This window comes from Agelaius tricolor, unplaced genomic scaffold, assembly GCF_023055355.1.
Source record: "Agelaius tricolor isolate 1412-34295 unplaced genomic scaffold, bAgeTri1.0.p SCAF_9, whole genome shotgun sequence".
Lineage (NCBI taxonomy): Eukaryota > Metazoa > Chordata > Aves > Passeriformes > Icteridae > Agelaius > Agelaius tricolor.
The window spans coordinates 8864541-8936629 of record NW_027269269.1 but is presented as its reverse complement, the minus strand read 5'-3'; the positions used below and the strand labels follow the sequence as shown (position 1 = coordinate 8936629).

The 72089-nt window shown below is 37.1% G+C and overlaps 2 protein-coding genes across 3 annotated transcripts; one reads left to right on the top strand and one right to left on the bottom strand.

The window, feature by feature from the left end:
* Window positions 1-18018: 18018 nt before the first annotated feature.
* Window positions 18019-29437, bottom strand: ANGPTL5 (angiopoietin like 5). Its single transcript, XM_071433849.1, has 8 exons — window positions 29336-29437; window positions 27455-27602; window positions 26375-26478; window positions 25902-25995; window positions 25024-25124; window positions 20612-20732; window positions 19407-19592; window positions 18019-18338 (listed from the first exon to the last, which is right to left on the bottom strand). The coding sequence occupies exons 1-8, from the start codon at window positions 29435-29437 to the stop codon at window positions 18019-18021; spliced, it is 1176 nt and encodes a 391-aa protein (XP_071289950.1).
* Window positions 29438-32904: 3467 nt separating this feature from the next.
* On the top strand, window positions 32905-71360 carry CEP126 (centrosomal protein 126). 2 transcript variants are annotated; one of them, XM_071434202.1, is made up of 11 exons: window positions 32905-33112; window positions 33935-34060; window positions 42652-42797; window positions 44152-44272; window positions 48081-48279; window positions 58134-60255; window positions 64150-64274; window positions 64571-64661; window positions 65185-65394; window positions 67851-67914; window positions 70685-71360. In XM_071434202.1, coding segments are annotated over exons 1-11 (3300 nt in total). In that variant the 5' UTR covers window positions 32905-33017; the 3' UTR covers window positions 70686-71360. The 2 variants fall into 2 exon arrangements, with proteins under 2 accessions (XP_071290303.1, XP_071290304.1); XM_071434203.1 differs by lacking the exons at window positions 64571-64661; window positions 67851-67914; window positions 70685-71360 and having other exon boundaries at window positions 65185-65358.
* The last annotated feature ends 729 nt before the right edge of the window (window positions 71361-72089 follow it).

The following is a 72089-nucleotide window of genomic DNA, read 5'->3' as shown; positions in this document are numbered from 1 at the left end:
CTTATGGTTGAAGAAGCCAGGGAGTACAGGGGTAAAGAAAGAGAGAAAAGGGGAAAAGAGTTTCCTGAAGAATGACAATAAATAATCTCAGCTTGTTCCCACAATAACTGCTTTACCTGAATGTAGAGCTACAAAGCTGAGCTGGAGACAAAGCCAGGTTACTCAGGGGGAATGAGAAAAAAATCAAAATTTCTGCACCTGAGGTTGAGACAAATTTCAGCATTTGCTTGACGGATTTTTAACTGTATAAACAGGGTCATCTTTATCCCAGCATGCTGAAGGAGCATGAAACTACAAGTCTGACAGCCAGAACTGAGCAGAGGTAGTAACAAATTTACTTCTTATCCTCAAGAAATGTGACGGGAGGATGTCTAAGCAATGGGGCCACCACAGGCCTCATCAGGGATGTGCAACCTGCACCACTGTGCTGAGTGCTGTGGAAAAGAGTTGCAGAGGAGCAGCACTGGCCACAAAACATGATCTAACACCCATGAGGGCCTTTGTACTGGGACTTAGTGTAGTTTGGCTCATCCCAACAGGGTGTATAAAGCCCTGGACCTTTGATCTTGAAGGTGATGCTGAAGTCTTTCTCCCTACCTCTTAACCAGCTGTGTCAGCAGCACAGTGGCTCTCTGGACTTAGGTGAATCCTGTTAGCAAGGGCAACATCCTCAGCTTGAGCTGGAGCCTGGCAACAGCTCCAACACAGGTAAAGTAGCCTTTCTGCACCAAAAGGAACAGTAATGAGAAGTGAATCTAACCAAGGAAGAGTGATAAGGAACAGAATCTGTTGGGCTCTGTTCACTTGGTCAGAGGGTCTGCTGACCGTGACTCATCTGAAGATATTTGTCTCCCACACCTTCCCTCCCCCAGCCACAGCTTGCAGCCCCATTAGCTGAGCTGACACAGATGTTTGGCAGGGCAGGTCTGCAAAAGGGATCACTGAAGCTGGCTCACCGTGCTACTGAGAGCCATGCAAAAATCCTGGACACTGAAAACAGCCACAGAGTAGGGACCAAATACAGAACTCTATGGGGATGAAGACTCCCTAGGAGCCATCCTTTCTCTTAAATCCATTGAGACATTTTCCTTGGAGAGTCAGCACTAAGGGAAAAGATGAAAACCAGGATCCCACCTTTCTCTAGGGATTTCCTATCTGCCAGGCCTTGGAGCTAAGCTTGCTCTCCTTTGTTATAGTAGACCCTGATCCCGTGTTCTTTCCTTCCTCTTTGAACAGCATTCCAACCATTTCAGACTTGGCATTTTGTCAAAGGATTGAAGGGTGAGCAGCAGCAAGGCCAGATGTTCCTTGGGGTGACTCAGGACTTCATCAGAACATTGTCCTACACAACAACCTAATGAGGAATGTGAATAAATCATAGCAGGAGTTAGCACACATCCTCATGAGCTTCAGTGTGATCTTTGTTATCTAAACTGAACTAGATTTGTATCATTGGTGCACATGTACACTGAGGGTTTATTTCTAGTTCTAATTGCCTGCAGTGGACTTTTACATTATGTCAGTATTGTTCAAACATTTACACAAGAATCTTTTCCCACAACATGCAACATTTCCTGTTTGAATTCCAGTGCCCTTAAATGCTGAGAAACTCCTTAAATAGCTTGTAGTGGGTGACACAAGCTCATTTTATTTCAATGAGAAAAGATGCATATCTAGTGCGGACCATCTACTCATGCAATATGAAATCCTGGGGCAAAAAGTTCCAATTTAGCATTAATACAAAACAAAGTGAGTCATGTTAACAAATTGAAATAAAAAAATATTTTTTTATTGTGATGTAAAATGTGTAGTTTCATACTGCTATTCCAATATGCCAATATCTAAAGTCAGATTTATATATCCACTGTCTGTTAGTTATTAGAGCTCAAAATCTGTGAGTAGTATACAGCAAGATTTTCTTTCTTTTTCTTTTTGATTCCAATTGAAAAGTGATTTATATTTTTTAAGATTTCCTTCCTTTATGCATAAGACTAATAATTGCTTCTGTGCTAGTGTCTGCCTATAGCATTACCAAACAAATGGAAAGCAGGATCCCAACATCTCAGTCAATCACACCAACCTTACATCAAAGTCTTCTTTGAAATCAATTATGTGACACAACTGTAAAATCAGGATCAGCTTCTCTCAGTTTATATGCTGAAAGTAAAGACAAAAAGAGAAAATCACAGAAGTGATCAACCACATTCCTATCTCTAGGTATGTGGTATGGAGACAAATGGTGCCACCAGCACCTTTCAAAAGTTATTAACTTCTATGAAATTGTCTTCTCAGTAGTGAATTCAGCACTATGATCTCTGCCCTGATCCGCCATTGCTCAGACTAAGTTGGAATCACAAAATAGAGGTTGTTTTAATAAAGACAGCAGTGGCCAGGCAAACCAGCCCCCTCATGCACCCATTGGTATCAGACACTGGGCAAAAGTTTGAGTAGAGCTGAAGAGTGATGGGAAAATGTGACAGGCATGTGTTCAGCAATGCTGCAGTGTGCCTGAAGAGGACCATTGTCCCTGCAAGAGCAAGAGGGAGCAGAAAGTGAGTCCTTCAGTCAGATATGAAATGATAACACGATTGTCCTAAGTTCAGCGGCAGTTAAGGTAGACTGATGTGCCAGCAAGAGACAGATGCTGTCACCAGAAAAAAAAAAAAGGAAAAATGTGCTGTGTGTAGTGAAAATGTACAAAAACCTGCAAGGCATTCAGATGTTACTTATTGAGAGGCGACATATAAATTCCACTATAAGATAAAATTCATATTCCCAGTGTCAACACTAACTTTGATTCACTGTTTTGCTCTTCTGCATTAAAATCTTCCACCCGTCCCCGTGAAAGCAAAAAACCCAATTCTTAAAAAATAATGTTAGGACCCAAGTGCTAATATATTTGTTGCAGTAACACCAGTAGTTTTCTGGTTTTGATGGAAACCTTGCTATCAACTTACAGAATTCCTAGTATCACTAAGGTTGGAAGGGACCTCCAAGATCATCAAGTCTAATCTTCAACTGAATACCACTCTGTCCACTATACCATATTGTGAAGTTCTATGTCTATCAGGTTCTGAAAATTACCTGGGATAGTGACTCCACCACTTCCCTTGGCAGCTGGTAACAATGTTTAACCACTCTTTCAGTGAATAAATTTTTCATAATATCCAACCTGAACCTCCTCTAGCAAACTTGAAGCCATTTCCCCTTGTTATACCATATCTGTATAGTATGGCTCTCTGTATTTGCACATATATATATATGTATATATATATACATATTTAAAAATATTTCTATTTTCAAGAGCTGAAAAGTGTTACAGAACAGTTTACTCAGTTTGAACTCACTGGTAATACAGTCTCAGGGAATAAAATATGTGGATATAAATAAAATTAAGACTTCCTTTCCTTCTGAAGCATTTTTTTCCTAAAACTGAACAACAATCCAACAATTACTCAGAAGGAATTAAAGACATCTGTTAAGAACAACTATTTTTGTGTTGCTTCCAGCCTTATGTATGCTAGTGTTCTGAGTGAAAACAGGAGAAAGCATAAATAAACCATAAAGTAATTAATTGCAAATAAGAGTAGGCATTATTATACGGAGTAAGAAATTACCCAGTTTACTGATAATCAGTCTTCATAAAATTGCACTAGTGCTGCTCTTGTAAGGAAGGGAAAGCAACAAATAATGCTCTGAAATACTAATTCAGTCTATTCGGGAACTACTCAGCAAGAAATAGGGCCTCATTAAGGCAGTGACCAAGTTTGTAAGTGCAGCTTTTTCATCATTATGATAAAATAGGATGGTGGTCAATCCAATATTGTTGATAGGTTAAGCAAAATTTATAGAAGTGTGAGATCACCAGAATTACTCAAAGAGAAGTATCTTGCTTGTAAAAGTAAAAAGCAAGAAAACATTTGAGCAAGCACAATGGATATTGATGATGAGAAAATTCAATTTTATTAGAGCACAAAAAAGTTCTGAAGACATTACTAGTAATCAAATCCTACAATTTCAGGAGGTCCAGTAATCTTTTGTAAATCTTTGGCAACTTAGCCAGTAGCATTAAAAGAACACCAGGCTTAATCCTTCCTCTCCATTTTCTTAAAATTTAAAAGCACCATTTTTTAACCTCCTTTCACAGTAAGATTAAGTAAGCAAAGGCCAAGATCCCATAAATATTATTGATTCTCTTTTATTATTCACAGTATAGGAAAACTGTGACAATAAAACTAATAACTATGGACTTAAATGGCTGTAAATGCAATTAAATTCAGAATCATGCCCTGTGCATTTCCATGTTACCAAAACCATTGTATGTTACCAAAATCATTGTATGTAACAAAAACCCTTATAGTAGGAGATCTATCCAGTGTATATATCCTCAGAGGTTACCTCTACATGGTTCACAGTACAATTTTAGGCAGGGCAAAAGCTGGACATGTAACATTAATTTTACTTAAACCTGTCTCATTAAACATCTTATTGGTATAAATATGCTACTGATATATTTACTGGGGAGCTGGTACTCTGTTTGTTCAAACACCAGTTTAGATTCTCACATAAGGAATTGGTATTTCATTTTCAGTTGGGCCAATTCAGCTGACCAAGCAGCAAATTCAGGTCTACATATATGTTTATCACTACTCTTCCTATAAGAAAAGTTGCAAGGCTGAATGAAAAAAATCACAAGGGATGCAACCTGGAGTTAAATACTGTTTGTCCTCACTGAGTATCACCTAGGTTGCCCTATTCTGCTACAATAGAAAAGCAATCATATTGCATAGCAACTTGTTTACAAAGCTATTGGAATGTCAAGGTCAGAGTCAATCATCATGGATCTGGTAAGTATCTGTGCTCCTGTTGAAGCAGGATTCATGATGTGAGGCCCTAAGTAACTTGCAGCCATAAGAACCTGGAGATCTATGGTCTCTAGATGTGTCCCACAGTGTTCTGAGTGGTCTCACAGATGTTTAGTGATGCTTATTAGTGGCTACAGAAACTTGCATTGATCTGATGATAGAATAAAGAGCTTGATACTACACTGAGATTGGAAGGAGTAAATATTTTCATCCCTGCATCAATTTACAGCAATGAGCAGGATTAAGGACCTGCACGGGTGGATCCTTTTGCAGGTTCCAGACACAATGAGCTGGACTTTCTTGAACATTATTAAAGCAACCAGTCAGTAGCATCATTCCTTGACTGAATACAGTGGATTTGCAGTCCATCTGTGTTACGCATTGTCATCATGAGGCTGGAGCAGATTACATAATCTACTCAGATTGAGCTGTAACTCAATCCACCTTCTGCATTCCTTACCTATATCCCTGTCAACAGCTGTATGTTTTGCTGAGACTCGGTCTCTTCTTACAAAGAACAGCTTATATTGGTGAAATTTCAAAGGAAGCCTCTTTCCTCTACAGCTACAATGAGCTACCAGCTCATTTTATGACTGTACTCATCACTGGTGTATGCTTGGGAGCTGTAACACTGCCCTAGCCTCATTGCAAAACTTGGCTTAGATGACTTTGTGCTTCTCTCATCTTCTGAAGAAAAACCCTTGACATTCAACATTTTTGTGGAAAATAATTGTCTTCAATGAAGCAGAGTCCAGTGTGAATACATAAATAGTCTATCAGAAAATTGTTTGACTGTAATCTTTCTTATTCTTCTTCATTTTACTTTGTTTATTTCTTCCAGAACTTTGAACTTTATTCATTTTACCCTACTAATCTCTTCCTAATTGTCTAGTCTAGTCTCTGTATTCTGATGCACCATACTTCTGAATTTTCTGTGTGGGCATAGTGATCACCTGCTTTTCCAGGCACAGAAACCCACAGCAGCCTCATATGGAGAATCACAATTGTTATCATTATACCTGCCATACACAGCAGATATTCAAAACAGGGCAATCTCTTGGGTGACCAAGTTCAAGCTGAAACTCAAGCTCTAATGAAATATGAAATGTTGCCTTTGGGTACCTCATCAAATTTACTCATGCACTTAGTGGAAATTGTGCACTTGGTCTGTCTCAGGGTGGAGCAGCCTTTATGGAGCTCTCCAATCCCTTGTTTCATCCCCTAAAAAGCAGTTCCATTCAGAACACAAAGTATGAGCTGAGCATTTACAGTTCAAAGCACAAATAAAGTACCCAAATCAGGGGTGGGTTTCCAAGCTGTGACTGTCAGTCGGTCTCACACAAGAGAATGTGAAATACTCAAGTCCTCACTCTTTTCCCCTCGAGGTTCAACAACCCTTCCTTCTGGCTGGTCTAGATACACTCCAGAGAGGAGACTCCCTCTCTAAAAGCATAAGAGGGAGCAGGTGCCAGGACTGGGCCAGGAATGCACAGAAAGAGCCCCTCCCATCTCTAAGAGCTTGACTCAGGCACTGTAGATTCTGAGTGAGGAAAAGTAAAGATCACAGATCAGCTCAGCTCAGTGATTGCCCTTGATTTATTCCTGTACTTGCCTCTGAATGACAATTGCATTATTCACAACTAACATTAAGATTTTAATGAGTTGTAACTAAACTGCATAGCTTTTATTTTTGGGATACTGGGCATAGTTTCCCATTTTTGGGATAAGCTGCCTCAGGCTCTTTTTTTCTGAAGCACTAAGCATTTGTGTTATATTAAAAAAAACTATTTTGAAAAGGCTTAGTCTTTAGTAGACATCTCTGTGTCTCAGTTCCCAAGATGTGAAATGAGGATAAAAACAGTGCTTCTAACCGTATTTTGGTGAAACTAAATTAGTATGTTAGAAAGCCTTATATTTCACATGATGATTGTGATGGAAAGCACAAGGGAGTTGTTAGCTTTATTTTCAGAGAGATGTATAGTGCATAAATGACAAAGCCATAGCTTGATCAATTAATATAAGACAAAACAGTGATGAGTGCAATAGAGTCAGCACATCTGGTCCACTGCATGAGTCTACATCTGCAAAGAGAATTTGCTGTCATGAAATATTTAGTCATTCACATGTATTTTCAAGTGACTTGCTTTACATCTTTCCCATTCTGATCATTTAATAAAAATATCTATGTAGACACTCATGCAGAACCAAACAGAGACTTGTATTATTATATACATATATAGTCATATATACATATATAGGAACACTTCACAAAATCTTTGCATTTTTACTTTTAGCATTAAAAGTTACCACTGCTTTTCCTGTCCTATAACACTGGCACTAGTATATCAAAGGCTTCCTCTGCTGGAGCTCCTAAACCTGAAGTGGCACTTCTTTTTTGTCTTTTTTCTTTTCTCTTTTTTTCCCATCAAACCTGCTCCTTTTCAGGGCAGTTCTACAAGCATTTCTTTTTTTTTTTCTTTTTCCTGTAATATTATAATACTCAAGCTATTGTGAGGTGAAAAATAAACCTCAAAATTTTCTTGTTTAATGACACACACTGTATTGAGATGATATTTTATTAAATGTGTTTTTATAAACAAAAATGAATTACATGTATTTGTATATTAATTTTATTTTAAATGCAATAAAAATTGAATTTCATTTTTTAACTTCTTTTCTTCAGGGACCTGCTGTCTTAAGTTTCATTAATTCTTCCATTGATGGTGCTTTATTTGTTTGAATTAGGAATGACTCACATGAAGAACAAGTATCTTCAAACTATCACTGGTATTTTGACAAATCAGTGTTAGTTGGGAAGTCTTCCCAATATTAACAAGATTCTCTGTTCGCATGGTCCTTTTGTCTGGGGGTTCTGGGATTTGATGACAGATATTGTTTAAACTAAATGAATGAATGCAGAAAAATGTTATTCACAGTAGGTATAAAACTGGTGGAAGAGGAGGATAATCCCTCAGGAGAAAATGACAGCAGTGGGAAACTCTCCCATTTATGCAAAGACAAATGCGAGCTCATGAGGAATATTTTCCCAGACTCAATAATTTCAAAGTGGTAACCTATTTGTGTAAGAAAAGCATAACAGGGTATCATTTAACTCAGAGTGTCATGTATGTATGTATGTAACTGAAGCTACCATATGGCTTAGCCAAATGGATTCTCTCTTTTCTGAAGTTCTGTGAAAATTTTGGTTTTGAAATCAAAACACCCTGCATCTCTCTAACCAAAGCTAGAAAAAAAAAAAAATTACATCTCCTGCCTTTTTCTATGCATCCACTGGCATCATTTCCATTTGTGCAACAGATTCAAACTTTACCTCACCTTCATAATTCTTCAAATACAATGCTGCCTGTAGTCTGGTTTTCAGTTCTGCTTCATCCTCCAGCTCTCTCCACCCCTACCTTTGGCCCAGTTCTCTCCTTGATACCTCTGCACCTTCTTTTGTCCTTTTCACCTGTCTTCAGTCAACCCATGGAACAGATTCCTAGCCGCTCTCCATTAGGTAATTTTCTGCATCTCCATACCAGCACCTTGAAATTTCACTGTCTTGCCTTCATGACTCACCTTGGACTCCCAGGTTAATGATAAGCCTCGTATGCTGTTATGGCTTCTATTTGCTCAAATGAGCTCATCATCAGCTCAGAGCAGGGATTTCACCAGCATGATGTCAATCCTAAGGTGGACATTACACAGAATTAGCCAATTTCTGTACTAGTAACTCTGAGAGGATACAGCAGAGTACCTGAGTACTGAGCAGGACAATAACCTTGTAAGGAAAATCTCACTGGCATAAAAGTACATGTTTCACCTGTGACTTGTTTCTCCAGATAGCATTTCCATCCTCTTTCACAGGAATTGGCTTTGATAGACAAGCTGAGACTAGAAACAAACTAGAAAGACTTAATAAAATAGCAAAGGCAAGAAGCAGAGCTCAGTAAAAGCAGCAGATGATTTTCCGGGTGTGGATCAGAGGGTTTCAGCATGTGTCAGAGCACTGAGGAGGCAGAGAGATGAAGAGAGCTCAGCCAGGGACAGGCATGTGCCAGGTGTCTAGTGAACTCGTTTAGTTTCATGCCAATTTAAACATTTTAAGGGTGTACGATGTAGGTGAGAAAGCAGGGTTCCCTGACCCTGTCTAAATCAACAAATGGCCATCAGCTTTCCTTCCTTTCCCCCCTACAGTGTTGTAGTGTGTTTTTATACTTTGTAATACTTTGAAGTAGTTTTGTTTTGTATTCCCATATTTTTCCCAAATGGTTTATCCCAGACTGTACTCCCCTCCCTTTACCTGTGTTATCCCTCTCCCAGGATGAGATCATCCCCAAACCCCCACCCTGGCTCTCTGTCAATCACTCAGCATCCCATCCCCTCCATCCAGAAGCTTCGGTCCAGGTCATCGAGTGATGAGCTAGAGGCCAGGGGTCAGGCCCCGCAGCCTTGCCCCATACGCTGTCCTATATGTCTATCCCCCAGTACCCATCCCTTAGGGTCACTCATTGGTTGGTAAAATGTTATCTACTTTTGGTTTCCACCTCCCTTTAAGTGTACCCCCTGAGGTGCAGGAGCTCCCTTGGGACTCCTAATAAAACCTTGGATTAACCCCTGCTAAGAGTCGGCCCTTTCTCTTCTACCGATGTCTCTGGTGTCTCTTGTGCTGCACAGGCAACCAGCCCAGGTGCCCTCAGCACCCTCGGGGCACACACAGACAGTGTCTCCCTGCTGCCAGCCCAGGTGCCCTCAGCACCCTCGGGGCACACACAGAGAGTGTCTCCCTGCCAGCCCAGGTGCCCTCAGTACCCTCGGGGCACACACAGACAGTGTCTCCCTGCTGCCAGCCCAGGTGCCCTCAGTACCCTCAGGGCACACACAGACAGTGTCTCCCTGCCAGCCCAGGTGCCCTCAGCACCCTCGGGGCACACACAGAGAGTGTCTCCCTGCTGCCAGCCCAGGTGCCCTCAGCACCCTCGGGGCACACACAGAGAGTGTCTCCCCCCAGCCCAGGTGCCCTCAGTACCCTCGGGGCACACACAGACAGTGTCTCCCTGCCAGCCCAGGTTCCCTCAGTACCCTCGGGGCACACACAGACAGTGTCTCCCTGCCAGCCCAGGTTCCCTCAGCACCCTCGGGGCACACACAGACAGTGTCTCCCTGCCAGCCCAGGTTCCCTCAGCACCCTCGGGGCACACACACAGACAGTGTCTCCCCCCAGCCCAGGTGCCCTCAGTACCCTCGGGGCACACACAGACAGTGTCTCCCCCCAGCCCAGGTGCCCTCAGTACCCTCGGGGCACACACAGACAGTGTCTCCCCGCTGTGGCCATGTCGGGGCTGCTCCCCCCGGGGTCTGCCCACTCGGGACTGGCCCAGGGTTCCTGAGAGGCTCACAGAGAGACAGAGACACTACAGATATCTCCATGGCAAGCTCTAGCAAATCTAATTCTGCCCAGCCATCCTTTCCTCCCCAAATCCCAGTCCACAGGAAATGGGGGGTGTGGGAGGCACGTGGAATCAAATTAATTTGGAAAGCAAGTGCTAAGTCATTTGAGACCATCCTGTTGGGGGAAGCTCTGACTGCAGCAGGGGCTGGGAAGGCAGGGAGGAGTGCTGGCTCCCTGAGCCCCCTGCCCAGGACTGCCAGGGGACAGGAACACGCAGAGACACTGCTTGGCACCAAGCAGAGGGAATCTATGAGGAGCAGGGCTTTTATTTGGTCTCAGCTCTCAGCTGATTGCTCCTGGACCGCAGCTGATTCCTTGGAGTACAATAGCTGCTGCAGGACTGCTGTGCTTTTGCCACCTTTCAAACACCTGTGGGGTTTCACTCTGCATGTAAAAGGGGATTTTTAGATCCTATCTGGGGTCACAGACCTCTGGTTACACTGAGCCTCTGAAGAGCAACTGAAAAACACAGATGAAAAATCAGCAAGTTAAAAGAAAACAATAGAAAACAATATTTATGTGACCGGCAGACCTGATTCCATAATAAACATAAACTACAGAAGAACATACTTTACTCCCATTTAAAATGGGTTTTGAAAGGTTTCTCTCAAGAGAGTTTGGCTCTCTTTTTAAGGTATTTCTTAATCTAAGATTACAGGCTTCAGTGTATTGCAAGGCTCTCTACCATGAAGCAGGCCTAAAGCAGACTCATGTATCCCTCCTTCATACCCTTGACTTAGAAAAGGCACTATTCCAAAGAGTCTTTTCCCTTAACTATAATCAGGAAAGGCAAATTTAGCTTAAAGATACATACATGTGCATACACATTTGGCTATGATGCATATACCCCATGCTTCTGGGTGGCTTCTAAAAATATTGAATCTGGAGCTTGAGCACTTCCTTTCTGATGTAATTTGAGAAAGCAAGTTTGTAAATAATTGGACTATACCTGCTGTTGATGACACTAACTGCATCTGCTAGTGAACCCATACCTACAATTACTGTCTTCAGTAACTCTGTAAGTAGTGATGTAGAAAAAGACAGAGGTTTTTCAAGGAACAGCATCAACTATTCAATAAAATTATGTTTGATTGTGTCCAAACTGACTGTGGAATTTTCCTATAATTTTAAATCTTGTTTCATTACAGCCCAGAAAATAAATTAAGCCAAGGCTTTCTCCAAGTAATCCTTCATAAAATTATTGACAAACTCACCAAATAAAAGTTAGTCATGTACATTTTTCAAAGTGAACAGAAGCATACAGCCTTTTAGGTTAAAATTATTTTACAGCTACTTCTGTGAGGCAGATTAATCACAGTTGATTCAATTCAATAGAGAACTTTATAACATAGCTGGAGCATACTCCATAAATACAAGTCAAAGGAACACCTTGCCCCAATATATCCAATTGAAATAAATATTTCAGCTAAAAATCTTTTGCTTTGATTTACTAATTGTGGATCCTAAACTGAGGCTGAGGCTTCCAGAAAAATACGTCCTTCGGGTATCCACCTACTCCAGTGTGGCGGTCTCCCACAGCTACAGCTCTCATGCACCTCCAAGCACTGCAGGGGCACAGCTGCCTCACCATGGTCTGTGCACCATGGGCTGCAGGGGAATCTCTGCTCTGGCACCTGGAGCACCTCCTGCCCCTCCTTCTGCACTGACCCTGGGACTGTTTCTCTCCCACTTTCTCACTTCTCTCTCTGGCTGCAGGTTGTCTGACAGAACTGATGACAGTTTGCCTGATGTTAATCCCAAGCAAAAAAAAAAAAAAAGTGCAAGTTCTACACGGGATCTGACTAATATTCAACAAGAATAGCAGGGTTTTTTGGCCATCTCAAATACATTATCCCAGAGGTGCTACCACAGCCTTTGATGGGCTGGGCTGTGGCCAGCAGTGGGTCCATCTTGGAGCCAGCTGCCATTGCCTCCATTGGACATGGGGGAAGCTTCCAGCAGCTTCTCACAACAGCCACTCCCGTAGTGCAGACCTCTCACTACTGAAACCTGGACACACAAACAGAATGCAGTGTTTTAGAATGATAAGCACTAATCAGTCATATACTTCCATTAGAATACAGGAGTTACTTCTGTTTATGTCTTGTAATTATTAATTTAAAAGGACAGAAAGAAAGTGCAGAAAAATAGTTGGAGCATCTAAAAAGATATTAGGAAAAGAATATAAAGCAAAATCTGAAAAGTTACATAGCTGAGTTCCGTCAAATATTTCACTAGAAAATAGAGTGTACTTTTTTCCCTCATTGCAATTTCTGGATAAGAAAGAAGCTATTAAAATTGTAATAGCTAAAAGGTTTTATACAAAATATTCTTTTATATTGTGAGGACCTTCTCAACTTTTGTACTGTGGCCTGCTGAATTCTGTTTATTACTCGGCATTTTAGAGGATTGCCAATGTGATTTGATCAGAATTAAACCAGAATGCTAGAAAAGTTTGAAAAATATTTAACCTTGCAACAATAAAGGACCTTATTGAATATTATGAGGCAGAAATAGCTGCAAATACAAAAATGAATCTGTTGTCATAGGCAGGAGACATAAAATATGAAACCTTATTTTTTGAATACTCAGTTTTGTACTTGTATGCCTGTGTTGAGTTCTGTTTCATAACTTGTGTATTTCATTTTGCCATCAAAAAAAAAAAAAAGAAGAAAAAAGAATTTCTATTTTACATCTGTTCATTGTAGAAAATTAATTGGATTTTGGCATTTTTTTGTCTGCAGCTAAATACCACAAAATAGCTGAAACTGGAAGAATTGACTTCATTTTCCTGTATATCTCATTCCTGCTTCAGCTGAGAGACACAAACCTATGTTTTTGTACATGGTCCAGGAAAAGAGGCACAAGGAGGAAGAGAGTGACATCTTCTCCCTCTCCTCTTAGTGTGGGTACATGGTGAACTCAGAAGTCCTGATCTGATGAGTGTTCTGACCAGCACCTGGTCAAAGTGTCCTCTAATGCCTGCCTGGGAAATGCCATGCATTACTTCTTCATGAAAAGTCAGGTGCATCAGAGAAATGAGGATTTGACAGGCACCCAGGCACAAGAGGAGTTAAGCACAGTGACATTAAACCACAGCCAAAGCTTATCCAACCCACCTTAACTAGGAAGTGCTTCCTACATCCATCTCTATAAATGCAGCTTCTGAGCACTTACAGATTACCCACCCCACATATTCCCATTACACATTCTGCATCCAGAGGTCCATCTAAGCAAACCTCATACCTGATGGGAGCCTGGAGCAGATGCCTGTGGAAGCTATCAAGGTAAAACAGAACTGTCTCCAGAAACCTCTGGTGTAGGGGCTCCCTGACCTAGTGACAATGTCTGTGAACATAATAGCACCAGGTGAAGTTTAGATTGGATATTAGGAAAATTTTCTTCACTGAAAGGGTGGTCAAGCATTGGAACAGATTGTGGAATCACCATCCCCGGAGGAGTTAAAAAAATTTGTAGATGTGGTGCTTAGGGACATGGTTTAGTGGTGGACCTGACAATGTCAGGTTAATTGAGGGGACTAGATCTTAGAGGTTCATCTTTCATGAATCCATCCAAATCCTTTTAAAAATCATGCAAACTTTCACTATCTTTACTAAGCTTTTCTGTGTAAAGATTCATTGCCATGAGCCCGTCTTCTCTAGAGCTAAATATAAAATCCCCCCTAAACCACTGCACAGCACTGTACACAGTGAATAATGAAAACTAGAGCACATGGAAACCCTGATGGGCATTGCTCTGAGGGTTTTCTCATGGAAAGCAAACACCAGTGACTGCAGTTATGGGCTGCAAAGAGAACACAGAACAGGCTGTGCCTCCTGACACCCCATGCATGCTGGGCTGGCGCAGTGGGAAGGGAAGGGAAGGGAAGGGAAGGGAAGGGAAGGGAAGGGAAGGGAAGGGAAGGGAAGGGAAGGGAAGGGAAGGGAAGGGAAGGGAAGGGAAGGGAAGGGAAGGGAAGGGAAGGGAAGGGAAGGGAAGGGCCCGAGAGCGCGGCGCGCCCGGCGCTTTGCCGCCCCCTAGCGGCTGTCCCGAGCAGACGGGCTGCACCGGGTTTGGAATCTCGTGGGATTCAGGCCCTTGGCAGCAGACGAGAGACCTGGAAAAACGCTCTCAGTTCTGAAAGGTTTTTATAACAAAGCTTTACTGGATTGAAAGCTGAGCCTGGTTTTTGCTTCTCAAGGCTTGTTTTTGTTAGACAGCCTCGCTTGTGAGCCCCCTGCCAAGGACAGCCTGCCACAAGCACAAAACCCAAAACTGTTGGATTAGATGAGGCTGGGGAAAAGCTGAGGCACGGGAGGATAACAGATGGGAAATATATGGTTGTGAGCCCCTTTGATATGGGTATTAGCAGCCTTCTGTCTCACTGAGAATTGCACTGGAAATACATACCTGGGTTTGTCTGCTCATGTGTGATTTCTACACACACAGACACATGCACAGCTAAAAATTGAAATGATGGAGCAAAAAGACTTTCTTTAATTAAAGGACCATTCCCTTCTATACTTGTATTATATCTTTGTACAATTCTGAATAGTACAGTATCATTTCCACTGTTCTGTATAAGAAATATTAATTAGAGCATGTTGTAAAGTAACAGCTTAACTCCTGGTTGATGAATATAGAACATGTAAGCAAAATCTGTGTCCACTGAAAGCCATAGATGCCTTTCTCTCCTTAATGTTAACTCATTTCAAAATGAGCTGCTAAATGAAGTGCATCCTGCCTTTATAGATCAGAACACCTGGCAGATCAATACCCAGCCTAGAAATGGGTATGCAGGTTTCCAGTACCTCTTCTGTAAATAACTTAAATAGAGATACAGCCATACCAACAGAAATCCCACAAATCCCATGCCCAGGGATCGTCTCTGCTGGCTTCTGGTTTGGCAATGGGACAATACAGGGCATACTTCAGAGGGAGACATGCAAAACAAAATTAAAGTCACCAGAAAGGTTGCTTGTGACCAGAATGGTCAAATAACTAGACAATTTGAGTTCACCAAACCGTAATTTACAAATTGAAGACATACGACTGGGAAAAAAAAAAAAAACCAAAAGAAGTGCAGTTTTGTAGCATCAGAGATTACATGTCCTTAAATGGCAACTTCTTATAGTTTGAAGTATCATTCCTGGAGTAGATATTAAGTGCAGTTAAACCAAGGTACTCTTTATTTGAAACACTCAATTGGTTTCTCTTAATATGCTACACCCTACATGTTCCCTTATATTATAGTTGAAACAAGACTATTTGGGAAATAACCAACTGATTACCAGTTCTAAAAATGGCAACACAAATCTTATGCTATCTTATGACAGTTGGAAGCTACCAGCTGCAAATACGAAACATAGGCCCCAGAAAAAGTTTAATGTCCTTGAAAATTCTCTGTGTTTAACTAAAAAATTGATTTGTTTTCCCATTTTTTTCTTACTTGGGAGAAAATGGAATGAGCCTTTGAAGACAATAGCCATCCATCACATGGAAAATGCTCTCTTTTCATTGCTGTATTTCAGATATGCAACAAGAAGCTGCCAACTAATCTCTAGCACTCTGATTTTCTAGGCATACTCTAGATTTTAGAACAATGTCTATTTGCAAGAATTATTCTTTAATTATCTTTTCAGGTCCATCTCCTTTAAGATTTGTTGTTGCCAGCTAATCTAGCCAATGCTGACAACGAGGAGATTAAACCTCATAATTGAATGTGGCAATATCTGCCAGCACAAGTCTGCAATCTTCATTTTCTACCTTCATTTTTAAGCAGGAATTCTAATCAAGCCAAAAGCAGCCTCAGGGTGTCAGTAGAATATAGTTATATACATCCAAAGTACCTTAGACTCCTGCTCACAGGCTCAGATCTGGTTGTCAGAACAGAGGCCACACCATCAAAGTTTGAGGCTTTCATTAAAGCCTTTGCACTTCCATGAAATTTACCCCCTGGCATTCTCCAGTAGGATTCTTGTGCCACGGGCTGAGGACTCTTTCTGACATAAGAGCCCTAATACAGTGACAACATCCAGACTTGCAGCCAGAATTAATACTGCTCCAGTGCTTGTTAATCTTAGTGCAGAAGCTCTTTCATTTAAGCATCTACATTTATAAGTCTGCTGGGTCCAGGCTGCTGCTCAAAGCAGTTCCATTCCTGATAAGGCTGGTGTGAGGGCGGGCTGAAGAGGGTGTGCAGACAATCTCTTCACCTTTAATTTCAAATACTCCAGTGTCTGACAAAAACAAACCCTCACTGTGCTCAGAGAATTCAGTCTCCCCTAACAGCAGGACCGATACCCATTCTCACAATGCCTTTACAAGGCCTGTGGTATTCTTCCTCAAGCTACTTCCTACCATGCTTCTCCTCTAAGCCTTCCCATAAGGACAGTCCTCAGTTTCTCTCTAGCAGAGAGGAAACCTTTTGTTTTTAGCAGCTTTTTACCTCCAACTGTTAAAGGCTAGTCAAATAAACAAAAATGAGTAATCTTTTCTCCCCCTTAACCTTGTAACATACCCTGTGAAAAGCTTTGTTTTCTCCTATGGCTACATAAATCTTTGGGAAGAAGCCCTAAATTGTGGTGGTTCTGAATTGATGATGGTTTCTGCTCACTGTATTAATGCTTGGACAAAATAAAAAGTAGCAAAGAGGAAATTCATGGAGTTTTTAACTATTTTCATTCCACATGATATTACAGAGCTGATCTGCTGAAACTGAAGGAGAGATGAGATATACCATGCCTAGCTACAGATTTGATGCTAGGTTCCAGAAACACTGTACTGACAATATCCACATTTTTATTGATATTTTTCTATTTTTACTGACAGAAATTCAAAGAATTCACAATCCTTAGTTTTAAATGTGTTTATACAACTTAAGTTGGTTTTATTTGTTACCAAATGATCGTTCACAAAGTGAAAGCAACTAAGAATGAAAAACATAAGATCAGGCCCATATATCCAAAAATTAAAACTGCACAGGTTATATGAAAAGATATAAGTTTTCTTTGAAAAAAAGTTTTAATTTGTAGTCAATTGTGAAATAGACAATGGTAGAGTCAAAACTGTATTATGAAATACACTGACTATGAAAATGAAATACAAAATTGGTCATAGTTCTTGAATGTCACTATCAACCCTATTCGTATAAAAATCAGGCCCTTATGGTATACAAAATCTTATTTAAACATTGAAACAATTGTTATCTTGTCTGATAAGGAATATAGAAAGAAAGGCTGATGCTGGAAATTTAACTTAAGATTAAGTATTTTTCCAAAATATTATGATAAAAATTGCAGGTACATGGTTTTTTTAAATAAAATTTGCTGAAACTTCTTGCCAATTTAGATATGGAGAGCATAGAAAGAGCACATTCAAAAGACAGCATTACACTTCTTTTTATAATTTTTTCTGCTGGTTCTGAGATTTTTTTAAGACGCAGTTGAATAAAAGCTGACAAACACTCATCTTAATCCTTTTCCTGAGTTCCTGAGTTTCCTAAGTTCTTCTTAGGATCTTTCTCAAGCTGGAACACTATAAATGCTGACATTTCATAATAAAAATTAGTAACTATATTATAGAAATATCTAAAAAAGTTTTAAGACTGAACCGTTCAAGTGAAGATGAAAGGTATTTATGATTGTAGTGATACATCATTCCACATAACTGCAAAGAGAGACATATTTCTATTTTCATATGTTAATGGAAATATGGATAATTGGTTCTCCGAATTTTCATGGAAACTGATTTAATTTTGACTGGTTTTTTGTTCATTGTCCATGTATCCCAGTGAATGCCAGTTGCAAGGAATCTACCTCTGTAGCGATGAACACCATTAAGATTTGCAAGGCCACACTTGTTGAACCACCATCCGGTGTTATCACTGAAGTTACTGCAGCTCTTTACTGGCTGTCCTTTAATAGTGCACATTGGCCTGCATCCATCATTATCAACATCAAAAGTGCTGAAAGGCATGGAATTTTGATTATCTTCTCTTCTATATCCTCTAAATGCATCTCCTAAGTATAACAGATAAACAGAACAATAAAAAAAAGTTATTTACAGAGAAATGTTTCTTACTTCATGCACACTGTGCAAACTTTTCCTCTGAATTTATTACAAAAGTAGAATTCTTCAAAAGCAGTTAAGAGCACCAGCTAATGAGCTGCAAAAGTGCTAAAGATGCAGGGAAAAAAAGAATAAAATACTGAGAAATATGGAAGAAGTTAAAATTCAATGAAATGTCTTCATATTTGCCTTGCTTTTAGCGATCCATGCTTGCTATGAAGGTAAAGGCTTCTGTCCTCAAAGACAGAGGAAGAAGAGATAAAAGTAAACAAAAACGGTTGTAACTTCAGATTTTCCAGTAACGTGCCCAAAGCCCCAGAGTGAGTCATGAAACACGATGGAATTGTTGAAACACAAAGGTCAGTTATTCCTGTCTCTGTTGTCTTACTAAAGAACTTACTGAAGAAATAGTATTTTTCACAAATACAGAGTAAAGCACTAACACTTTTAGAGATTAACTATTTCATTGATAATAAGGACCATTCTTGCATAACATAGAAAAAAGCAGTAAGACATGATGCAATGCTTAATGCAAATCTTTGCACGCTTAGTGTATTTATGCTATTAAGGGAGGTCTGGAATTAATTTGTGTCTATGCATCACCCAGCAACTATTATACACTGTAGAACAGCTTTGTTCCACTCAGTTTCTTTCTCTATCCTTTGTACATGACTATCTGTGCACTTCTGAATTATCCAAAGCATCATCAGGAAGACTGCCAATAATGAGATAAAGGACATCTAAACAATTGAACGATTAGGTAAATAAACACTAATGCCCAAAAAATCCCTTATTTATTTTATATATATATATCCCCTTCAATTTTCTTTTTTTTTATTACAGGCATAACAGATCACTATATAATTAAAAATTTATCTGCATAAATGTTCATTATATACCAGAGAAAAACACATTAGAAATAAAATTTTTGAAGTTAATTATTATTCTTTTGGATCATTTTTTTCATATTAAGAAAGGGAATAACTACCTTTAAATACTTCTAAGAAGGAAGTTCTTACCAGCATTTCCTGAATAATGCCCCAAATGGATCTTAAAATAACATGATTCATCCTCTATCCAAAATCCATCATATGATGCATAGGCATGCTTGTCATTTTCTGATTCCAAATCCACATAAAGACTGAAATGAGTGGCCTTTTGATTTACGATATCAAAAATCTTCCTCAGTCCAAGCCAAAATTCTCCTTGAAGAGAAATATAATATATAGTCCAGAAATGGAAACTGTAAAAGAAAAAGTGATTGTTCCTGTTTTCTTACTTTCCTTCCTGAACCAAATGTAATAAAAGTTGCATGATATGCTTATATTCCTTTGAAAGACTAATGAAGGAACAGAGTAATCTTCCCATTTCCTTAGGAAATCCCTAAGAAAACCCATGTGTGCATCATGGGGTTTTTTTTTCTGTGATATTTTTTAGAAAATTGTCCAGATGATAGATTTCAAATATTCGTCTGCAATATATCTTAGAAGACCACAAAAACTGAATGTGCTAAAGAACCACTTGCATGAACAGAACTCAGTAGCACTCCTAAGGGCAATACTGAGAAATAATAAATGTTAGCATTCTATGAAAAGCAAAAAAAATATATATCCAAACCCTATTCTCAAAATTTAAGCCCTGTTCTCAAGATTTGCTGCCTCCATTAATCACACTTGTAGCCTCATATGAGCCGCACTTCTTTGTACAGAAAAGCTGAGTGCTTCCACTGCAATCCCAGATAAACTTCTGAAAAAGCAAATGGGTTTAGTCTGGCAGGATTAAAGGTGGCAATAAAAAATTAACATCATAGTTGTGTTGGTATAAGGTACTGAAATATTTCAATTGTTAATAACTTTGCGTGCCCTATGGTGAAATATTATTGATTTTTCTCTACTCTAAGGAAATGAGTGATTCAAAGCAACAAAGGCATTTTTTTTTAAATCTGAAAAGAGAAGAAATACAATCTATTATTTCAAACAGAAAATATAATATTTTAAACACTCTTGTAAGACTGCAATAACTAAGGACTCTAGTGGGGTAATAGTTATTACTGGGAAAATCACACAACAGATTTGATTTAAAAAATCCTTAAGTAAAAACAAGACTTTTAAAAAACAAGAACTTCATACTGCTAAAACTACCGTGCAATTTAGTGAAATGTAGCTCACAAAAAAGCGGGAGAAATGTGGGATCCAAAGCACTTTAGAGTATTTAAAATTAATACCAGTAAGGTCACCAAATCCATCCAGATATTCAGACCATGTTCTCTGAAACTGAACAATTCCATCAGTTCTTTTCTGAACCACAGTCCATCCACCTCCTCGAAAATCCATGTCACACAAAACCTAAAATAAACATAGGCATGATTAAGCATTCTTTAAGCAGCTTTTAGGAAAAACACATTTTAATTAAATAAAGGCAGGCTGCTCAGAGTTTTGCTAAGTAACACATTTTTCAAATATCTTTAAAAAAAGCTCTAAGAAAATAAAAAAAATGAAGCTGCAAAATTTTTTATATGTTCTTGTTGAACTGTTTGATTTGGATTTTTCTTCAACCAGTAGAAACTGCTGAGCATAATAGTCTGCTCATAACAGATATAATAAATAAGCTTTGATAAACGTCACTGTAACATTTATAGCAAGGAAGGGAAGCAACTTGCAATGTCATGTATTAATCAGGCAGCATATCACTGATACAGGTAGCAACACCAAATAAACTTTTATTTCAGCAAAGCAAAATAAACACAACTTCTTATATGTTCTCTGTCACCACCGTGCCTTCTTCCAGAGAATACTGTGTTTGTGGTGCCTGGGAAATTTAGAGCCTTTAATAAGGGTGAGGAAATGGAAAACAGTGATAGCATTAACCCAGCATACAACAATAATTTGCAGCAGCAAAAACCTCTACATAAGAAGTGGCCCCGATCCAGGGAAGTCCCAATGTGAACATATAACTGCCTGCAACTGAGCAGTACCACTGAATACATAACGTCAACTCTCAAATTTATGAGTCTTTAGGAGTCTTTGCTAAAATTTGTGCCCAGCAGTATGTCAAATGGCAGTGGTCCAGCTGCCATCTGCTCTGCTTTGGAATATCACATTATGTGGCACATTTTCTCCTCAGCCCATCTAACTTAAGATTTGTAATTGACTTTCCTAAGTATATCTGCAGTACCAAATCTTGATCAGTTCTAACTGGGATTATAAAGTCTGGAAATCTAATTTAGAAAGATCATATTAGGCATTTATACACTGTCCTCCCTAAGCTATTCAATGCAGTTCTAAGGGAGAGTATCCATAATTAGTGTTTGAAAACAGGGGCTCATTTTTGTCTCCAAAGGTGACGAATATCAGAATTAACCTGGAAAATGCTAATAGGGAGTGAGCCAGTAAGCTTCTTGTGGTAAGAAAAGTAAGTTCAGAACATAATGTTGGCTGTGATAACACTAGGCTGATGCACAAGTGATGGAGTAAAATAAGAAATATTTTTGACATTACGGGAAATGTACAAAATGAAACATGTTTCAGAAAAAAGAGATTTGCAGTCTTAGCCAGCTGATAAAAGTGAAACTAGGTGTAAGTCAGTTTAACTCTCAAAAAAAATTGTGTCAGACTGAGCAATATATGTCGCACCTCCATTGCCTGTAGTAGCCTGATATTTTTCAGGAAACCAGACTTGCTCCTTAGCAGGAAAACATCAACATTATAGTTAGAGCCTCTGTGATTTAACAATGTCTTCTCAATGAATGACAAGAAAGCAACAGGAAGAGATGCAATTTGAATTAATACACCCTGATGGATCTTGGACCTTCAAGTAAGATACTTCAGGCAATTCTTGCAAAACAAATACTAAGTGAATCATACTAAGGTTTTTGTGCATGAAAAAAGAATTGTGACCTTTATTCCCTGGAGAGTCACATGCTTATTTCAGTCACCCAAGGAGGATAAAACTGGAATAAAAACAAATACAGAAGATTCCAAAATGAATATTTAGATGAAAATACCTAAACCTCATTCAAAATAATACCATTGCCTCATCCACTGTCTTGAGTTGATAATTGCATGCTTGGCTACTCCTCTGATTATGAGTCAGAAAACTATGAGGATCCCACTTGGTCATAACATCAGTCTTTGGTCCAATATAAATCAGTGTGAATGTTGATAATTCACAGAAGGAGCGGATATGGCTCTACATGAGAGGTCATCGGCCAGTTAGATACAGCACCAGCTAAATCATACATACACCAGCTAAATAAAAATATTAGATAGATACAGAAAAATACAGCTATAGCTGTGTAGTTTTCTTAATCCCTTATGGAAATGTTGCAATTGTAAAGCCTTATAATAGTTAATCTGCTTTACAGTTTGCTCTGTCTCATATCATGAAAGGTATGAAGGGCATGATTGTGCCAGGTACAAGCTAAATTAAATGAGAAGGAGGACACTTCTACTGAATATTTCTTCCTTTTCCACCTGCAGTGTGTATAAGAGGTATATTCTAAACAACTGTTTAGTTTGTCTGATTCAACTGAGAAATATCATTGATCTAAATTTACTGATTGAAAAATGTATCAGAAATTGGTCATGGTTCATTTTTCCAAAAGTAAAACTGGCTTTAATCATCTCATTAACAAATGCTCAGGAAAAAGCCTAGTTGAGAGTAACTTTCTGAGGTGACAGAAACCTGCCACTACCACTAAAGCTAGGTATTTTTATTGCTCCTGGCATCTGGAGTTCAAGTAGCCCAAATTAAGCATAAAAATCTATACTCACTTTTGGAAACATGAAAAATAAGAATGGGACCACATTTTCTAAATAGTTTTCATTTAACTGATATCTTTATGCATATTATTCTAAACACATTTTCATTTAGGTTCCATTGCATAAAAAGACATTTTATTGCTGCAAAGGTCTTCATTGATATAAATTGTTTCATGTTGGGTTTGTTTCCTGTTTTATAGTTTCTTACTATGGTTTTCTACCTCTGTATTTTTTCTTATTTTGCTGGTCTGCAGAACATTTAGAACTCTTGGTTATTAGCCTCTAAAAGATGCTTTATAATTTCTTGTTTATATTCAAATGTCTTGATATTTTTTGTCCATCTACCATTTCTCTTGTACTCTTTTTATGCTTCAACACATGAAAGAATTCACATTAAGTAGTTTTCCTTAAAATAACATTCTTTATGGAACACATATTTTAGAAATTTTTTCTCTGAGAGCTTTTTGGCACTGTCTTTCAAGTTCTGTGCAACATTTACCAGACAAGAAATGAGACACTCATGACTGCAAACATTCTTCTCATTATTTATTGTTACCTTGTTCTTTTAATCAAATTGCTATGATTTTTCTTTTGTATTTCTGGAATCACCTTCAATCCAGAAGAAATTATTAAACAGATGCTATTTTTGCTATAGTTGCATTTTCCTCATACTACAAATATGGTTGTTCTATGAACACTGCAACGTCTTTGCCTTTCTTTTACATGGAAGGGACTTACTGATGAGTTACAGATCTTTTTCCTGAGCTCCCTGCATTGCATCAAGAGAATGATAGGTTTTTATATCAAAGGTTGCACTATCAAGTTCATTTTTTTTCTTTCGAGATGCCAGCATAATTCTGAAACCTTTTCTTAACCAGTTTAAGCTCCTTTTTGTAGCATTTTGAAGGGCTCCACTTGGCTAGAGATAAAGGGATTCATTCTTCCTTTGTTACATATAAAGGAACACTATGAAGATAGATGTTAAACTTTGTTAGTTATTTGTTGGCTTAAATTCCTTGTTTTTTCTTCAAAAATAATGACCTCAACCTGTATGGCAAAGTTGAAGGTTTGAAAGTGCCATGTCTACCTTTCCACTATGCATAAGGCCTTCTCTAAATAGAACAGCCTGAAATGGAAATAAATACATAAAACAAAATATTCCTTGTGTTTGCGAAGATCTTAATATTCTGAGTCTGAGGAAATTAATGCAAAATTCCATTCTTCTAGATGAGCACTATTAATCTGAGCAATTACATAAAGTGCAGGCAGTGATAGGAAGCATGATTGCTGCAATTTGTTTTAGGGATATATATCCTTGTCTTAGGAATATAAATCCTGCAAACTGGATAGGAAAACCACAATTTTAGATGCCTCTGTGCCTCAAGACTGGATTATAATGATACTCAGAGAAGGTTTCTACTTCTCAACTTTCTCCTACACTTGGATGACTGCATTCACGGAGTCCCGTCACAAGGGAAGGCAATGTTATACAGCAGAATCACTCAAAAAAATCTCAAAGTCCTGTCTTAAAAGCCAATCAGATCAGTCAATTGCTCTTCAGTTTTCCATCTCTAAAACAGCAAAGAACAGCTCTTCTCCATATCCAAAAGAGGTGCTGGAAAACAGCTTGGGTTTTCCTCTTTGGTATTTTTCACTGCATATGAAAACTGACAATGGACTCCTATGACAGAGATTAAATTTCTTTGTAGAAAACAAGAAACTTGTCAAAATTATAGTAAAAGCAGACATGTGCAGATCATTTAATACATTTTTCATTCATCTGTTGAAGAATTGTCATTGAAAACACTTGAAGTCTATTAAAAATATTCTAAATTTATATTCTCAAGCAAATTATGACTAATAATAAATTTATTACCTCAAAAGGATAATTTGATCCTTCTGGATGGATAATGTACAGACCACTTGGAGTTTTTGAAACTGAACCAACAGTATCTTTAATATGAGTGCAGTCCAAACCTAGAGAAAAAAAGGTATACAAGGAAGTTCATGAGCATAATATGTTTAAAAAAAATACAGATTAATACAGGAATATTACTTTTCTTGGTGGCATGAATTATTTAAAATATAATTTTCTTCTTATGCAAACTTTAAAATCATGCTTTGTCATGAATTTATCTTGCAAATTAAAATTCTCTAAACACCATTGAGCTTCTAAGTACAAATGACAATGTATTGACAAAGTTCTTTCTAATCTTAATAGATATGATACATACCCATATGAAATTAAAGATTATGTATCTGATCCCATTTACGGATTTTTTTAAATTTTATTTCTAACACCCGGACCATGAAAAAGACATATTATCTGAGAAATGAAGTCTTTTTCCTACAGATATTTATATTTATACTTGTAAAAGCCTTTCCATCTTAAAGTATACATGAAAAACATTCCATTTGAAGAAGGATACTGCAGATGCAGAGCACACCTTATTTCACTGCAAAAGAATGTACCATTCAGCAGCCTCAGATCACTTACTAGCTAATAATCATACTTGGTATTTTACATAAAAATCAGCATGCTAAAGAGGATGCCCAGAGTTGTCAGATGCAAATGATTTAAAGCAGTATTTATGATAACAGTTTTAAATAGTTTATTAAGTTTCCAGAGATTATATGTTACTAACACAGGATAAATGTCAATGTACAATTGCTTACCTTTGCTTTAATTAGCTGCTTTTCAAGATACAAAGATAAAAAGGGAAGGTGTCAAGACTACATCTGAAAAATACTTACCATGAGATTGAACTGCTTTATAAGGAAGTGGATCCAGATGTTTTCTCAAAATTACTGTGTTCAAAAGAACAAGTTTGTTCATAAGTTCATTTACCTGCAAATTCAAATAAAAGATCTTTAATTAGGTTGAAATGAGAAATATTACGTTCTAAAGATTTTTTTTCTGACTCCTAATTAACATAATCTGAAGTTAATTTTTGTGATGTGTAGTATATTGTACTAATGTGAAGTAATGGCCCTCCACTTTCCCTACTGCAATGTATGACACTAAGTTGTGAAATGTTGTGCTTACCGCTCCTCGTAGAAACGGAACTCACACCTACCAGAGGTACAAGGACTGGTGATAAAACACTCTAATCCTACTGGTTTAATGACAATTTGAATGCTTTAATGAGCCCTATTTTTCCTTAGAAAGACAACATCTGCTGTGAGAAATAACAAATACGAATCTTTATAATAAAGGAAAAAGGTACCTGATTAGAAAGGTAATCCAGCGAAGACTGTTGATCATCCATCATGTCTCTTACCAGTTTTTTTGTACTTCTGGCATATTCAGCAAGAGAGTTCTGCAAATTTCCTTCAGAAAGAAATATGTTCATCCACTTTGTTTTCATAACTCTAGAAATATTCTTGACTAAATGACAACATACTTATTTATGACATCTAAATGAATACTGAAGGTGTTTTACCTTACAGCACCTAAAAGTGAAAGTAATACAGAGACCACAGATTAAAGCCAAAGGTGCTAAAAACTTCAGACTTTCTGATTGCAGTACAGACATCTTAAGAAGTGATGGATCTTCTCATGTTTTGAAGAATAAATTAATCTTATCCTTGGATAAAATGGACAACCAGCTAATGGATATCACAGAAATATAAATGCGTATGATAAAAGACAGATATATATAAGGCTTCTTGTCACGTTACATTTGCTCATTCATTGTACTACTCCTGGTTTTTGCCCTGATGCTAAAAATCACAGTCATCATCATAATGGCATATAATTAATAATATATATTTTGAAATCATATGTGAAAACCAAGAATTTGCACAATTATTTTCAGAGGCTGATTGTATAATTTGTTGTGAGTTTGTCAAGCTAGTGCATAGAGAATATCCTGTGTAAGCCTCCATAAAAGTAAGGTGAAGTACACATTTACTCCCATGTAACTGACTAATTAATTAATTACCTCCCACTTACACCCCCACATCCAGCTATGATGTTTAAATGAGCAACAGACATCCTCGTCTTCCTCTCTAATTGAGTGAGATACTGACATTCAGAGCATAACAGATCCAGGTGGGTTGTGTGGCTGCTTGGATTTGCCTGTCTTCACCAACGATTATACTTTGTCATACCAGCTGCATCCCTAAAACAGGGTACCCCAGATTTTCTGGACAACACACAGTTTGGGCAGCAGGGTCACAAGGCTGTCATGTGTGCTCAAGAAGATTAAAAAATAAATTTGCACAGCATAGCGTAGCAGAGGAGAGGATTGCATAGCATGGCACTGCACAGCCCATCACTGAAAGTATTCTTTATGAATACATACTGCACATGTAATGTTTGTCCCCTCGTAAAATTTTAGCTTGAGCATCACACGGTACAAGGCATTGTTCTTTTTGTTTTGAAATATCTGCAGATTTATTTTTCTCTTCTGCCTGGAGTGGTTCCTCCACAGCTCCAACATTCCTTGTGTCCTGTTGTACCAAACAATGGAGGGGGAAATAAATTGAACATAAAGCACACATAAAATAGCTCAGTCTGTCAAAATGAAGTATATTGCTTCACAGAACTTCTTTCAAAACCTGTTTTTTAAAAGCTTTATCAAGCAATAATTGACAGAGCTGAGACCAAAACTGATTAGATGTTCTCTGCTTAGCCATACCTCACAAGAAAAAAGTAGTGTCAGAGATAAAGAACAACCTCTATATATTAAAAAAATACCACCACCATTTCTGGTGAGGTATTATACTTGGAACACTGTAAGTGGGAGGCAAGAACTTGCAAATCCTGCATTTTAGGAATCACCACACCCAACAGGCATCTCAAATGCTAATGAACTTATTTTCACAGGAAAGGAGCAGGCTTTTGGATTTACCAGATATTAGCAAAGTACTTTTACTCTTGAAAATCCCTAAATTCATTATTTAGACACTGGTCAAGGAAGTAGTTGCATAAGTTTTTAGTTTATGCACACAAGCAGTCATGAGAAAACTTATGCAACTACTGAGAAGATTTGCAGACCAATTCAGCAGTAAAATAAATATTATAAATGTTCTTACAGGGGAAAGAATAAAGGGACAGTATTTATGGGCACACAATTATCTGAAACAGTAACAATAATAGCATTAGTAAAAGTAGCTCCACATATTACTGTTATTTTAAAACTGTATATTCATATTTAATAGTTTTTCTTCCATGGCGCCTTATGACATAAAATAAGGGAATGCCTCTGAATTATCACTTTAAAAAATTACTAAAAGTAATTAAAAAATTATGTGTCATTGTCAAAAGACTAAGCAACACATTTTCATATGAGTCTTTGATGATTTCATCATCTCAGCAAGATGTTTGTAGTATGTTCATATATTGTGTTTTCAAATGTAAATAGGATCCTTAGAAATTTCAAGATTTTAATGAAAAACAAAAGTTATTTAGACTTGAATACATCTTCACCATAATTGTTCTTTCCTGCTCCAGTTTTCTCTTTCTGCAATTGGTACTACACCAGCAAGCCCTGAACAGGGTTTTTTCCCCTGATTTTTGCTCTTAAAAAGTGAAAGTAAAAATTACAGAAAACTGTTAACAAAGGAATTTTACAAAAAAAGGTTTCTGAATTACTAGTATAATTGCATTTTATGCCTGGAGAATGATAGAGAAGTAAAATAATGTGTTTCTTTAATTTTGAAATAAGCACAAAATAAAGAAAGAAAAATTATGCAAGAGTTATAAACAGATCTCTGGAACTTATAAATAGAACACTTGAAAGTATGGCTTGTTCCAGGGCTATCACAGCTACTCACCAGATGTTCAATTAAACACTGTTAAGCAAATATTTTTAATCAATATTTATCTTTAACAAAAGCCAACATGAAACAAGCCACCAAGTCTGATCTCAGCAATTCAAGCAAGAACTGATTCTGCCAAAACCAATAGTTACTCTGCATTTAAAGTCATGCATATGAGATTAAAAATATGACATAACAACTGAACTGTGATACAGGACATTAACTCAAAAATGTTCTAATATATTGAATTCCTACAATTTCAATGTAGTTTCTTTTCTCTATCTGAAAATACCTGATTCTTCTGTATTTTCATATCTATCTTGAATAAAGTAATCCATATTTTTAAAACATCTGTCAGTTTTCTGAGAAATCATTCAGTTACATTCATTATCTTATCTGAACAAAGTAACAGAAAATCTTACCTTAGGTGAACAAGGTTCGCCATTATTTATGACAGTCTCTCCTAAACCGAACAAAAAAATATTAAGACAAATAAATGAAGTTACCCTAAAGTGGTGGCTCATCTTTTACTTGAAGAAATTCAAATGTTTTGATGAGTTTCAAATTTCTGTGGAAAGAATTGTACACTATGAAGGCCTGATCTAACTATTTGGGAATGTCTACAGCACAAAGGGCAGCCAACACATCACTCCTTTACTGCCTGGATTTAATAAACCACATTTCAACTGCACAGCAGATTTTATATATTACTACTTGCATCCTGAAGGAAAATTACTGCTTATCACCTCTACATGACACATTAAACATATACATTTTCATTGTGATAAACTCTGACAGATTTTCTTATATGCTATTTTTGAGCATTTGTGTATATTTGGCATGAGTGTTCTGGGCTACTTGAAAGAAAAATTAGTATTACTTCATGTTTTCAATTTTTTACCAAGCTTTTTTTTTCATTAAAATTAAAGAGTCTGTATTGCTGTGGTGGTAGTGCACTAGAACAGGCTGTGGAGGCAATTTTGGAATATGTCATCAAAGTGATTTCAAAATAGAAAACTGAATAGATATTATTTTAAATTAGTACTATGTATTAAATAGAAAATCTTTTACCAGGAGAATAATACCAGTATTTTGGTCTCACTGGTAGCCCACCCCTTGTAACACAGGTACTGAGACTATCATTCTGTATAATGATTTTTATCCCTGAAAAAAGTCGAAGTACAAGAGAATGGCATGAAAAGAAGAAAATTAAATGTAGTCCACAGAAGCTTAATTAAAACTATAAGGCACTTAAGATTTCACTCAATTCCACTACTTTTGTGTCTTAAAACTGGATCTGATAGTCTAAGCAAAAAAAAAGTTCAGAAATATCCAACATATTTAGAGAATTTAGACACATTAGAGAATTTAAATTGTTTGTGATCTGGCTGAATAAATGAAGCCTCCGCTTCCAGTGTACCACTGGGAAATACACTGTCTAAAGGATCTTCAGAATACACTGTTCAACTGCACCTTACACTGGTACAAGAAGGCAATGCTCCAAATTTGGCTTGATAATCTCCACCTCTAGTGGAGTAGTTAATCTCCACCTCTATCTAAAACTGGAATACACTAGAGATAGGTTTTGCTACTAAGATTTGTTGGGAGCAACCAATACTCGTTGGGAGTGGGGATTAAAAAACTTTTTAATCCAATATTTATTGAAAATTAATAGCTAAATAGTACTAAGAACCTGTAACTGAGAGGAGTATATTCAACTGCCTGTGAAATTCTGAACAACTTTGGCTCTTCTGTATCTCTCAAAATAAAATTTTAAATTTTTTCTAAAGTACCTCATGGTACATAATAGTTTTCCAATATGAGACTTACTAGGGTTTAATTAGTGCATCAGTTGATGCTTTCTCAAGAAGATGCAGGTTGTGATCATTAGTTCAGTCTCAGGAAAAAGGTGAAACTATTTCCATGGCTCTCTATATATCACATTAAAGGCAGTTTTTCTTCCTCTGTCTATGTACATCAGTAGGCAGAGTGACAAAATTCAGGAATGGTTAAAACAGTCAGAACATTAACTTCTCCCATGCAGTTGCCTACACAGCTTGGAGAAAAAGTATAGGGCATCAGCAGATTAATCCTCCACTGGGACAAGAAGGAAAGAAAAATATGTTTCTGCAGCAGCACAGCTATGCTCCAGCCTTTAAATAAGACTTGTAATAAATTCAGAATACATCCCACAAAGTTTTAAGAGCTTCAATGAAATATCAGTGTCCGGCCCAAAGTAAAATTTATGAAACTTCTTTCAAACCAGCTGACAGAGCAGGACCTTCCATTCTGTTACTACTTAAAATCAGGTTTCTTCCTACCCCAGAATAATCATACACTTCCGAATTGCATGGGCCCCAGCTTTTCACTTTCTTTGTGACCTTGTGACCTTCTTGTCACATCTTTCAGACTGTGGGTCACTTTCAGACCCACAGTCTGAAAGATGTGAGGTTACGCTTGAGGAGATCCAATAACCATAAAGGAGAATGATGAAGATTTAATAAAAAAGTAAACAAGAGAAATATATATAAACACTGAATAAGTTCTGAATCTCAGAAGGTGTCTTAAGGTGAAGCTGCAAGTTGCACTGTATTAGATGAAAATTTTCAGTAAATCCAAGGAAGCTCAAAATCTGTCAGTGGCATGAGTTGACCATGACCTTCAATCTTCCTAAATGTGACATGGGCCCAAATTCTGCAGTTTCCCAGCTCTGCCTCAGTTCTGCTTGGGTGACTCAGTTCTCCAACCTGATAAAGCCTTCTATTGCATCCTAAATGAAACAGTGTATTTTATCAGGCAAACTGGGATTTTAAATGTGTGTGTAGGTTGAGAAGCACACAGTGATAAATTGACAACCATTTTTCCACCTTCAGCAATACAACAGAGCAGATGGGGCAAAGAAATGGTGAATTTGGGGTTAGTTTTCCGAACTAGAGGTGAAAGACTTCCATTTTAGGGTCATCTTCTCAATGGCAGTAACTGGAATACTGTAAATATTAAACACATTTGGCAACCTGACCACCACTGGTCTTGACTGCAAAATGGTAACAGCAACACCCACTTCCCAAACTGTGCTACAAATACGGGGGAGGGGTCTGTGCGGAAAAGTATTTTACAAATGCAGAGTACTATTTTTTACCTTCCTAGTCAAAGACATAGAACAGCTGCACACTGAAAAAAAAGAAAAAAAAAGAAAAAAAAAGGAAGAATTGGTTTAAGCTCAAATACACCAGCCAAGAAATGTCTCGCCAGGAAACCACCAAGGCATTTAGCCTGTTGCTGACAGCTCATCTGAAGCAGGGCAATATCCCAAGACTACACACCCTACTTTGCTTCAAAAAAAAAAAAGAAAAAGAAAAAAAAAGTTTTGCAGTCTTAAGAACAAACTGGGGTGGGTTTTTTTGTATTTTTTCCTTTGTGTAAGTGTATTTATGGACTTTTTAATCTTTTTTCTATAATACTCATCATTTTGTGCATCAACTGCACAAAACATCTTTTGGTGGTTGATGTTGTTGTTATTTCTACACCCTGTGGTTAAAAAAAAAAAAAAAGTTTATGGGGTTAACTCCAAGTCTTCAGCAGGCCTAAGAGGCACCGCAGAGCTCTGCAAACCCGCACGTGGTGTTTGCCCAGGAGAACGCGTTCGCTCGGACCCCGTGTGTTTGGGGCTTTTAAAGGTCATCCCGCGGCGTACAGCGCTGCCGAGGATGGAAAGCCCAGCGAGAGCCAAGCACCGTCCCTGGCAGGGTGTCGGGCACCGCTCTCCTGGCCGGCCCCGGGCCAGGTCCGCGGAGAGTGTGCGGAGCGATTCCCACGCACGGCTCCCACCCTGGCACGGGCACCGACGAGGCCCCGCCGGGCGAGGCGGGTCCCGGCCCGCCCTCGAGTCCCGTCCCGCCCTGTCCCCTGCGCCAGCCTCGCAGGCAGCAAATGCCGCGGCAGCCAAAGCCTCTCGCCCAGCGCCGCTCCCCCGCGCCGCGGCCCCGCCCCGTTGCGAAGGCAGCGGCGTGGCCGGTTGCTATGAGGCCGGGCAGGAGGCGCAGAACGGCGCGGCGGGGCCCGGCGCTGGCGGCGGTGTGGGTCCGGCGCTGACCCGGGCGCTGCATGGAGCTCGGCGGGAAGGCCGGCGGGGCGGAGCGGGGGCAGCTCCTCGCCGGGGGACCGCAGAACCGCGCGGGAGGGCGGCAGAGCGTCCCTGTGTATCCTTCCTCAGGCGGTCCCCGACCGCCGGGGCGGGCGTTCCTCGGGCCGGCCGAGCCCTGCGAAGGGGGGCCGGGGCCGCGGGGCTGCGTGGGGCCCGTGTGGGGCCCGTGTGGGGCGGGGGCCGGGCCGGGGCGGCGATGTCCCAGCCTCCGCCCTGCCCCGCGGTCAGGGACCGCCTCAGGGGTGTCTTCAAACTAAAACTTGTACTTTTGCGGGTTTTAAACGGCCGTGGGAAAGTTGACTTCTCAAGCAACTTCGGAGTTTTCTTGTTTTCCCTTTTATAGGAGATTATGCCATTAGGAATAGTGTTTTCCGTCCTAACTTGTGGGTTCTTGTTTTTTGAATTTTAGTAGTAAGAACTACTGACACAAACTCTTGAGATCCGCCTGCACAGTGCTATTTAAATAATTACTGGCGTGATGCAGGGCTGATCTGGCTCTTTGGAGAGCTTTTATTTAATGTTGTTGATCAATTTCAGTGTAAACAACTAATCCTTTATGGTGTGTGGCGGGGAGCTTTAGTATTTTCCCTGTCATACCTGCATCCTTATGTTACAGGTTTAGATAACTACACAAAATGAACATAAAAAAGGTGGGATTTTTCAGCTGGTGGCATCATGAAAGATAAGTGCAAAGCCTCTCCTAAAATCCTTTTAAAAATTAAAATGCAATTACATTTTTTTCTAGATGAGCATAAAGTTAGTTATGACTGTAACATACAGTTATGGGACCTACTCTATAGAAGGCCAATCATACAGGCTATTGTATCATTTAATGAGCAGTTCCATCCAGTTTCTATTGTCCTTAACACAGTCTTAGGGGTAGAGATTTAATGTTTCATTTTGAACAGGATTTACAAGAAGAACGTCGGGCATTGAAAAAGGATCAAAAAATGCATCGGAGCAAGGCAATGAAATATTTGATGGAGACAAACAGAAGAAGAAGGCAAGTAACTAGGGTTCCTTTAATGGAGGACTGTACAAAAAAGAGAAAGCCAAAGCAAAAAGAGTCAAAACCTTGAGACAGATCAATATATCTCTACTATTTTCATGTTCACTTTGATAAATAGCTCACTGCTTTGGCCTAGAGGAATCTAAGCTGAAAAGTTTCACCAATCCAGTTTCTTGCCATAGGACAAATAAAATAAAAATAGCAATATTCTGATTTACTCGCTAATTTTTGGAAACTCACTGTAGTCACATCTCATATAAACTAAAGGTAAGTAGCACTTTCATCCCGTGGTTCTGATCTGCATTTCTGGTGTTCTGAGTTTTATTAGCTTCCATGAAGGTATGAAAAATGCACTCAGCTGTACGGTGTGGGCCAGCAGAAGGCAATTGTTGCCTTCTGAAGTGTGTGTTTTTCTGTCTGCATGGCATAACAGCTGCACAGCCTCCCCTTCATGCTGAGGCTTTGTGCTCCCACTTCCCAGTAAACACAAAGCAACATTTTTCTTGTACAGGATTATACTTATAATAAACTTATTTTGTACTGACATTTTAAACAGAGCTTTACATAGTCTGTCTTCTGCATACATGAGAGTGCAAAGCCATGAAATGTTCTGTGGCAAATGGATTCAGTAAATTATGCACTGAAATGTCTCAGTGAAGTGCTGTGTGTAGTGTCATGGGCATAGAGGTTTTTTCCCTCACACATACAGAGAGCTCAGCTGTGTGTACTACAGAGGCAGAAGGGTTCCTCCTTGCAAGCCCCCAGCCTCAGACCAGCTTCCTCTGACTCTTGTTAACTCATTAATGTTTGTGCCCCACAGTTCCCTTATCTGATGACTTCTGTTGTACAATGTTTACTTATTGCATATGTTCATAACTCGTAAGAGAGGTGGTATATATTGCTTATATTGCCATTTTAGCCTGACAGTATGTGCTATCAACTTATGTTTTGAAATAAAAAGAAAACTGGAAGAGAGATATAATCACCTGTGAATAATTAAAGACAGAGTGCGACCCACAACCTTTACAGATAATAGACTGAGTCCCAGTTGAAAAATTAAATACCCAATTTCTTTCTCTGGAACAGAACCACTGTAATGCTACACATCTCAGATGAACACTGTTTATTGTATTACTGGTCTTGAAATATTATACTCTAATGTAAAAGCAAGTACCAGACAGCCTGCATATTTTTGACAGACTGGTGTAGTTAAAGTAATACTCATGGATACATAAATATATTTCCATATGTATTTCATTGTAGCCTTAAGAACCACAGTATAAATCCAAGTTACTCAGGTAAACCACTTAAAAATTTAGGTATGCTATTCATAAAATGAAGACGTTTCAATTTGTGATAATTGAGAATGCCGTAATTATTAGCACAATAAGCAGTTCAAATAGAAGTCTGTGGTTTTCTCCTAATAACTGAGAAGAAGTGACTTGTTTAATGTTAGAAAGGTAGTAAGTGCATACAATGTTATAAGCTATAACATATATAAGTAAAAATTAAGCGTCACTGCATATGTTCAGGAAAGTCAATTGAAAATAAAGTTCCTTGAATCTAAATATTTTTTCCTGACAGTTATTCAGGTAGGAATTGATTGATCAACCCTCAGATCATGTCTCAGGTCTATATGAACCAAGTTCCATTAGCTTTCTTACATGTGTTAAGGTGTTAGATATGATGATGGTTTCTCAAGGGTAGCATGATGTTCTTAAGCTCCACATTCTCATCCAGCAGCACCCAAATTTCTCTCTGCCAAGGCTTACAGGCATGTATCAGGAGTTATTCTTGGCACTGCTAGTGTATAATTTCAAAAGAAAATTTGTATCTTCTTAATTTTTTATATGGAGAGTAGGAATGAGTACACTGTGGAGTGTGACAGTCCATTTTCTACCTCTAACCTTCACATAGAATGGTCAAGGTTAGAAGGGACCTCTTGATCTGGTTGAACACCTCCACTCAGGAAGGGCCACCTAGAGCTGCCCAGGAATCGCTTTTGAGCTTCTCCAAGAATGGAGACTCCACAGCCTCTCAGGGCAATCTGTGTCAGTGCTATCATCCTTACCTGAAAAAAAAAGTTTCCTGATATTCCAAAGGAAACTTCTGTGTTTCAGTTTGGTCCTGTCAGTAGGCATCACTGAAGACAGCCTGGCTCTCTCCTCTTTGCACCTTCCTTCCAGGTATTTATAGACATTAAGAAGATTCCTTTGAGCCTTCTCTTCTCCAGGCTGAACAGTCCCAAATCTTTCAGCCTTCCTAGAGAGATTCTCCAGTCCCTTCATCATCGCTGTGGCCCTTCATTGAACTGTCTCCAGTCTGTCCGTGTCTGTCTTGTACTGACGAGACCAGAGCTGTGCACAGTCCTTCAGCTGTGGCCTCACTAGTGCTGAGCAGAGGGGAAGGATCACTTTCCTGTACATGCTCGCTAGGCTTTGCCTAGTGCAGTTCAGGATACCACTGACCTTCTTGACAGCAAAGTTGGTCCTTTCTCTCAAGTAACAAGTGCTACAGCATGAGAGGAAATGGCCTCAAATTGCATGAGGGGAAGTTTAGATTGGATACTAGGAAAATTTTCTTCATGAAGATGATTGTCAAGCATTGGAAAAGGCTGCCCATTGGAGTGGTTGCATGTGGTATACTTCAAGATGTGGTTTAGTGGTGGACTCTGCCGTGCTGGGCTTGTTGTTGGAGTTGATGACCCTAGAGGTCTTTTCTAACCCAAATGATTCTGTGTTTCTATGTTTAATGAAGATGTTAAAGAGGATTTGGCCCAGTACTGACTGCTAGGGTTCACCACTATGTCCTGGCCTCCATGAGGACTTCATGTCACTGATCAGTGCCCTTGGGGCCTGACCATTCAGAACATTTACATTCCACCTCACTCTCTGCTCATTCAGCCTGTACAGCAGCATCTCATTTATGATGATCATAGGGGAGACAGTAGCGGCAGCCTTAGTGAAGGCCAAATAGACAATATCTACAGCTCTCCTCTCATCTACAGGACTGTCATTTCTTTGCAGAATTTTATGAAGTTGATCAAGCCTAACCAAATTTTGTGTCAACCTTAAGTTTATAAATTTTCTACTAAAAAAAAATAAAAGCAGTGAATTCCCTTTAGGATGAAGCACTAGTGAAGATACAGAAGAGTTTCTGCTCTGTCTTTAATCTTGTGTCATTTAGGTTCATTCTCTTCATGTTGTTTTGTGGAGGAAAACTTTTCTGTGGGTTTTAATTTGTGGGTTTTTTCAGGGACCAACAGCAGGCCTCCTTTAAACAAGGTTGTACTAAAGTACTTTATAAGCTAATGAGAACTGCATATGCAAGGTTGTTGCAGATTGAGGTCTTCTGTTTTCAACCTTTTCTATATGTGCTTGTAATAAAATTTTCCCTGGCAGTCTACTGTTGATTTGTTGTCAATGCTTCTAAAATGCAACACCTTCAGCATTAAAAATACTCATCTTCTACCAGCTGTACATAGTTAATTGGTTTGGTAGTAAAAGACAAAAGCATAACTTGCTCAGAAAGAGCAAGGATAGCTTTGGAAATAAAAGTCTCAGTAACTTAAATCTCAGATCTTTTTCAATCCCCCTGATGTCATTTGTTTCTTTGCATCTGTTTTACTGACCAAGCTCCTTAGCTTTGTGTTAACAACAGTACTTCAACACAGCAAAAAACCACAGCCTACAGTTTTTACAAGTTGCCTGAGTATCAAGAAAGCAATTTCTTTATTGTCTCGCTGATACATGAAGTTGCAATCTCAAAATCAGATTAAGAATCAAGTATTCTCTGGGGCAGTAGCTGGCAGATATTTTGTTTAAATAACAGTATTCTGGAAGTAAGAGCTACTGACTAAGCACATACTTAATGCAAATGAATAGGATATCGTATTTTATGTTTCTATAACACACTGCTTTCTAAATACCAGCTGTCAGTTTTGCTGGGGACTATAGACTTCGTGCTGTTACTGCTCAGTGCAAAATGTGTTTCCCATTTTACTGTGATGTTACTGTCTGCGGGTAGCTGGTTCATTCTGAAAATGCAATTGTCTGTGTGCATTTTGAAATAAACCTTACAGTCAGTTATCTTGGTTTGTTTTGAAATACCTTGAAAAAGCTAATCTGTCTGTTGAAACTGGGGAAGGAAATCTATATCCGTTTCCAATCTATTCCCAATCTATTGTTCTTTCCATAATACTTTGTTTTCAACATATGCACAAGCTTTGTGCTCCACCTACTGGCTGATTAACATTGATTATTTCATAAAAGCTCTTTAAATCATTCACCAGTTTTGTTGATAGAAAATGAAAAGCAGAGTATGGCCCAAAATATGAGAACAATGTCAGCACTTGGTAAACAGAGAGGGCAGAGTTTTAAGAATTTTGTATTTCTTTCTGCATCAGAATGGAACTGTGAAAAGTAGGTGTTCACTGTAACCACTGTGATGTGGACTTGAAATGCAGTATTGCCATTTCTGATAATCGGCCACAGGATTGTGCTGAATTTGCAAGGCCTTGAAACAGATGCTTGCCAAACTTGCTCTCTGAACTTTTCTTGACCTGGCAGCAGCTTTGTTTTTCTTGGTTTAGCTATAACAGCAATTTCTCTAAAAGACCAGGTGTCTGTGGCTAATTTTGCCTTTGTTTATCTTTTTATTGTAGTTTTATATAGATAGCAGTAAGAAGCAGTTGTTCTATGGAGAGGATGAGACATTTATGACTCTAAAATCATGAAGTAGTATAGAGAAATGCAGGCCTGGTATGGTAGCAGAGGCTTTGAAAACTGGAGGTGCAGGATGTGGCATGGAGGAGTACAGGCAGGGAATGGTAAGATGGCACACAGGCTTGGCACTGGAGGCCCCATGGCTATATTCACCAATAGTCAGCTAAAGAAGTGCAGAACTAGATCTGACAAACCTGGCTTTAGAGGTAATAAAGAGAAGAAAATAATTGTATGTAACATACATAGAAGGCACCATGTATGGAATATTTGGAGGTACTGTGGAGCTACAGATTGATGGTGATAGAGCAGAGGTGTAAAAGTGTATTAGCAAATATAAAAATTACTCCAAGTGGATCCTAAGGTGAGGGAGAAGAAAGCATTTACATGAAAATCCTGTTGATCCTGGTGAAGGAACTCCAGATGCTGCTAGTTCACCTTAACACTCCAGCACAACCAGAATGAAACTACAAACCTTGGGATGCAAAACAGCAATGCAAGAATGAGCATCAGGAAAGGGGATAGAAACTCAATGTGTCAATAACAGTTTAAACTGGTATATCACTATTACTGAGCCTTTTTCTGTATAGAAGTATTCTAACAGTATTATTATTTTTCATTAACAATTCTGGATTAATGAGAATTGGACTCTTTAAAATTTGAATTATGCTAAGAAAAAAACATGCTTTACTATATAAGGTGTGCTTGGGTGTTGCCTAAGACTTGGAATGTGACAACGGGTACCTAGTGCAGGCAGCCCACCAGTGGATCTCTGGGGCATATTGCAGGACAGCCCTCTGTGAGCCCATACAGTATTATAGGGGTTAGTCCTTCTGAAGGTCTTGCAGCAACTGCAGGCTGTCTTTTTGTATTCAGCATATGATAATCAAAGAAGATGAAGAAATAGGTTTAATATGTGTTCCTGGTCTTGGGAAGTGTCTTAGATTAAAAATGTTGATTTTTGGGCAATGTCCACAGATCTTTTTAAGGATATATGATTGCTTCCTGTTTGCCCATGAAGGGAATTTTGAATGTGACACTGTATTCTAGCCTTTTCTTCATCCTACTGTTGTCATTGACCGTACAAATATCTCCCTAACTCAATTTTAAATTACTGTGCACTGGTTTGCAACATGATGTGGCAATGGAAGAGTAATATATCAACTCAGTATCAAAACATTCATTTCATAGCACTCCATACACACTGTATATATTCCTTTTTAGTTATCATTTTCATCCAATGCAGTAGTAAGCATTTAGTCCACCCACCTGGGAATGTAGCATCTATCACTTCACTGTGAAGAGAATTTAACAAAATTATCCAGGAAATAGTTGTACCATCTAGTCATACTGTTTTTAACATAAAAATGCCTTCCACATAATGTCTGTATATGTGAGACAGCTAAGTATTTTAAGTTTTGTATTCCAAATTCTCCATAAATATTTTGGCAGCCATTCCAAAAATTGCTGCACCACTGGGTTGTTTATAGTAGACAGAAAAATTAGGTTAAAAAAACACCATTCAGGAAATTCTTCTGCTAGCTATCCATCTTAAAGCCATACTCTTTTGCCAATGTTACATCTGTGATATTAACCTAAGCTGGTGACTTAAGGAGAATGCATGAACAAACATTTGCTTTAAATGTTTTTCTGTAAGATGTAAATGTGCTTTTTTTAAATTATTTATTTTACATAATGATCCTGGGTGTTACAATTTACATTCTGCAAGGTCAAGAAATTAATAAGGCTTCCCCAAATAACTTTAAGGTATTTTCTTATTTTGAAGTAAGATCCTTTTTTCTCCTTCTTGTCTTAATCCAAACCAAATATTGATAATGATGAACTGTGCTGAAAAAGACCTCTTGCATCAGCATTTGGACTGTTTCATTCCCAAGCATATGAAACAACAGTCCTTTTATAATATTCATTATTAGGAATGTGGAAGAGTGTAGCTAAGCCATATTCAAAATAGTCTGAAAAAAAAATACTCTGTCAGAATTGACTTTTTTCTTTTTTGGAGTTATACGCTGGAATTACTCCAGGTATAAAATTGTAGAATTTCCCACATGTCTGAATTTAACAACTACAGTTCAACTAAAGGCCTTGATCAGCTTCTAGAGATATTAAAGGGCCTGAAGAAGAATGTGTCTAAAGTACTTATGAGGATAAGCAAGTCTGTTTCCTCTCCTGTGAATTTCATTTAGTCAAGATAAAATTGCATATTTCTGTATTAGATTTTATGGTGATTAAAATTCAGGAATACTGAAAGTGGACCATGAACTCTAGTTCTACTTTTCAGTTCTAACTCTTTTGACAGCTATGTATATATGAATCTTCAAAATAGTGAAAGTTCTTTGTCTCTCTCTCTCTGCTACGCTTTGGCTTCCAAGTGGATTAAAGTGAATATTCCTGTATAAGTGTGTACTTGGGAATTAGCTGGCAGTTTTTCTATTTTTTTACTATTGTGTAATTACAGCCTTTAAGCTTTCTAAAATAAAAAGTACCTATTTCAAATAATTTTTGTGTTTGTTTTCACAGGAGATCAGGCATCACATTGAAGGGATACTAGAGAGGGATACTGATTATTTCAGTTTGAACTTTTTCCCTGAAAAGCAATGGGAATAATAATTAAAATAGCTTGAGTTAAGGAAGAGCTCTGTGAAGTAGCAGCATTGCTCCATTAAGCAAGAAGAGTTATGAAGTAACTGCTAGTGATTGGAGTTATGGGAAGGTACCTTATTGTGTTGAGAGAAACAAAGAACTTGGCTAAACTTTGCACTAATGCTGGCTAGAGAGGGACCCTACTTAGTGTACTAGTGACCTGTTAAATCACATTTCTAATACACAGATGGGAAGCTCCCAGCTGTAGTGATCTTTGGAAGTTTCATGGGAAGACCATTACTTTTACAGTATTACTGTTTAAAAATAGAATGTTTCCAGGGATGGGGCATCTACAGCCTCTCTGGGTTACCTGCTCCAGTGGTTCACCACCCTCACTGTAAAAAAATTTCTTCCTTATACCTGTCTGAATCTACCCTCTTTTAGTTTAAAACCATTAAATATGACTTGCCTACATAGGCACTGTGCCAATAAATATTCTGGGTATATTTCACTCTGGGAAATAATTTGTCAGTAAAAATTGATTATTCTGTCAGCAGGAGAAAAGATTCTACATAGCTTCATGAAGCTCATGCCTGCAGAAGGAGACTTTTGTGATGATGGTTGTTTTTGACTAGAGTTTTCTTTGCTTTCCAATCAGTGAGAGGACCCATTTAATGTGTTTTTAATAACAGCTTCTGTCAAATATAGTTTTGTGTTACTGTTTTATCCCATTTTGTGCTGCTAAACTGATTGTCTTTCAGGAAGCTTCTAAACAACTACAACTTACTCTTGCATATTTATAGATAAAAGCTGTAGTTCCTTTGTGTTATTTTGAAATAACAACTTCTAAACTGTTTTTATTTCCCCAACAGCTTATGAAAAGCACACACAGAGCATTTGCAGTTAACCTTTCTACTGATCTGCTCACTATGATACACTTACGTGGTACTGTAAAAGCTGTTGCAAAAAAGTCACCGTGGTAACAAGAACTGGTCAAGTCTGCATGTTAATTCACATATAAAAAATAATCAAATCCCTGGCTGAGGCTAAGAAATTAAAATGTGTTGTGACTTCTCATCACACACTGTCCTGTTTACCTTCCAACAAACTCTAAAAATCCAGCTGTGCTGAAGTTAATAGCATTTGATTTATGAACAAACAAGCTTTTGTATTAAAATGGCAAGTTGGTAAGCAAGTTACTAGTATTTCAGTAAATGTAATTCATAAACATAGGAATTATCTACTTTTGTTTCTTATATACAGAGCCTTTGAAGAAAGACAGAAGGAAGAAGAAGCAAAAGAACAAAGATTTAGAGAACAAGTTCTGCAGCAGAGGAAAATTAAATTTCAGGAGGCAACTGCTAAGTTCCAACATGCTCATCAGTCCTTTTCTCAGCAGAAACAAACAGGTTTGTCAACTGTTATTCACAATACAAGTGTTTTTATATTCACAGAATCAGTGAATAGTTAAGGTTGGAAGGGACCTCTGGAGGCCATTAGTCTTTTTGTTAGTAAACAGAACAGTTAACTTCACTCAAAGTAATTGAATTCACAAAAGCAAAACAACTGACAAGAAGCTCAGATCTGATAGATAGGACAATTGGGTAGGGGAAATAAAAACAGATTTTTTTTTTCTAAAAACTGTATTTTGAGACATTTCACTGTATTCCAGCCACAGTAAGTACATGACCTCCTTGAGGTATTGTGGCTTCCTGGGTTTTCCCCACTTTTTTGACTGCAGTGTGCTTATTGGTTGCAGTACTGTGTTTCCACAGCTGGGTGAGAGGTGTTACAAAGCCAGTTACTAGGATAGTGTAATGATCCCCTCTTTGAACCTTTGGATATAAAATATTCCAAAATGTGCATTTTGTTTGTGATTAAGTAAATGCAGTCCTAGCATATATTAATATGGTACATAACTTTCTTTTTCCTGAATTAGTCCACTTTCTAAGCTGTTCTCTTACTGGGAAGCAATGATCACTTCAACTCAGTTCCTGCTTTCTTGGAATCAGTGCAGATTGGCAGGAGTTTGTAGCAGCATTGGCCAAGTCTGATTTCCCGTCAACTTTCCAGTGTTCAAATGCTTAAGATATGGTCTATTACTTAGGTATTCTTTAACAGATTTACTCTCCCAGCTGCAGTTGTGCCAGCTGTGAGGTAATGTCTCTGACTTCAAGATCAAATGTCAGATTAAAATAACAAAATAGAACAGTACTGGTTTAAGGCTTCTTCATAGCTCTACTGACAGCCCAGACTGTGTAGCAATAGAAGGAATCACAGTTTTTTCTCTTGGTTTTCCTTTATAGAAATTCTGCCTCTGCTACTCTCTATCCTACTTCTACTCACTTGAAAGTGGCAACACATTGTGCCTGTCTGGACTTTTTCTTTCCCCACTGGTTCAATTATTAAGTTACAATTTGGCCTCTGTAAAATATCTGCAAGCCATAACTTTGGCTTAGTGCATGAGTGGAATAATCATGATGTAAAAACAAAGTTAGATTTTTTTAACCTTGTATTTTTTCAATAGTGCAGTTTAAAAGCAAATAGCAAAACTGTTGAATACATATGTGACTGTAACCCTTAAATAGACTGGGATTTTGTTTCAGAGGAACTCAAAGTGCTCTTGCATGTCTAATAATGCTAAACTACTGTGTTTATTGTAACTGTCTGGATTTAGGCTTCCAAACTTCAGCAACTTAACCAAACCATTTAGGGTAAAATATTCCAAATTTAAAAAACTCTTTCCCCATTGTGTGTTTTTAGCTCTGATGCCTCCAGTCCAGACTAAAGCAGCTTTTCAGTTAGAAGAAGCTCTTGAACAAATTAAAGGATCAGTTTTAACACCAGGACAATGCTTGCAAAACATAAACAAAATCAACTTCAGGTAAGCAGTCCTGTTTATTCTGATGATGAAAGGAAGTAAATTTCTTACTGTATTCAATAAAGAGCAGACAATCACCTTTAAGAAATTGTAGGGCATTTCTCTAGTGGCAAAGAGAGCACTTCTGTGAACTTTTCCAGTGAAACATTGTGCAATTTCATTCAGTTGTTTGTGTCCAGTTGGTAAGATAGCAGAGGAGATGACACAAACCTTTTCCCCTCAGTCAAATTCTGGGAATAGTCAAGACTAACCCAATCTCTAGTCAGTTATGAGCCCAACTCAGATTGCCACGGTTATCAAATTATTTGCTGTTCTCAGAATCATTCTGTCTAGGTGATTTTTTATCCAGATTTTTCTCCTTTTGACATTCAAGGATACACTAGTTTATATGTTCACCCAAGGATCTTCTTTACAGCTATCATTCCTTTATATTTCTCATTCTTTATGTGAAGCAAGAGTGAACTGGTAAAAATTTGACCTGAAATTTCATTTTATATCACATAAAATTTTATTTGCATACTTTTTCTAAGATACCTTGACTTATAACAGAATGTTCCTTCATATATACTTTATTTATCTGCTGTATTTCCTACTAGTTCCTGATTATCTCTTTCCCAACCTCTCATTTCTTTAACATTTCAGCTCAGGGGGTTATTTTTGTTGTAGCTGCTTTTATTATTCCTTTCTGTATTTCAGTTATTTTCTGCATGATATAAATTGTACAGATGTTCAGAACAGAAATAAATTCTGGCTGAAAGGGGTCTCCCTACTGTTGGGCTTCAATGTGCTCTTCAGTGTGACATTGATACTCAACTTGTTTACATATCTCTGCTCTGATTAACACATTTTCAGGTGATAAACTGGTCAGTTGAGAAAATATTTTATAACTCATATGTCGTAGCCATCTTTTTGTGAAAATCCTTTCTTAGGATTTTTTTTCCCTTCTGAGAAGTGGAGGCCTCAGAAACAAAATGTAAACAATGGTTATCTGCTGCTGTGGAATGCAACAGGTGGATTTTTGATTGGCCCATCTTGGATGTTTATAATTAATGGCCAATCAAGGCCAAGCTATCTCAGACAGAGTCCGAGAGAGCTTATTTTGTTATTATTCTTTTCTATTCTATTCTTAGCTAGCCTTCTGAGATGAACCTTTTCCTTCTATTTCTTTTTAGTATAGTTATAATGTAGTATATATATCATAAAATAATAAATCAAGCCTTCTGAACATGGAGTCAACATTTTCATCTCTTCCCTCATCCAAGAACCCCTGTGACCACTGTCACGCTCATAGAGCTTAACACTCATGCTATTTTCTAGGCAACATTTATAAGAAGATTGCAGCAACAAAACCAAAGAAACAAACAAGAAATCTACCTGTTAAATCTAAGTTTCATTTATGCAAAAACGTAGATGTTTTTGAATCCTATCTCAGATTTGCTGATCTTTTGTCTCATTTCACTCATAAACTTGATTAAGGACAGCATCTCACTGCCTTAATAATGTCTTTCCTTATTTTTCAAGTTTTTTCAAGCTGCTTCTTGTGCAACACATTGCACAAACCACTTACCATTTCTTAGAGTGCTGTCATTCCATTTTTATCTGCATAATATAAAAGACTCATTATTCTTTAATAATGGTAGTGTGTTCTTTTTCTGGCTTTCATTTTCTTAACCTATTTTCCTAAGGAAATTATATTTATATGTTCATATTATTTTACAGTTTGTTTTCCCTTAGTAACCAATTTGAGAGAAAGCTAAGAATCTTGAGGTTAATTATATTTCTGCAAGTTTGAAATTAGAAATTTCTCAAGGAAAAAAAATTAAAATAAGTGACCCCAGCATCTGAAAAGTTTAAAGTTAGAGCCCACTATGACCTATGGGGAGGTCGCAAGACAGCTAGTACAGATAAAACAGAAGAGCATTTTCAGACAGTTCTGAACAGTGAAGGTTCTTTAAAAGTCACCAGTTCTGAGCTGTAAAGCTTTAAAAATTTCTTAGAATCCCTTTAATTGGATATTTTGGGATGGGTGATAACTAACTCATATGAAGTAGTAGATACCTTTCTGTATTTCTGTTGCTTCTTACAATTTTATAAATGCTGAAGCCAAAAATCTTGTGTCATCTTTAGAATTAACCCTTCCTCAGAAAGAGAATGCCTAGAATTAATTGACAGTGCCCTTTTAGAGGAAGAAATGAATACTGTATTAAGTATGCAAGATAAATATAGCTTCAGACCCAAGTGAATATCTGAATTTTACAAGATTCTAGGATTCATAATGTCTTTCTTTTAAAAGGTGTAAAAAAATAAATTAAGCAATGGAGACATATTGACTCCTCTTGGAGAAAGCAAAAGTCCTGGAACACCTAATAAGTGTATTCCATGCTGCAGTAGAGCCATTTTTCTTCTAGTAGGGTTTAGTTATTGAATGCTAAAGCAAAGATTTTGGAGAACTCATTAGCCAACAGACACAGGGATGTTTGTACATTAGGTGTGCAACTGGCATGCTGCTCTTTTTACAGGATATATTTCCCTATTGGTGTTTAAAATTGCTATGTTTAATAAAGTTGAGTCTTGGGATATAAACTTTATTATGACAAATCAAAAATGGTCTGTAGAAAAGTTTTAATGTTGAAACTTTTGTCAATATAAATGGTCCAAGCATGTAGAAATTTTTATAAATTTGAATGGTCTAAGCACTCAAATAAATATAAAGGAGGTTTTGTGTGTCCAGGAAACCAACAAACCACATTTTTGGGGCCCAGGTGTCAGTCAGTCTGGTCCACAATAACAAAAAAGATGTGGGATAGGGAGAATATCTGCCATTCAAAAGAAAACAGCATGTAATTTTCTAAGTTCAGTAAATAAATATGTGAATTTGTTCTCTCTTTTTGCTGTCAGCCATCTCATCAGAAATAATAAATTCCCTTTTACGTTCTCCTTAGGTCACTGCAATTGAGCCAATGTTTTTTGTAGTCTTGTATAAAATCTCCTGAAAAATAACAATAATCTCAAGTATTTGAAAGCTTCCATTTTCCATTGCCCGAAAATTATAAGTGTTGTGATAAATACGAAATAAAAAAGTTCTTATTAGATTATTTACCCACTTGAAACAGATCCAGTAAAAAGAAAAGAGACAATTTTAGGTGCAGGAAGAGAAGGCTCAGAAGAAAAATCTTAAGCTGAAGAAATAGATAGAAATGAAGGAAAGAGGTTATTGAATTTCTGTACATATGTGAAACATATATCTTCAACTAAGTGCTGGTCAGAGGGCCCAACTACACTAGGTACTCTAAAGATTTTTTTTTGTCAGGCAGCAAATACCAATCCTGTAGCACACCACGATACTGATGTTACACATCATTGGTAGATTTGGGCCCTATGGATACTAGAAAGCCTTCTGGCTCTTTGAAGTAAGGGAATACCTGACAGCATCAATATAATACGCTCTGCATAAGCCAACTTTATGGAAAAATAAAGCCCATTTTCCTGTTCCGTTTTTTCTTTTGTTAAAAAAAAACCCTCAATTTTTTTTGTTTGGTTTCTGTAAATTACCAAACTGTTGGCTGACATTTTCCATATTAATGTATCTTGAAGCAGTCACCCAACAACCCAATCAGAAAATTCTATTTATTAATAAACACAAGAAATTTTAAAATGGAAAGTGTTGGACACATTCAGATAGTACTAACAGCATTTGTCAGACTTTTCATCATTTATTGATGTTGTATACTTTTGGTAAGGAACATATTTAAAAATGTACAGTTGATGCATAGAAATAAGCCAGAGTAATAATTTGCTTGTTTGTACCAAGATCCACAGATGAGACGTCATGCTCATCAGCATGCAGAAGTGATTCTTTCCGTCAGAAGCAGAATTCAGCAACCTTTGGCTGTGATGAAACAATACAGGAGAGCAGTAGAACAGACGTGGACAGTCGCCGACTTCTCTTCCAGAAAAATCTGAAAGAAATGCAGCAGCTCCTTGAAAAACAGCATCTCAACAACTTGGAGGTATGATGTTTTCATTTTCATGTGATTCATTGCAAGATGGTTTTAAGCGTGACAGAAAGTTTCTTAAATGTGAAAAAAAGAAAGTTCTGTTCAGCTGTCTTTATCAATTAGACAATACTATGCCTTATCAATAGATTATTTTTAGCAAAATTATACATATTTTCCAGAAGGAAGCCAGAGATCTTTAAAAAAACTTATAAGAATGTTTTCACAAATTCATCCAAAGTATCTGTTATGCTGTCCTTTTTTCCTTGTTAATGTCAGATTTGTATGTCAGATTTCTTGTATCTAACATTGGTAGCCATTAGTCGATCACAGCAGTCTTGTGATCTTGTGATTTAAGTCTCTAAACTTAAATTGATTATTTTCAGTGCACACCCAAGTTTCTGCTGTGCTGACTGTGACAGCACAAAATGCTATAGCAGTATTATGATGGCATGTGAAATGTTGGGGGATTTTTTTTGTTAGGTTGTTTTTATTCCCAGTGTGTGGTGATATGTTAAAGATTGACTTCAAGTCTCTTGAGGTCCTTTTTTATTATCTTTGGAATAGCTGCAGGTGTTCCAGTAATGAGCTTTTTCTGCCTAAACTAATTTTTAGACTGAAAATAAGTTTAAAAAGTCACCTTAGAAACAGTGAAAATCAAGAACTGAGCTCTAAGGTGATTTTTAGTTGTGCACCTTTAAGTGTGATTTTATGACTCAGTGTTGACTTTGATTTTGGAAATACTGTCTTCAAAATTACATTTTCTTGAAAAAAAGAGGTCATAGTTTGGGGCTCACTCTTTTATTTCTAGAATATCTATTGGTGTCCAGAGTTGTGGTCCCTGAAATGACCTGGACTCCATGAAGCCCGTCCCTCTATTTTGGTCATGGCTGGAGGCATGGAATCATTGGTGGCCATAGAGCAAGGGCTTTTCCTTTTAATACAAGTGTATACATAACTAGTGAAAGACTTTAAAGTGTTCAGATATGGTTTGACATTGATATTTCTAGGAGCATTAATCTCTGCCTTTGTATCTACTTTGTTCTGATGGTTATGCATGAAAATCTTGAGCAGCTGATGGCTAACACAGAAAATCTCACTCAAATGGAGTGAGGTTCAAAAAAGTTGAATGGAGAGAAAGTATAGCTTGTACAGGCAGTGTCCTTCCTATTTCTGAGCATAAAAGAAGGAAGAGAAAGTGACAATTTATAGAAGAAAGCTGATAAAACTGAATTCTAGATAACCACTTTAAAAAAATAGAAAAAATATTAGCTTTTTTTTTAATTATATCACATTTACATTTCACTGGTAGAGAGTTTGTAAATCTCTCCCTAAATGATGATGGTGAATTTGGCAGTAGCTACATTAGAACATTTTAGAATTAGAAAACAAAACACATTCTCTTTGAGAAAAACATATAAAAATATTATTCTAAATGTATTTTAAGACATTATAATGGAGTCTTTTATCGAACAGAATATCACTTTCTAATTGAATTCTAGGGGAAAGCTATGAGTCATGCATAATTTTTTACTTTTGGTTTTTTCTAAATGTTATCATCAACTTTGGACAGTGCGTATAATATAGGAATTTGTGTTTATAAATTAATGTATTTTTGAAAATACCTGCAAAAAATTTTGCATTTTTTCCAGAAGGTATTTTTCTGCTACCACTAGGGGTTGCTCAGCTTCTTTCCTCTGATGAATAGTTTCAAAATGTAAATATTTATACTTCAGACATTTGGACTTGCTTTCTTGAAATTGCATGCTTTGGACTGATTAGAAAAATAGTCAAGAAAGCTATTGACCATGTTCTGAGTTTTGGAAGTTTAATACTTGGATTGTGCTGATGGCTGGCATGCATGTGCATTGTGACATCCTGTATTGTGAAATAGTATTTATAATTCTCTTACTAATAAAATTTATAATTTATAATGATTTAGAATACTCTTACTGAAACCAATAGACTTCAGTGGTCTTGATACTACCTGTTGTCCAAAGTAATTTCTGAAATTAAAGTATTTCACTGTGCACATGCTTTGCAACCTAGCCATCCATTGAGATCCTTTGACCTCTCTTTGTTTCTGTTTTTACAGGCCCAACAGGATTATAAAGATTCCTAAAATTCTTTACTTTCCTACAGGGCAATAAAGTTCTATGTGAACCTTTACCAGTAGATTTGTTGTGTTGCCTGATTTCCATCTCTAAATATTTGTACAGATTCATTGGTAAGCCAAGGGTTTTAGTGGTTTCTACCGTTTTCCAAAATTATTTTGTGTTAAGTACTGAGAGCAGTTGATTTTATTTTGTGCAATAGTTTCATCCAAGCCACTACATCAAATTACTTTTTTATGTTCATGAATATGTTCCATTTTGAAGTATTTAATATTGCTAACTTCATTCACAAATAAAGGTTTTGTCTCTCCATCCTTTCCTGGTTTTATTGCATGCATAAATAAATCCTTTAAGGTGGAGCTAGTACCATGGTCTTTAGCTAAAAGTGCATGCAGCTTTTAACCAAATGACATTAGTCCCAAGGTGCTCGACATTTTTTCAAACTGTTAATTCCTTATGTTGAAATTTTCCATTTCTGGTACCTACCTTGGACTGAATAATTTAGAAAATTTCCACTAAGTGACTCAAATGAGACAAGGAAGAGCATTTTTCAGGTATTTTTTGTATTTTTCTTTTTGTCACCTCTTCAATTACATGGCCATGCAACATTATTTTGATCAGTACAATATTTCTAGGCTCTACCAGAAAAAATTTTGCATTATGCCTGAATTAGACTGGTACCATTACATTTTATGTCTATAGTTTCACCTTTTAAACAAAATACTTGGAAGTAAGAGCTAATTCAAGACAAAATAGGTGTAGATTATCACATGGAGATTGTATGTTCCTATTCCCTCTTTTATATGACCATAATTAGGTTACTCAAGTGGTATCTGTGAAATCTGAATTTAGATCTCTTTCAGGCTGATTTGAAGCAGTATTCTTACCTTGGTTCGCTGTTTATTCTGAGAATATTGTGCAGCCATTGAAGTACTCAGTACCCCTCTTTCTATGGATACCATTCCCCTTGGAAGAAAATAATTCAATATTTATTGAAATAGGAATGGAACACCGGTATCATTTCTCAGAAATTGCAACACAAAATATATTATGTCTAATACAGGAAAAAATTGTATCTTATTGTACTGTGTGTGTTTATACATGTTACATATAAAATCACATAAGTGTCTGAGAAACAATGAAGAATATTTTCTAAGTGATGTTCCCCTGAATGGTCTGGACACCACCTGCCTTGCAGGAGTTCACTTGTAAAGCTGTTAGCTGTTGGTGTTGTTGTGCTTCTGAGTTTCACAGTGTCTGTGAAATGGAGATGTTTCAGGTAACTGATGGGAAAACTGTTGTATGACTGGAATGAGTTAACCAAAAGTTCCTTCTGCAAGGGGTGTTGCCAGTCTAATTCTTCAGAGCCATAGGCAAGACCAGCATGGAAAAAAGGAGTGCTGTGTACAGAGTCTCTCCCAGGCATCAAAAACCAAAAACCGTGAGAGTGCTCAAGGCCTGTTAGTGGGAAAACAGACTCCGACAAGGATGCTTAGGATAAAATGGCATTGAAGCAGAAGTCAAACTCAATTTTGTAGAGACCATTCAACAACTTGAAATAGGTTTCTACGGTCACCTTAAATCTAGAAATGTTGGCCATTTTTTTACTTGTAAATGTGAGTGTTAACATTTTTATGTTGATCATTTAAATTATATGACAGGCCTGAGTGATTTCCTTACTTATTTTCGTCTTGGCAGGAAGAGAGGTGTTCAGTTTTCATTGGCTTTTAACCAATATTGTGACTAACAGCTATATCTTCCACATTATTTCAGTAATCCAAAATTCACATGTGCTATAAAGACAAATTGAAATGTATCTCCAGACTAAATTATTTTACCCAAATACTCCAACTTGTTTTGATTGTGTATTCCTCAAGAGTAGGTTTTGAGGTTTTGGGGGTGGTTTTTCATAAAATAACTTATTCTAAGCTTGTGCTGTATAAAATCATATGACAATCTTCATACCTGACCATCTGGAGTTCATTCAACAGTGTCTTTCCTCAGTTCAAAGCCCTTCTTGAGTGGGGTAATAATGTAGGATTGAAGGTGAAATGTAGATTTTCAGTACAAAAGAGGTTATTTCAGAGTTAGACTTATACATGGATAAGGTTATGCTTATGGATACATAATTGTTTGTAATTGTCTGATTGTTACACATACAGCGTAGCTCGCAAACCACAGGAACAAGGAAATTTATACTGTCCTTTAATATATACCTGCTCCCTTTTTACAAGCATATAGCTTTTTCATAAGAATTGCCATACATATTAATGTGACTTCATTTTTGGGTTTACATTCATATATATATATATAATATTTTTGTATAGATATGCATTAAAATATGTTTACCATACTTCATGACTGATTTTGGAGAGGTTTGTTTTACTGCAACAGAGTAAGATGTTCATAAATGTAGCTAAAAAAAGGAACAGAGTAAAAAATACCAGTATGAAATCTTTAGTGCACTGTAGTTACAGTAAGATGTTTGCTTGCAGAAAGGGACTGGAAGATATAAAGTTTGTGCATATGGGTCTACCAGGATGCTGCATTATACTAACGTCGTATTATCAGTGGTAGTATATACTGGTGTCTCAAGGGGATATTGGAAAATCTGTTGATTTCTCATGAAGATTAAAGTATCAATCTCCAAAGTAATTTTGCCCCTTTGAAGATGGCAGAGCTGTGCTTTAGGGTTTTTTTTAAAAGATAAGACTTTTGTGAATTTTAAAGCAACACAGAATTCAGCTACTTTTTTGTATCCTAGTGTTCTGTTCATATCTTAGTATTCTAATGGTGGCCTGGGTAACCAGGAGCCAATCAATTATTTTATTATTTCTAATACTAGTTATTATAAACCTGAAGCAGCACTACTGTGACATTTAGTAGCTTGAGCTTTGCTGGACAGTTTATGCCCAATGCTTGCATATCTCCATAAGGAAGTATGGGTCACCTCACCATAACTAAACTACAAAATAAAGCATCAAACTAAACACCCAAAATTCAGAAGACAAGGATAAGCAGAGAGTAACTGGGACCTCTTTCGGAAGACTAAAAGTTCTTGTAATAAACAAAGAATTTCACTGTTTCAAACAGTGGCAAGATTTAAAAAAATTAACCTTTAAATTTGGTAGGTTATTTAAGGGAAGGTAGATGCTGAAAGCTTGTACAAGTTCTTAAAAATCAAATCTGTGAAGTTCTTAGGAAGAATGTATGTCTTGAAACATATCTGATTGAAAAAAGTTGAATTTGTAAAAGAGGTAACATCTAAGTCATAGAATTTTTTTCAACATAAGTGATTATATTAATGAAGCATGCAGTGAATGTTGGAAATTACATGAAACTGCCTTATTAGGTAAATTTATTTCTAGAACAATATAAATATAAGTATTAGAAAATGCTCTTAGATATATTGTTTAGCCTTCAAGTTGCCCTGTATGGAGTCAGCTTTGTACTCAGTGATCCTTGTGGATCCCTTTCAACCCGGGATGTTCCATGATTCTAAAAGTATTTCTGTAGCTGACCTTTAGTATTTCCTTACATAAATCCACTCCTGCTCTGGTTGCTGCTGTGCAGTGAAGAACAGTGAGACCATGTTAAAAACTCTTCCATCTTTACAAAGTATACTGCTAAAAGAAAAAGCAATCCTTTTTCATTGACTAAAAAAAAGTATACTATTTTTGTAGAAAATAAGGAGCTCTGGTAGGGTTCCTCAGCTGAACGAGAGATTATTTTAAAAATTATATTCACATACTGATTCATTCAGGAACTGTGTATTGGTCAAATAGTATTAATCTATTCTTTTTTACTGATGTTATGGCTCCAGATCATTCAAATCTGTTAACTATAATCATTAAAATGATTATTAGTTAAACACAAAAGAACTTCTAGAATTCATAGTTCATATCCATGCCCAGTATTTCTATATGACTATCTGCCTTATCATGGTTTTTAATTATGCAACCAATGTTATTGTTGTATGACGAATTTGCAGGGTAGACAACGCCTGCTCAAACTGAATTTATTAATGGGTTAGAGTCTAAAAAAGGGAACAATGCATTATGGTGGACACTGCCTCACCATTTAATCATTTAAAAATTTTAATGGTATTTTTACCTAGCATTATAAATTACTAGATTAGTGTGTGAGAGTTAGACACCTCGGATAGAGTACTTGAGAAACAGCACTCTGATGTTAAAGCAACAGAGAGACAAGTTCAGCTGAAAATCTGTTTCCTACACAATTATGTACATTTACCTCAGGGCTTATTAAGACTGAAAATCAGAATGAAACATTGGTATTTGGTGTACAGGACACTTTTCTTTTAAAATCTTCTGATGATATGACTTACTGATATTGCCTGTATGCCCATGAAATTAGAAACAAGTTCTTTTTATACTGAGAAGTTTGAACCTGTATTTCTAGCATCCTGTGATGATATTTCAAATAAGTCCTTCCAAAAACTCATAGATTCATAGATAGGTAGTTTCTGTATTCTTAGCCCGGGAGGAGATCAGGCACCTAGGCATCAGACTGGGAAAGACAGCTGTGTTGATAGTAACCTTTTCTCTGGTCGTCCTATACCTGCAGAGCTTCTTTGGGGGGTTTGGCACAATAGAATGGAACTCTGGTGTAAGGTAAGCACCAAAATCCTTTCACAGTGTCACTTGCTCTCTTGAGTCTACCCAGATCTTCTGAGAAATAAATATTGTGTAGTGCTATGTACGTGATGTTTTTCAAACTCATATAGAAATGAGATTATTAATTTTGAATGGACTTTCCCATTCCATAGTTGGTAAATTTGAAATGAGTTGTTTAGGTACCTCACTGGCTTTGAAAGTTAGTTTTGCATCTAAATAAGTTCAGTGGTGTCTTTTACTTCACAGTCAATGTCAAGTGTAACATGATAAATATACACATATGAAAAACAAAGAATTTTTGTAAAGAAACCAGTTGAAATTATCAAAAATGGCAAGTAGTGTGAGAGGTGTGAGGGGCCTCAGTTTTTAGAATAGGTAGCATTTTTTCAGGATTTTATCTTCAGAAGAGTGTTCCTATTCACGTCTTGGAATTATGAGCAGTCAGCACTTCTTTTGCAGAAAATGTCAAATACTCATGTAGGAGCTCTTTAGTGTAATAGCATTCTGACAGAGTCCTTTGCCAGAAAATTCACTTGTCAGGTTCACTTAAAATCTTACTTGTTGCTATATTGTTCTTTCACTGGCCTTATGAAAGATCTCTTAGGCTCTTGTTTTCTCTTTGCTTTACTAAAATGAAGTTGTTTGACACAGCTGTTCTAAGTCCTAAGACATACAAGTGACCTCTTTAACTCCTCGGAAGTATTCCTTTCCTAGGAATGTGGATATGTGTGGGGGTTAGATTTCATGCATTATAACATAAGATAATGCAGGCTATAGGCAGTATAGTAAATGGCACTTATATAATAGGAAAAATGTGAATCCAGTAAAGAACAATATAGTACTCTATGAACATTTTGTTTACTTATCATCCTATAAAATTCTCACAGATTAAATAAAATTAAGTCATTGGGATTTCTAGGTTTATTTCCCTGCACTTATTGATCACTAAAAAAGCATAATTGTTGAATGCTTTTTTATTTCTGCAGAAGGACTTCTAATTACACATTTTTACAAGAAAATGGGACATTCATTTGCATTACATAGTATTGGCAAAGGGGAAATATGTAAATATTTTAATGAGAATGTTAAGCATCTTTAATGTGTGAAAGGATGAAATTGTATGATGCAACAAAATAAATGTAAATGAACTAAATTTGCATGAACTAAGTAAGAGTGAGTGCGTTTCAATGAGAACTCCTTCTTTGTTCTTTAGTTCCTAACATTTCTGGATGTTACCTCAACTGAGATTTTGTTTTCCATGGGCTTTGCTTTATAAGGAGCATACTTATTTACATAATGTAGGAACAAGTCTATTTTCAACCACTGGACTACAGCTATGTAGATTTTTTTATTTTAATTTTTGACAGTTGGAAATTTTCTTGCACCCTCCAGATTTATCTGCTTAAGTTAACCTGCTATCAAGAGCAGGTTTTTTTAAATCTATCTTTACAAAATTTTTCTTCTGTCATTTTAGAAACACATTTTGCTATACAGGTGCAGTTTCCAAATTAGACAAGAAGTAAGCCTGACTTTAAAAACAGCTGTAATTTCTTTTCGCTGTTTTTTTCCCCCTCTGAAAATTTCAAAATTAGTTCTTAAATTTGGCCTGATATAAAAAACTCTGAGTATATGCTTTTTCCATGTTTGGGGAAGTTCAAGCAGAGGTTAACAATATAATTTCAGCAAAAATAAAGGTTAATAAATAACTAACAAAGTACTACTTATTCTTTTTTATTAGAAGGACACGGGTAAGTTTAGTTTGAAAATAGTCCCTAAAGGGATCTTTCCGTACGCTTCCTTCTTTGATCTTCTATTTAGTATCTTTATCTCAGATCACAACTATAACGGAAGACTGCACCAACCTCTAAACATCTAGTGCAAGATAAGATTTAATTCAATAATAAAAAGTAAATAATTCAATTTCAGAACTTACTAAACTTTTTCTTCTGCAGTTTAATATATTTGTACAGTTATAAAATATACAGTATTTAGATATAGCAATTTTATTGTAATACAAAATGTTTACTACAAAAATGTGTTATTATTTGCTAAAGAATTCAGTGTTTGATGAGTTTTCAAAATGTTAATTCAATGTCATTCAAAGGGATATATAGTCACTCACCCTAGGTTAAGAGATTTTGCTATTTGAAACATTTTCCATTTATTGAGTAAGAGTGCATGTCGAATTCAGCTTCTCTTAATTTTTCATACCAATTCTGTCCAACATAAGGTTTAAAATTACTTTGCTGCTGAGCTGTGTGAAAGTGAACTTCCAGGCAAGAGTGTATGAGACTGAAAATTGTTGACATGCTTGTCTTCCGTTATGTTCTTGTGTATTTTGAAGTCTTGTACTTTACAAAGTATGTATTTTCAACCATGTCAGCATCTCAGTGCTTGGATAGAGGAGTAATAGCGAAGAAAACATTTGTGTAGTACATGCACACAGCTGTCCCACTGTGTTTCAGTGGATGAGTCCCTTATGCCCTGGGACTTGATCTGTCCTCATAGAATAGGAGATATTTTCTTCTTTCTGAAAGACTTGAAGAAGGAATTTCACTGGGGGGAGTTGTTAATCACTGTGGTTATGATAACTAGGAGACTTTTCTGTGTTTATCATGACAAGGCTTAACTCCTCATCACTTGTGGCACTTTCTAGGAAAAGAAATATACTCTGTCTAGTAATATGGAAAAGTTGCAGTTTGGGGTAGATCCCCTATCAAACCTTCATTTTCATGGATTTTCTTTCAATTTATAACTCAAGTACCTTTACAGAGGATGAAAACCACCCAGTCTCATAGGGAAATTCAGAAAAAGTACTGTTGTTAGATAAATTTCGTTCCTTTTTTAATATTGCAGATTTATATATAATTTAAGATTAAATTTGTTGAACTACGCTGCTCTCTCTTCTGGATTTCTTCCCAAACTATGTCATTTTCTTTTGCAATTTAACCCAAGTAAATTTTGACTTGATGGAAACACACATGGAGATATGACCCCAAGTCACAAAAACACTAGGCTTAATATTTATTTGGTCTAATCTCTCATTAATGAAAAATCATTATCAGCAAAACCACATTTCTGATAAATCTGAGAGTTTGATTTTATGCCTGTATTTCAGAATTTTCATCAAGAAATCAAAGAAACAGATGATTCAGACAGCCTGATGAGCCTTGACAGTCTTGAGGCTGGAGAACAAAATGGAAATTGCACAACACAGAGTGAATCATCTTTTACCACACAGTGTGACTGTGCCCTGTATGAACCAGAAAAATGCCAGACTAGGAATAATGGTTTACTTCACACAGATCAAAGTACTTCTAAAAATGTGCATCTAAATAATTGTCTGAGAAATGTAGATTTGCTACACTACCACAACATACCTATTCATGATCTTTTAGCTAAACATAATGTTCTAACTCCTGCTGAACATGTAAACACTTCAGAAGAGGAATCATCAGCTTCTCACAGATCTGGAAAACAACCTGCAGAATTCTCTGCCTCTGGTAAGCAAAAGAGCTCTGTAAGTAATGCATTTATTTTACTGCAAAACATAAAAGACAGAAGCAAGCCATCTTCTGGAACAGCTAGCACATTTGCCACTGGTCATCCTGTTTTCAATCCTAGCAGAGCCTGGGACAGCCCTGATTCTATTCCAGGAGTAAGAATTCAGGATCTGATGCAAGATCAGAGTTTTAAAATGACCCCGCAGGAGAGAACTAAATCTATGCAATCATCCAGTCAACCTATTGCAACATCTGTAATCTTATTTCCTAATCAGGGATGTTCCACTGGCATTCCCAGCACAGCTGATGTATTATCAAAGGACAAAAACATCAGTACAGGCTTTTTAAAAAATACCTTAGGAAAAATGACTGAAACAAAAGAAGAAAATATTAAGTGTATGAATGATATTATTTCAGAAACATCTTTATTTCAGGACATACCAAATGCCTCAGTTCTGTTGGAAGTTAAACAACAGAATAATAAAGAAGGAAAGGGAAATATAGCTGAAAATATGTCACTGTTACCTGATACAGAGTTCAATTCTGGCACTCCTGCACAGGACAAAATCCTGAAAAATAATAATCTTGAAAGAAAAAGAGTGAAGTTATTCGGAAGTATCTTAAAGAAGGGTTCTAAATATGAACCTAGTAATTTCAAAACTGTGGTCACAGACCATGCGATCAGTTCTGGAACTCAACTCATATCATCTATCAGAGACAGTTTAGAACTGGCAAAAATAAAAAAGAAAAGTGCAGAAATTGAAAAATGCAATAGGAAGCTAAAATGGTGTGATGAAATTGACCAGATAATAATAGAAAATGATGAAAAATGCTGTGAAAAAAGCATCAGTGAAATATGTTCTTCAAAACTGCAATGTGTTCAAACTGCAAATAACGCTCCTAAGAATAATTTAAGTATTGTTCCTCAGCCTTCAAACCCCATGTTCATAAAAAATCATCAGGAAAATTCTTATATGTCAAAACCAAACATTAATACTGAAAAATCAAATAAAGAATACCCATCTCAGAATATATTTACATCTACAGGATCCTTTTCTGCTAAGAAAGCTTGGATGGTATCAAAAGGTGAAGCAAGTAAACCCCCAGTATGTAGCACAAATGCTAAAGAAGGTGATCAACTCAAAAATAAGGCAAAAATAACCAGAAGAGCAACATCTGTAAGAGTCCAGTCACATTTTATGCCCAAGAAGAGAAGAGGCACTCTGCTCCAACTGCAGTCAGCCACTGAAGCCAACCAGACTCAAAAAGCTCCAGGGAAATACCTCGCACCTCACCCACCTTCCACACCTCTGCCAGGAAACAGAAGTGCTGAGAACACAGGCAGCCCTGGGTGTCACTCACTGCCGCCTGCATGCCTGCAAGCTACCGGTGCTAGCAGCAGTGATTTCAATGGCAGGCATGTTGTGCCAGCCAGTCAGGTTTTAAATAGGAACAGTGCAGAAAACAGTGAGAATATTGCTGGCTGTGCTGGCTTGGCCACTGCCATCTCTACAGCTGACTGCAGCACAGCCAAAGAAAAACCTTGGGCAAAAAATATTTGTTCTGTAAATAGTGTTAAGGCAAGTGCCTGTCAAGATCATTCAGTAACTTGCTCTGAGAGAAGACCTGTTAACACAGAAAATAGATTACATCTCCATCATATCCCAGCAGCTGGAAAAACAAGCACCTTCTGGCATGGAGCACATTCTAACCAAGCTCCAAAAGAATCTGCTACTGGTAAGAGTCATATTTCTGGGTCTGGGGTGGGGGAATGTTCAGACAAAAGTCTTCTTCAAATACATCACAGATTTGTTTTCAGTTAAAACATCCAACCTTTTCATCCATTCACACAACACAGCCAGTTTTAACAAGCTTTCACCATTTGTCATTCTCATTTCTATTCTAGTGGTGCCCAGAGGCCTCTCAAACGTCAATCCTCATTTCTAATAGCTCTCTGCAATATTAAATGAAAAGGAAGTATTTTCCCTGAGATTATATTCATGACTAATTAGCAGATGTGACAGGTGGTCTGAATAATGATATAGGAGGAAGTGACTAAGTTTATACAAGTGAGTTTTACAAGGTAACTAAGAGTGATAGCTTGTTGTCCAACAGTCACTGCCACCTGAGAGTGAAAGGAGGTTAGTTCTACTGTTTTTAAAATGCTGACACTCTAAATGCCTACAATTACTGATACTTAGTCCCTATAATACTATTAAAAGCTGAGGAAAAATTAAAGATTAGTTAAAATTAAAGAGCTTCTGCCAGGCGAACATTGCTCTGCTGCAAGGTATATCTGATTTATAAAGAATTCTAAGAAATTTGAGGAACAATATTGCATTTTATTAAAAATTAGCCTTGGGAACAATATGAGGCACAAATTGGTTGATAAGGTAGAGGAAAGATGGATAAGAAATATTTGGGAGAGTAAACTTTAATCTCCTGGGGTTTACATTTCAATTGACATTTCATGCTTTTTTATTTGCCTTGTTTGTCCTGTGCAGCCTAGCTATATTCTGTGCCTTGGGCACTGATGACATCCTTGTGCTTGTAATTTCTGTGTAGTGTGCTGGTTTGCTTCCTACTCAGGGCTGCAGCTGGAGCTCCTGAGAGCTGTAGTCCCTGCTTCAGGTACAAGCAGTATTCCGAACTGCTTTTCATACTGGGATCACCCCAAGGTCTGGCCATGGAACTAAAAGATACTTTCTAACAAAATGATGAATATCCTTAACTTTAACCCCCACACATTTTTAGTTTTATCTACAGTAATACAGTTTTAACAGTTTTTACAGTTTTAATGGAGTGATTCAGAACATCTCTGTTGTGTAAGAGCAGATGCAAGCAGGTGAATATTCTTGGCCTAAAGCAGGGGTGGGAACAGAAAATATTATCTGCTTGTCTGTTCCAGTTCAAAGTCAAACAGATGAGTTTAAGATCTGTGTGACTTAACCTATTTGATTTTACATTGGAAATGAATGAAGACTTGCTTTACCATGCCTTGCCTCCAGCAGAGATTTTTGTCTCTTGATGTCCTTATCTGCACATGAAATCAATGAATCAGGAAATGTCCTGAGTCCAAGTTGTGCACTACTAACAATGACTTCACTGCAGCTTTATCTGCACTACATCCCCCACATAACTCCAGCTCTGTTAGAGAAGAGCTGAGTAACTGCCTTTTAAAATGTATGTGGGTTGCCCTCTCTCAGTATCTGCTTGTATTTTGTATTTTGAAAGTCTTCTTTATTTTAAATATTCTAGGTAGCTCTTACTGACTTGCTGTTATTTGTTCAATTGCCTGCAAATGCATATAGACACCATAGTCTTGTCCTAAAGTGCTTGCAGTGAGACTGAATACTGCACTGCTCTCTAGTAAAATATCTGCAGAGTTCCATGAGGTCTGTGAAGAAACTGTAGAAAATGTGATCTGTTGCAATGCTTTGCCAAATGTACAGAAAGTGAGAACGAGATGAATACAATCGTTGTCCATGAGGATCTTAATTTAGTTTGGCTTCCAGGCTTCAAGTTGTATAACTCCTGCCTGACACACATTATAGCATATTATTCTAGCTGGATATAATTTTTAACACCTTTCTATTTCAGTCAGTAAAGGCTTTAAAAAGGTGTTTAACTTTTTAGCCTGTGACAAATATGGGGCTAATTAACATGCCCAAAGTTAAATTACAGTAGACTGCTAAAATCTCATTCCCTAAACATACTATTGATTATCATTATTTTGTCTTATATATCTCAAATGAATGTTCTCCTTGGCATTTATCTAGTCTTGTAAATTAATTAAATTAAGTATTGATTCACAGACATAAAGCAACTTTGAATTATATTTTTTCAGAAAAACATTACGTGATTACTAATATAACAAGAGAGTTCTTTTTTCTTTTTATTTTTTTTAATTTTCTCTCATATTTAATATAACATGATCACCTTTCCTTTTCAGATGTTATTCAGCACCATGTATTGTGTTACAATAATTTGCATATAACTAAATGGCAATGTTTCAAAGCTAGTGTGTCCCACGTTACTGTTGATGACAGCAGCCAGATGACTAGTTTCAAATATGTTTCTAGGATCAGTTCTTTTCTTCTTCTATGAGTGATAAGAATTCTGCTTTAATGTCACTGTAATAACCAGAAAAGAAATAAAATTGTGTTAGAATCAGCAATGCAACTCTTGGTCAAATTATGAACTGCTCATTAAACTGCACATGTAAATATTTATTGTGTAAATAAATAGGTAATTTGTGTTCCCAAGTTTAAATCTAGTAACTCCATTTACAAATCTAGTAACTGTGTTTACAAATAAGAATATAGTATCTCCTTGGTATGTAGATTCCTGAGTTGCACATGAAAATACTAATTTGCATTTCCACTTTATTTGTATGCATGAAAGTTTAATTAAGAACATAATTTTAATTTTGAGACTTGAGGCTTCCATTTTGAAAATGTATTGCTACACCAGGCAAAACTGAGATAAATTTGAGGTACTGTGTCTAGATTAGACTTCTCTGGCTGAGAGAAAATGCTGCACATCAGTACTGCCTTTTAAAAATTAGCACAAAGATGTATGAATTAATAAGATTAACTACAAAATGCCAAGCTATAGAAATAAAGCTTAAATCCATGATTTTTAAATCTCACAATGCCTGTGAGGCCACACCTGGAATACTGCATTCAGTTCTGGTCTCCTCAGTACAAGAGAGACGTGGACATGCTGGAGAGAGTCTAGCAAAGAGCCACAAAGACGGTAAAGGGACAGGAGCACCTCTCCTATGAGGAAAGGCTGAGAGAGCTTGAAGTATTTAGCCTGGAGAAGAGAAGGTCTTGGGGAGTCTTACCAATATCTGTAAATACCTGGGAGGAAGCTGCAAAGAGGACTTTTAGACTTACTAGACTTATGTTGCCCACTGAAAGTACCTTAGCAGTGGGTACAAACTGAATCACAGGAAGTTCCCTCTGAATACCAGGAAACTTTTTGTTATTGCAAGAGTGACTGAGCACTGGCATATAAATTGCACAGAGACTTTCTTGAGTCTCCATCCTTGGAGTCACTCAAAAGCCATCTGGGCATGGTCCTGGGCAATGAGCTCTATGTGACCCTGCTAGAGTGGAGGCACTGGACCAGATGGCCTCAGAAGGTCCCTTCCCACCTCTACCACTCTGTGATTTTGTTAAACACGTAAACTTTGTGAACTACTAAATGTTTTCTGCACACTACTATGGAATCTTAATGGCAGTTGAATCAATTAACATATAGATACAACAATTTATCAACAGTGATTTATTGTATTGGGCAGTTAGACTTTAAGATTATTCTCTAAATGCAGTTTATTTTCTAAAACATTACTTATTTGATATTTTTTTATATCACAGCTCAACTCATTCTCCTTTTTACTTGGTAACACTTTGTATCCCTGTACAGACCATCTTTATTTTCTGGGACTCAACATGGGGCTTCACTTAAGCTCCTTATGTCCACATCCAAGACAATTTAGGGAGATCACATGTAAATATCTAAATGTGGACAGAGACATTCATTCCCCATTGTTAGTTCTGCTACTAGTATATTTATTGTGTTGTTTACACATTTTGGCTTACTTTTGTCTGCATGTCATTTAAGGTGGTGTTCCTGTTACAAGACAAAATCAGGCTTTTGGCAACTATGAAATCAAATACCGAGGTTTTTCAGAATGCAGAAGACAAAGTGTCATCTCTGAAATATGGAAGCCTGCTCATCATGCACAGGTTAGTATAAAACACCATAAAAAATTAAAATGTTATTTATCTTCAAAATGGAAAGAGTTTCAGGAATATCAAACATTTGTTCATTGTCACATGATTTTGAATCAATGCTTATAAACACCTTGCTGTCACTGCTAATGAAAAGAATAAAACCAACTAGAATACATCTCTATATTTGTGTACCATAATATTTTTTTTTACTTGAAAACATTTGGTAATACAAAATATTAAGATATGTTCAGGAGGTAGTATAGTTACTTTAAATTATACTTAAAACACTCTTACAATATTTTTGATAGAATTCATTATGTCCAGCTGTCCAGCTGAGTCCCATTCAATCTGCATTTGATCCAGTACAAAAGATGAAAAACATCTCTAAATCTGAGGAAGGTATAGTAACACAACTCACTTCAGTTCTTTATTATACATAAAGTATAATGACAGAATAGACTGTGTAACATGGCTTGTGTCTTTTAGCATCAGTGATTCTAAGTAAGAAAGTGTAATTCTATGCAGCATTTTTTTTTCCTGTAAAGATAAGATATAGCATCATATAGCATGATATTAACGGTTTTATAAATGCATTACAACATATATTCAATTTTTATTCAATTCCTAGAGTTTTTTTAACTGTATGTGTCACATAAAACTGTATGATGTGGACAGGTATTGCTCGCTATCATTACATATTTCCAAACTCAATAGTACCTACTCTGGTGCTACTTGTAAGATAAATTAATGTCCTTAATTATTTCATTTTCTAACATATCATGTTTCTTGATTTTCCCACCTTTTTCTTCTTTAAAGTCAATTTTGTGTTTCACAGACCTATGGTTATGAAAAAGAGCAGTTTATTTAAATGTTTATTCAAATGAGCCCTTCTCATTTGAAGATCCCCCTGCAATCTCTTTAGTTTCAGAAAGCACTGCTCAGTTTCTAGTGGCAGAAAAACTAGCAAATACACCAATTGCAGAGGGTGAAATCCTGGCAGCCATGGACCATATGAAGCCAGCCAGACAGCTCTCACTGCTTAAAAGGGCTCTGTGTCCAGGCAGGAGTACCCTTTCCATAGAAGAACAGAAGATTTTCCAGTCTCTGGATTGTCTGGATGAAAAGCTACAAAGTAAGTTGGATAATAAATATACTGCTACATCTGTTGATTAAATAACTTTATATTTTGTTGCCATCGATTTTTGGATGAAACCAAGAATCCTGTAATAGAAATATTTTCTGTTGTTGCTGTTGTTGTTGTTGTTTACTAAATGTATCAAACAGTGTATCAAAGTCAGGAAACCCTTCTTTAATTCAATGAAATTAATTTAAAATAATTATGAATTTTTCTTTGTAAAGAATAACTCTAAATGTGATGGGAGGATTTCTTCAGATACCTGTTGTTTGTAAGAGATGTTTGTCAAAATTGTTCCATCAAGGTGCATCGGGTCCATCAGCCTCACTTGGAAATCTGTTCCAAAGCTTATCCATCTTCATTTTTGTGCAATTCTTTTTGCAAATTATTGCCCTCTATGTCATACAGTTTTGCAAATGTAGCCCTTTATAATGAATGGGCTTTTCATTTTCTTTCTTCTAATAGTTTAGAATGTTTCTCTTCTCCATGAATTCTGAAAGGCTAGAAATAATAAATAAGGAGTTCTGATATTGCTGCAGATAAATATAAATGTATAAATGAATATTACTTGGGCAACCATTTAAAAATGGCATTCTTACCTAAGTGTTCTCTAACTTGTTCTTCCTTTATGCCAGGTGGATTTCTTACCTGCTTTATACTGGTGCTCTTTGTATGAACTCCCCAGCCACAGCTTCCATTTTGCTGAAGAATGTGGGGGAAAAGTCTGTACTTGTTCTTAATAATTTTTTCCCCTGTGATTAGTCAGCTAATGCTTTCTTTAGTCATCCTATGATCTTACACTTGAAGAACAAACTTACTTCCTGAGTCTCTTGTGCTTTAGGATTTGTTTTGACTGATGTGATCATACCGGTCTTCCATTAAAAATTCACATTAGTTTGGCATAGTTTTGGTATTTTGTGTGCTCCATCCTGTACTTGAAATCAGTGGGAACCTTATGACTTAGTCTCTTCTGCTTGGCTGATTGGCTTTTTATATGATTGGAATAACTGCTTGCCATTTGTGCTCTACATGGAATTGCCAGGTCTCCTGAATTTTACATTTTCCTTGCACTTTTTTCATATAAAATTTTAAATGCTACTTATTTGATTTATTAGAAATAAAATGCTTTCCAAAAGTCCACTGATTTCACTTTACTATTCCACTGCTATTCCTTCTGGACTGCACTATTTATGATCAGTTTATCTAAGTTTACCCCCTTATTGACTGGAATCAAACTAAACCAGGGTTTATTAAACTTCTGCACACTATCTGTGTATTTCTACATTATATGGTGAATAGTCTCACTTTGAGGAAAAAGGCTTCAGTTTCCTATAGACTGCAACAATAGAATAAAAGATCTTGGCAATTGTTTAGAAACTTTGTGCAGCTGTAGCTTACAATTCTTGCTCTGTGAAACAGTGGTTCAGAATTTCATTGTATCATAACCTGTGGTAAATGGAAATTTACCTTCCATTTGCCTGGAAGGTAAATTTCCATTTACCTTCCAGGCAAATGGAAATTTAAAAATCCATTTTTTACCAGGAAACTGTTTTAGTATGATGTGCTAAGGTTAAGAAAGTGGATATGAAAAGAGAAACATGAGCATATAAAATTAAATTTCTGTGTAAGTAACAGAGAAACTACAAAGAAGGGAAAGGTGAATTCAGCAAAATAACTGGGAGCAACAATGCTGAAGTTTTTGAAATGTGAAAAGGAAAACTGTAAGAAAAGTACACAGCAGTATGGAAGAAACAGTGAAAGAATCATAGGAATTAACAGATTACAAATGAAGTAACTGTGAAAATTAGTGTAATACATACACGTACATATGTATCTCAGAAATTTAATTAGCATGCCTAATTATTTGGGGATTAATACTGGTAGTAGGAAGCTGGGAAATTTTACAGGTAGACTTACATGTAAGTACTTGTAAATAACTAAGTTTTGTAGGTATTCACACATCATACAAGTACATTGCTTGTAAGTACTTGTAAGTAACTAAGTGTTGTAGGTATTCACACGTCATACAAGTACTTTGCTTTTCTAAGCTGTTATCTTTTTGCATCCCTTCTTTTGGCTTTGTTTTCACATGTTACCAAATTGAAAAATCATGTAGCTTTATATTGGTCTTTTTAATGAATAGCAGTCAATCACTAGCCAATCTACATTTGGAATATTTGTTGCTGATGAGTAGATGGCATTCTTTTCTCTAGCTTTAGATGTCTTTATTGGTACTAAATTTTTTGTTCATATACTATTTAGATGCAAATTTTAAAAATAGAGGTATGGCCTATACTTCAGCAGCTGTTGGTAGGGGAAATAAAACCAGTGCTATTAAATTACATTTTCACAGTCTTCAGAAAGTTTTTAGTTGAATATTTGACTGTGAATCTTATTTTTATTGAAGTATTTTTTTATTTAATATTCATTATATACCATAATGCTTTTTTCAGATGTTCAAAAAGCCATTACCAGAAACCCATTTGCTTCACATGTTTTGCAGATAAGCAACCCTTAGTAAGTATTTAATTTAAATGTGTTCAGCTTTAATTTCTACAAACTAACCTTATGGCTTATTTTATTGTAAAAATATAATTGAAAATACTGATATCAATCTATTCAGCTGGCTTGCCCTATTTTCTGTTTATGTAAAAAAAACCTCAACAAACATGAACTTTCTATTACTGTAAACAGGCTTTAACAGTTTATGTCAGACTGCCTCATCCTCTGGCTTCATTTCCATTTTGGTATTTGAAGACATTTGCTAAGTCCAGGAAGTCCCAAGAACTTCTAAGGAACAGTCATTTAGCAGGGTCCATTTGAAGTATATGTAACTCAGAAATAATTTGTAGTTCTTTGCAGTAAAGTCCCCCCTGAGCCTCCTTTTCTCCAGGCTGAACACCCCCAGCTCCCTCAGCTGCTCCTCACAGCACTTGTGCTCCAGAGCCTTCCCCAGCTCCGTTGCCCTTCCCTGGACACGCTCCAGCCCCTCAATGTCTCTCTTGCACTGAGGGGCCCAGAACTGAGCACAGCATTGGAGCTGTGGCCTCAGCAGTGCTGGGTACAGGGGGACGGTCACTGCCCTGCTCCTGCTGGCCACACCTGGCTGATCCAGGCCAGGATGCCATCGGCCTTCTTGGCACATTGCTGGTTCATGTTCAGCTGCTGTTGATGAACATCCCCAGGTCCTTTTCTAGTGAGCAATTTTCCAGCCACTGCCCCCAGCCTGTAGCACTGCCTGGGGTTGCAATGACCCAGGTGCAGGACCCAGCACTTGGCCTTGTTGAAACTCAACAGTTGGCATTGACCAACTTTTACCATTGATCCAGCCTGTCCAGACTGCCCTGCAGAGTCACCAGCAGATCAACACTCCAACCCAACTTGGTGTCAACTGCAAAGTGACTGAGAATGTATTCATCCCCTAATCCAGATCAGTGATAAAGAACTGGCCCCAGCACTGAGCCCTTGGGAAACCCACTTGTGACGGGTGCCAGCTGGATGTACCTCCAGGCACCACCACTTTCTGGGCTCAGCCAACTAGACAGTTTTTTAATCTCTGAGGAGTGTCGCAGGCATCTTTTTGTGAAAATCCTTTTCTTGGGATTTTTCCTTCTGAGAAGCTGAGAGGCCTCAGAAACAAAATGTAAACAATGGTTATCTGCTGCTGTGGAATGCAACAGGTGGATTTTTGATTGGCCCATCTTAGATGTTTATAATTAATGGCCAATCAAGGCCCAGCTGTCAGACAGAGTCTGAGGCAGCTGCCTTTTGTTATCATTCTTTTCTATTCTTAGCTTAACTAGCTTTCTGAGATGAAACTTTTCCTTCTATTCTTTAGTATACTTTCAATGTAATATATATCATAAAATAATAAATCAAGCCTTCTGTAACACAGAGTCAGATCTACATCTCTTCACTCATCCTAAGACCCCTGTGACCACCATCACAGAGGAGTGCATCCATTCATACCATAAGCAGCCAGTTTTCCAGGAGACTGCTGTGGGGAACTGTGCCAAAGTCTTTACTGAAGTCCAGATAAAGAATATGCACAGCCTTTCCTGCATCCACTAAGTGGGTCACCTGGTCATAGAAGGAGATCAGGTTGGTCAAAAAGGACCTGCCTTTCCTATACCCATGCTGGCTGGGCCTGATACCCTCATGGTCCTGTACATGCTGTGTGATCACACTCAAGATGATCTGCTTCGCATACTGCATATACTTTACTGGATAAGCTGTTACCAAAAATGTTAAAGAAAATGTTTTTTATTCATAAGGCTTTTACAACTCCCTGAATTTGAGACTGAAACACCCCAGGAAGCATCCCAGCTCCTAAATTCAAAATGATTGCTCGGTTTTGAAGTGAGACTCTGAAAAGACAACTGTGCACCAGTGCCTTTCTTCTTGTGAATCTCAGTAATAGGTGTGACTTGGAACCTCAGCTTCCTTTCTTCTGCCTCCTATATTATAAATTTAGTTGTTTACAGCTAAACAACTTTTGTTTTTAAATTTTTTTTAATTTTGTTTTTTTCTGCACAGTTACCTTTATTGGATCTAAGTGTGTTTTAATAATGCATTTTTGAACTTTTCCTCTGGTCCTTCATGGTCTGCCCAACATTAAAAATAAAAAAAAAAGAAACAAAGCTGTTTTCCTCACCAATGCATTTCCATGGCTTTCAGTAGACAGAATTCTTTCTTGGCTGACTGGTCTGCGACAAAGCTTTCTCCCACTAATTCATCTACAATATTTTTATTTCATGAATAAGATACAAACACTAGATATTACTCAGTCTGTCCAGTCTCTGGAACTTCAAGTTCTCTGATGGACATTTAAGACCCTCCTTTCACTACAAGTATATACTTACACATTGAAACAGGTGTCCAGCTATAGATATACATTCAAATCTCAGCCACTGGTTTGGAATTCTTCTTGATGATAACAATGAACTGTCATATAAGCATCCAGCTGCAGAAAAAGTACACATGAATGAGATCAAATCTACTGGGAGAAACAATGGGGTTTTAAATTTTTACTTCACCAAGAGAACAACCTGTTTCAGCTCTCCTTGTTTCAGAGCACCCAGAAAAATATGGATATTTACACAGTAATTTCTGTGAAGGACCTTGTACTCTGTAATACCAACCTCTAAATCCAGAAGAAGGTATGTAGTTTTTTATAGAATGGAAAATAGATGACATGATACCATCAAATGATGCTTCTTGAATGTTATACATAATCACATTTCTGTTTATATACATGCATATCTCACTATATTCTGTTTTATTATAGAGTATTCAGCAATGCCTGTCCTCCCCTTGGGTGAGCCCTGCAATAGCCTCACAGCAGTACCAGAGTACTTCCAGCTGGCAACCCACTGCAATTGTACAGGAGACACTGACATTATCTACAGGATCTTGTGGCTTTATGTACTTTATATGCAGTGTGTATAATGTTTGACAATACAAAATTAGCAACAAAATTAAGAAGAAAGCAGAAACTCAAATAATGAATGTCAATTGACTGGTAAGCATTTTTAGGATAACTAAGTCTATTTTATTCTGCACTTTATTGTAAAATCAATTTAAAAAAACCCATCGGAATTGTTATGCTAGTTTGGATGGATTAAAGACCTTTTGTTAACAAGCATGATACTTCAATTTGTGAAGTTAATTGCTAAGAAACGGTGAGTTTTTAACTTCTTCTTGTTCACTTCCTCTGCTGTTTCAATAAGAAGTAATAAAAAGATAAACATTCATAGAATCATAAAATCACAAAACCATTTCAGTTGGAAGATCATTGAGTTCATCAACCTGACACTGCAGTGTTTGCCACTAAACCAAGTACTCAGGCACCACATCCTCATCTCTTTTTTTTTTGTTAAACAAGCAGAATCAGTCAACAAATCTAGGCTGGAATTAGCTGCAAGAAGCAATAAAAAGAATTTACAAAATCTCTGGATTTATAACTCTGTATCAGATGCCTGATTCTCTGTTCATACCTACACAGTAACAATTGTCTCGGGGGTTAAGCTCTCCTGTACTTCCACCAGAGCTGTGCCTGATCCCCACACAGTGTTTCTGCTAGTCTTTGAAACAAAGTGTATGGAAGCCTAAGAGATCCTTATTTCAGGGGTGGACTCAGTGCCATAAGAGTGCAACCACAGGAACATCTCCCCCCATTTAGAGACTGGTATTCTATAAATGGAATGCATCTTCCCAAAAGAAGATCTTAAATGATCATTTGGCAAAAGTATTTTAAAAACTTGGTTGTTCCCCATCATACCAAGGTCATCATATCATTGTCTTTAAAAAGTGCTGCCATTGCTTAGGAAGGAAGCAGCCTTCAAGAAAAAGAGAAGAGGAAAACATGTGCCCATCTTAACAATGGACAGTTTCTCAGGGTTTAGAGCTACCTGCTGGTGCATTGTGTCAGCCAAGACTAAGGTGAACTACATATAGCAAATAGCAGCTTAAATTTTACAAAGAAGGTTTAGGGAAAGACTGAGTCTTTCAAGAAAATATTTTGAAGACTGGAATAATAAATAATAAATAATAAATAATAAATAACCTTTCTCCTCTAGCTAGGCATTACTACATCTTTGGAGGAAAAATCTGGCTTAAAGGGGACGTCAGTCTGGAGACTGTTAAGATAAACTGTATTTAAACATCAAAATTGCAGAAACTTGGTTTCTTAT

Coding starts and splice junctions, on each gene's coding strand:
- ANGPTL5 (XM_071433849.1), bottom strand. CDS start 29,437: ATGAGCCACCACTTTAGGGTAACTTCATTTATTTGTCTTAATATTTTT. Junction 27,603..29,335: donor GCGAACCTTGTTCACCTAAG/GTAAGATTTTCT, acceptor TTGGTACAACAG/GACACAAGGAATGTTGGAGC. Junction 19,593..20,611: donor TGGATTTGGTGACCTTACTG/GTATTAATTTTA, acceptor TTTCTCTTCAAG/GAGAATTTTGGCTTGGACTG.
- CEP126 (XM_071434202.1), top strand. CDS start 33,018: ATGGAGCTCGGCGGGAAGGCCGGCGGGGCGGAGCGGGGGCAGCTCCTC. Junction 33,113..33,934: donor GGGCGGCAGAGCGTCCCTGT/GTATCCTTCCTC, acceptor ACACAGTCTTAG/GGGTAGAGATTTAATGTTTC. Junction 44,273..48,080: donor ATAAACAAAATCAACTTCAG/GTAAGCAGTCCT, acceptor GTTTGTACCAAG/ATCCACAGATGAGACGTCAT.